This window comes from Podarcis bocagei, assembly GCF_964188305.1.
Source record: "Podarcis bocagei genome assembly, chromosome: 4".
Taxonomy (NCBI): domain Eukaryota; kingdom Metazoa; phylum Chordata; class Lepidosauria; order Squamata; family Lacertidae; genus Podarcis; species Podarcis bocagei.
The window spans coordinates 57,400,926-57,473,014 of NC_138128.1; the positions used below are offsets into that span (position 1 = coordinate 57,400,926).

The window sequence follows — 72,089 nt, forward strand, 5'->3', positions numbered from 1 at the left end:
TCTAACATGCCATGTCTTGAGGAATTGCTAGTTGCGAAGAATAAAAATAGAGTTTTTATATGGCTCCATTAATATGAATAATAAATAATAACTTCTAAATTTGCATCTACAGTTTGAACTGCCGCACAGACTATATTGACGTCTATGATGGTGGCCTGGGCTCATCAAGACAACTTGGAAGAATTTGCTTGGCTACCCGTCATGCATTTATATCCACTTCAAACACAATGACTGTTGTGTTGTACAGAAATTCCTTTAACGCAGGACCATCATTTACTGCTTATTACTATATTACTCCACAAGGTAAAATGTGATTTTTAGAGTCACCTATTAATCAACAAATATATTCAATCTGCTGCTTTCATGAATGGATCCTTATGCTTCCTTAAAAATTGCATAAGAATATATAAAAAGAGTCCTGCCTAATACGACTGAATATCCTCGTAGCCCATCATTTTGGGAAGTCCAGAAACAGGACTTCAGACCTGTTGCATTTACTGGGTCTGTTCACACAACGGTTTATTGTGGACCTGTGCTCACGCATGCATGTTTTGCACAGCATCTACATGGCACAGTCCTCGTCAAAATGCAGTCCCATATTATTTTCCTAATTAATCCAGATTGGGTGGGTGTGGAACTGGTAAATGTGATAACGCTAAATGTGTACTAAATGGTAAAAAAATATGAAATGGCATGTTGATAAGGACATCAGCACTGGTTTGGGAGGTGACTGGGATGGCACTGGATTCTTATGCTTGGGAAGGAGCTGAATTTTCCCTAGTGTGGGTAAATGTTGCTTGAGTAAAGAAGCTTCTGCACCCTGGTCTGCCACTTTTTCAGCCCTTTTGATTTCATTTGGGCAAGTACTGGGGACACTTCTGTGGCAGTGAAGTAGAGGGATTCATCACCTGATCTCTCTCCCCAACCCCTCTTTCCACCCTTGGAGAGGGAAATCCAATGCCATTATTATTATTATTATTATTATTATTATTATTATTATTATTATTATTATTATTATTATTTATTATATTGCTTTATTATCATTTATACCTCGCCCATCTGGCTGGGTTTCCCCAGCCACTCTGGGCAGTTTCCAAAAAAAGATTAAAAATACATTAAACTTCCCTAAACAGGGCTGCCTCCAGATGTCTTCTAAACATCAGATAGTTGTTTATTTCCTTGACATCTGATGGGAGGGCGTTCCACAGGGTGGGCGCCACAACCAAGAAGACTCTCTGCCTGGTTCCCTGTAACTTGGCTTCTCACAGTGAGGGAACCGCCAGAAGGCCCTCGGTGCTGGTCCTCAGTGTCCGGGTAGAACGATGGGGGTGGAGACGCTCCTTCAAATATACTGGACCGAGGCCATTTAGGGCTTTAAAGGTCAGCACCAACACTTTGAATTGTGCTCGGAAATGTACTGAGAGCCAATGTAGGTCTTTAAAGACCGGTGTTATGTGGTCTTGGCGGCCGCTCCCAGTCACCAGTCTTGCCTTACTCCCTTACTACCAGAGGGCCTTACTGCCCCAGGGGACTATAGGCTTGAAGGACAAGAGTACATATTGAATTTCTATTCCTTTCTTTTATTTGTCTTCTCATTCCCCAACAATTCACCTTTCATTCATTCATAAGTAAATACTATATGTTAGATCATCTAATGGTCAAACAAAATTCACTGCCACAAAAATGGGGTTTCAATGTAATATAGTTCTTAATAATTTTTATTCCTTTCTTTTGCAAGAAACAACTACAGAACACATTTTGCAAGAAACAACCACAGAACACATTGATCCTAGTAAGAAGAATCTGCTAGCTATTTAAAAGCATTAGTACAATATACAGTTTTGATTTCATTTTACTGCACCATTTTTCTCTTACTCTGTTACTTTGTTTCTCTTCATGAACTAGCTTCTGTCACCCCGGAAGCAACTACAGAAGCAACTACTGCTGCTGGTAAGAGTCCTCTGACTCCCATACTAAAATACTAAATCCTAATCCTGAGTATGTACACACAAATATCATAGAACAGGTTTCTCATGCAGAGCATCTGCTAACGAGAAACCTGAAAATTAGGTGGTGTGTATATTTTAAAGAGCCTGATCTGTTGATGGCAATCACAGACTGTCTGGAGAAGCAAGCACAAATCTCTTCCAGAGATTTCCTTGACTTCTATTTCATTTGTATCCCATTGTCTATGACTCTGTTCCTCAAGTCTGGTCTTGAAACAAGCATGGTCACATCCACCTTGCTGAAACATCCTCCTTGAATATTTGCTGAAATATTCTCCTTGAATATGGGGCTAAGGTGTCATGCGAATAATTTATGTTAATGTGGTAGATGTTGGAGTCGCCTCTGCAGAGGTTATTCAGTTCCTCTTAGTACCCGACTTCTAATCATTAGATTGTGGTGACTATTGTTGCTATGACATACTCAAAGCTTAGGAACTGAAGTCTCTGCATAAGACTCAGCTGGCATGTAAGTGTAATTAGTGGAGCAACTTTTCCAACCAGAAACCACAGAACCTCTGCCAATGACAAGACTGAATATTTCTCTCAATAGGCGGGAAGTATGAAAGATACCTAGTTGAAATTCCATTCAGAATTGGGGGAAAGAGCTCTTAGGTGTGGTTGCTAGTACATATTTGACAGTCTGAAAGTATTAGTGATACACGTTCCAAAGGTAACTGAGTCAATATTTCAAAACAAGGAAGAATCTGAACCAACTTTTGAAAAAGAGTTTGGAAAATTGAATGGAAATTGTGTTTTTGTGTGTGTGTGTGTGTGTGTGTGTGTGTGTGTGTAACTGGAAGCAAATACTGAGCTGTATGTCCAGTGCAAGTAGATAAATAGGTACCACTCCGGCAGGAAGGTAAACGGCGTTTCCGAGCGCTGCTCTGGTTCACCAGAAGCTGCTTAATCACGCTGGCCACACGACCCGGAAGCTGTCTGCAGACAAACACCAGCTCCCGTAGCCTACAGAGTGAGATGAGCGCGCAAACCAGGAGTCGTCCACGACTGGGACTAATGGTCAGGGGTACCTTTGCCTTTTACTGAGCTGTATTAGGCATGGCAAAGAAACCTGGATTTGGGTTACAGCTTTATTCCCCATTTCCTTTCTTCGAGGGACAAACTATCACCAGCTTTTTATAAATCTTCCATTTCTAGCCTGATGCAGTAGTGCTGAAGTTAGATGCTTCTTGGCTTTGGTGGTCCACTGAAAAATATCCAGTGTTAGTTACACTGAGTAGTAAACCGTCAGGCCCTTACTACAAGGATTGCCTCTTGTGCCACAGATCCTTTCCCCAAAGATTCTTGGAAATTTTAGCTTGTTTAGGGTGGTGAGAACTGTTAGGAGGCCCCCATTCCCCTCTCAGAGCTACAGTTGTCAGAGTTCCATGGAGAGAAGGTTTGGTTGTTCAATGTTTGGCTTAATATTAACACATTCTACCACAATCTGATTGATTCTGTTCTTTCTTACTAGTTCTATCCACAACTGGAGAACCGACCACTATAGTCACACAGTGTAAGTCTGCATGTAGAAACTTCTTTTGTGACCACACAGGGAAATAAGACACACAGATTGGGTGAACTGGGCCAAATTTAATTTAACACTGCAAATCTGCAGAAGGGAACCAGGTCAACCTCTGACATCTCCCTCTGCTCTCACGAAGGGAGATCTGATTATTTCTGTGGCCCACAAGGAAGTTCCCTCAAGGGGCACAGGGTTGCTGGGTTCACTGGGTAAAAATACTGATGAATATTAACAGATAATAGTGGCATGCCTATTATTTACCAATGCATATCAATGTTTCTCTTTCTTTGTGAACAGCTTCTTCTACTCCTCCTGGTGAGTCCTACTTTTTTTATTCCAAGTCTGAATCTTTCTTAATAGGCATGAAGTATGAAACATACATAGTGGGAAATCGATTAAGAATTGGGGGGGGGGGGAGCTCTTAGTTGTAGTTGCTAGTACATATTTGAAAGTCTGAAAGTATTAGTGATATATGTTCCAAAGGTAACTGAGTCATTATTTCAAAACAAGGAAGATATTGAACCGACTTTTGAAAAAGAGTTTGGAAAATTGAATGGAAATTGTCTGTCTGTGTGTGTGTGTGTGTAAGAAACTGGAAGCAATAGGTATCTTGTAACGCGGGTGGCGCTGTGGGTAAAACCTCAGCGCCTAGGCCTTGCCGATCGCATGGTCGGCGGTTTGAATCTCCGCGACGGGGTGAGCTCCCATCGTTCGGTCCCAGTTCCTGCCCACCTAGCAGTTCGAAAGCACCCCTAAGTGCAAGTAGATAAATAGGTACGGCTTTCTAGCGGGAAGGTAAACGGCGTTTCCATGTGCTGCGCTGTTGCCGGCTCGCCAGAGCAGCTTCGTCACACTGGCCACATGACCCGGAAGTGTCTCCGGACAGCGCTGGCCCCCGGCCTCTTAAGCGAGATGGGCCTGCAACCACAGAGTCGGACACGACTGGCCCGCACGGGCAGGGGTACCTTTACCTTTACCTTTACCTTTACTGATCTGTATTAGGCATGGCATTGCAACCTGGCTTTTGGTTACAAATTTGTTCCCCATTTCTTTGAAAGTTTGAAAGCATTTGTGATACATGTTCCAAAGGTAACTGAGTCATTATTTCAAAACAATAAGAAATCGAACAGACTTTTGAATAAAGATTGTGGAAAATTGAATGGAATGTAAGTCGAATGTAAGCATAAGTCTGCATGCTTGAAACATCTTATGTAACCACAAAGGGAAATAAGATAGACTGGGCGGAATGAGCCACATTTAATTTAACACAACAGATCTGCCGAAGGGAACCAAAGTGCACAATACCATCTTCAAATAGCAAACAGGGTGAACCGACTCTGACCAGAATAAGAAGCATCATTTCACCTTAAGCCCCATAACTTAGATGGGGTTTTACAGGTTGGCCTCAAAGGTACTTCTTATTCTGTCAGTGGGTCTCACAACTCAGAAGGCAAGGTTCAGAAAAGTACCTAAGGGTGCTCACCAAACCCTAACTACCTGATAGCTAATTAATTAACCTATTTAACAACAAAGTGATTTAAAACCAACCAAACAGACAAGCAACAACTCTTCCGCCAGAAACCACTAGTGAGTACCTACCTTTTTGCATGTACCGGTAATTTTGCCACAGTGAACAGCCAAGGGAATAATGTAGTTTTGGGCAGAAAATACAGCATGGAATTAAAATGCAGTAACTTCTTACATCCCTTATAATAATGGGATCTCAGGACCATCTGAGTACAATGGTGGTTGATGCTCTTTGGCGCTGGAAGAATGGAGCCAGAGCACAGTCATCTGCGCAGCTTCCTAGTTGTCCCCATTCTCCTCCTTGCTCAGCTATACAAAGCTAACACTGAGACTAAGAAGGAGGAAACTGACCAGCAGTACCACCTCCTGGACTTGCACATAGGATGCTGGGCAGGCAGGCAGAGGGTGCGGCTGACAGCAGAATGAGGTTGGTGGGGCAGTGCCCCATTTGCTTTCACAAATCAGCCTGACACAAAAGTAGATGCATATTTGTTTTGACACAGAGTAGAAACAGAATAGGCCTTTGAAAAAGTGCATATGCAAACACACACACAACTGAAAGCATGGCCATCTTGCCCTGGGATGTAAAGTTAACATTTTTGTTCCTTGCTTTCTGATCATCGCCTTCTGAGAAATCCTATATTTCCAGCCCCCTGAATTGGGTGTTCCCAATGTGCCTAGGTGAAATTTTAGTCCTAGATGCCCGGGGTCTGAGGGAAGATCTAAAATGCAGTGCTAATGTTGCTGTAGAGGAGATTATCTCTACAATACCTTGCGCATAATGACAACTGAGCCTGGCTCTACAAAATGTTCTGTCTGTGTTCTTCAGTGCCCTTTCAGTGTAGTGGCATCCTCTTGGAACCATTTGTATATATCCATGGCCCTTTTTTAAAAATGAACATAGTACAATGTATCATTTTTTAATTTGCTGACCAATGTTCATCTTTCTTTAGCAACAACTCTTCCTCCAGAAACCACTAGTGAGTACCTACCTTTTTGCATGTACCGGTAATTTTGCCACAGTGAACAGCAAAAGGAATAATGTAGTTTCGGGCAGAAGATACAGCATGGAATTAAAACGCAGTGCCTTCTTACATCCTTTATAATAATGGCATCTCAGGACCATCTGAGCCAGTGTGGTGTAGTGGTTAAGAGCAGTGGACTTGTAATCTGGTGAACCGGGTTCGCGTCCCCACTCCTCCACATGCAGCTGCTGGGTGACCTTGGGCCAGTCACACTTCTTTGAAGTCTCTCAGCCCCACTCACCTCACAGAGTGTTTGTTGTGGGGGAGGAAGGGAAAGGAGAACAATTGTGGTTGATGCTCTTTGGTGCTGAAAGAATGCAAAGCAGGAAGACCAACAGCATATGGAGCCAGAGCAGGCAGTGTGTACCACCTCCTGGACTTGCACATAGGATGCTGGGCAGGCAGGCAGGGGGTGCGGCTGACAGCAGAATGAGGTTGGTGGGGCACTGCCCCATTTGCTTTCACAAATCAGCCTCCACCGCAGGACCGGTGTTATGTGGTCTCAGCGGCCGCTCCCAGTCACCAGTCTAGCCTTACTCCCTTACTACCAGAGGGCCTTACTGCCCCAGGGGACTATAGGCTTGAAGGACAAGAGTACATATTGGATTTCTATTCCCTTCTTTTATTTGTCTTCTCATTCCCCAACAATTCACCTTTCATTCATTCATAAGTAAATACTATATGTTAGATCATCTAATGGTCAAACAAAATTCACTGCCACAAAAATGGGGTTTCAATGTAATATAGTTCTTAATAATTTTTATTCCTTTCTTTTGCAAGAAACAACCACAGAACACATCTTGCAAGAAACAACTACAGAACACATTTTGCAAGAAACAACCACAGAACACATTGATCCTAGTAAGAAGAATCTGCTAGCTATTTAAAAGCATTAGTACAATACAGTGGTGCCTCGCAAGACAAAAAGAATCCGTTCTGTGATTCTCTTCGTCTAGCGGTTTTTTCGTCTTGCGAAGCAAGCCCATTGACGGATTGGTGGATTAGCGCTATTAGCGCTATTAGCGGCTTTTAGTGGCTTTTAGTGGCTTATCGGCTTAACGGATCAGCTGATAAGCGGCTTAGCGGCTTAGAAAAAGGGGGGGAAGGGGGAAAAACCCGCAGGAACTCGCAAGACATTTTCGTCTTGCGAAGCAAGCCCATAGGAGATTCGTTTTGCGAAGCACCTCCAAAACGGAAAACTCTTTCGTCTAGCGAGTTTTCCGTCTTGCGAGGCATTCATCTTGCGGGGCACCACTGTATACAGTTTTGATTTCATTTTACTGCACCATTATTCTCTTACTCTGTTACTTTGTTTCTCTTCACGAACTAGCTTCTGTCACCCCGGAAGCAACTACAGAAGCAACTACTGCTGCTGGTAAGAGTCCTCTGACTCCCATACTAAAGTACTAAATCCTAATCCTGAGTATATACACACAAATATCATAGAACAGGTTTCTCATGCAGAGCATCTGCTAACGAGAAACCTGAAAATTAGGTGGTGTGTATATTTTAAAGAGCCTGATCTGTTGATGGCAATCACAGACTGTCTGGAGAAGCAAGCACAAATCTCTTCCAGAGATTTCCTTGACTTCTATTTCATTTGTATCCCATTGTCTATGACTCTGTTCCTCAAGTCTGGTCTTGAAACAAGCATAGTCACATCCACCTTGCTGAAACATCCTCATCGAATATTTGCTGAAATATTCCCCTTGAATATGGCGCTAAGGTGAATTCTAATCATTAGATTGTGGTGACTATTGTTGCTATGACACACTCAAAGCTTAGGAACTGAAGTATCTGCATAAGACTCAGCTGGCATGTAAGTGTAATTAGTGGAGCAACTTTTCCAACCAGAGACCACAGAACCTCTGCCAATGACAAGACTGAATCTTTCTCTCAATAGGCAGGAAGTATGAAAGATACCTAGTAGAAATTCCATTCAGAATTGGGGGAAAGAGCTCTTAGGTGTGGTTGCTAGTACATATTTGAAAGTCTGAAAGTATTAGTGATACATCTTCCAAAGGTAACTGAGTCAATATTTCAAAACAAGGAAGAATCTGAACCAACTTTTGAAAAAGAGTTTGGAAAATTGAATGGAAATTGTGTCTGTGTGTGTGTGTGTGTGTGTGTGTGTGTAACTGGAAGCAATAGGTATCTTGTACTGAGCTATATTTGAAAGCATGTCCAGTTCAAGTAGATAAATAGGTGCCACTCCGACGGGAAGGTAAACGGCGTTTCCGAGCGCTGCTCTGGTTCACCAGAAGCGGCATAATCACGCTGGCCACACGACCCGGAAGCTGTCTGCAGACAAACACCAACTCCCGTAGCCTACAGAGTGAGATGAGCGCGCAAACCAGAGTCATAGAATCATAGAATCATAGAGTTGGAAGAGACCACAAGGGCCATCGAGTCCAACCCCCTGCCAAGCAGGAAACACCATCAGAGCACTCCTGACATCTGCTTAAAGACCTCCAAAGAAGGAGACTCCACCACACTCCTTGGCAGCAAATTCCACTGTCGAACAGCTCTTACTGTCAGGAAGTTCTTCCTAATGTTTAGGTGGAATCTTCTTTCTTGTAGTTTGGCTCCATTGCTCCGTGTCCGCTTCTCTGGAGCAGCAGAAAACAACCTTCCTCCCTCCTCTATGTGACATCCTTTTATATATTTGAACATGGCTATCATATCACCCCTTAACCTCCTCTTCTCCAGGCTAAACATGCCCAGCTCCCTTAGCTTTTCCTCATAAGGCATCGTTTCTAGGCCTTTGACCATTTTGGTTGCCCTCCTCTGGACACGTTCCAGTTTGTCAGTGTCCTTCTTGAATTGTGGTGCCCAGAACTGGACACAGTACTCCAGGTGAGGTCTGACCAGAGCAGAATACAGTGGCACTATTACTTCCCTTGATCTAGATGCTATACTCCTATTGATGAGGCCCAGAATTGCATTGGAGTCGTCCACAACTGGTCCTAATGGTCAGGGGTACCTTTGCCTTTTACTGAGCTGTATTAGGCATGGCATAGCAACCTGGATTTGGGTTACAGCTTTATTCCCCATTTCCTTTCTTCGAGGGACAAATTATTACCAGCTTTTTATAAATCTTCCATTTCTAGCCTGATGCAGTAGTGCTGAGGCTAGATGCTTCTTGGGTTTGGTGGTCCACTGAAAAATATCCAGTGTTAGTTACACTGAGTAGTAAACCTTCAGGCCCTTACTACAAGGATTGCCTCTTGTGCCACAGATCCTTTCCCCAAAGATTCTTGGAAATTTTAGCTTGTTTAGGGTGCTGAGAACTGTTAGGAGGCCCCCATTCCCCTCTCAGAGCTACAGTTGTCAGAGTTCCATGGAGAGAAGGTTTGGTTGTTCCATGTTTGGCTTAATATTAACACATTCTACCACAATCTGATTCTGTTCTTTCTTACTAGTTCTATCCACAACTGGAGAACCGACCACTATAGTCACACAGTGTAAGTCTGCATGTAGAAACTTCTTTTGTGACCACACAGGGAAATTAGACACACACATTGAGTGAACTGAGCCACATTTAATTTAACACTACAAATCTACAGAAGGGAACCAGGTCAACCTCAGACATCTCCCTCTGCTCTGACAGAGGGAGATCTGATTATTTCTGTGGCCCACAAGGAAGTTCCCTCTAGGGGCACAGGGTTGCTGGCTTCACTGGGTAAAAATACTGATGAATATTAACAGATAATAGTGTCTTGCCTATTTCTTACCAATGCTTATCAATCTTTCTATTTCTTTGTGAACAGCTTCTTCTACTCCTCCTGGTGAGTCCTACTTTTTTTATTCCAAGTCTGAATCTTTCTCAATAGGCATGAAGTATGAAACATACATAGTGGGAAATCAATTAAGAATGGGGGGGGGGAGCTCTTAGGTGTAGTTGCTAGTACATATTTGAAAGTCTGAAAGTATTAGTGATATATGTTTCAAAGGTAATTTGGACATTATTTCAAAACAATGAAGAAATTGAACAGACTTTTGAGTAAAGATTTTGGAAAACTGAACGGATTGTAAGTAGAATGTAAGCATAAGTCTGCATGCTTGAAACATCTTTTGTAACCACAAAGGGAAATAAGATACACAGACTGGGTGGAATGAGCCACATTTAATTTAACACAACAGATCTGCCGAAGGGAACCAAAGTGCACAATACTATCTTCAAATAGCAAACAGGGTGAACCGACTCTGACCAGAATAAGAGGCATCATTTCACCTTAAGCCCCATAACTTAGATGGGGTTTTACAGGTTGGCCTCAAAGGTACTTCTTATTCTGTCAGTGGGTCTCACAACTCAGAAGGCAAGGCTAGGAAAAATACCTAAGGGTGCTCACCAAACCTTAACTACCTGATAACTAATTAATTAACCTATTTAACAACAAAGTGATTTACAACCAACCAAACAGACAAGCAACTCTCACTCATGAGATGAAGTAAAACCAAGAGGAAAGAGAAATGCATTAAAAACATCCTGCCCACAAATATATTAGTAATTTAATAGGGGCAAGGATATTGGAGGCCTCCAGCTTCAACCTAAAAGCTCTCACTTCCATACATCACTACTGGGAAAACCATAGCTTTAACTATACGGACCTTTGTTGGCAAGGTGAAGTCTCTGCTTTTTAAGATCCTGTCTAGGTTTGCCATTGCTTTTATCCCAAGAAGCAGGCGTCTTTTAATTTTGTGACTGCTCTCACCATCTGCAGTGATCATGGAGCCCAAGAAAGTAAAATCTCTCACTGTCTCCATTTCTTCCCCTTCTATTTGCCAGGAGGTGATGGGACCAGTGGCCATGATCTTCGTTTTTTTTTTTTTTGATGTTGAGCTTCAGACCATATTTTGCACTTTCCTCTTTTACCCTCATTAAAAGGTTCTTTAATTCTTCCTCACTTTCTGCCATCAAGGTTGTGTCATCTTCATATCTGAGGTTGTTGATATTTCTTCGGGCAATCTTAATTCCGGCTAGGGATTAATCCAGCCCAGCCTTTCTCATGATGAATTCTGCATATAAGTTAAATAAGCAGGGAGACAATATACAGACTTGCCGTACTCCTTTCCCAATTTTGAACCAATCAGTTGTTCCATATCCAGTTCTAACTGTAGCTTCTTGTCCTACATAGAGATTTCTCAGGAGACAGATGAGGTGATCAGGCACTCCCATTTCTTTAAGAACTTGCCATAGTTTGCTGTGGTCAACACAGTCAAAGGCTTTTGCATAGTCAATGAAGCAGAAGTAGATGTCTTTCTGGAACTCTCTAGCTTTCTCCATAATCCAGTGCATGTTTGCAATTTGGTCTCTGGTTCCTCTGCCTCTTCTAAATCCAGCTTGCTCTTCTGGGAGTTCTCGGTCCACATACTGCTTGAGCCTGCCTTGTAGAATTTTAAGCATAACCTTGCTAGCGTGTGAAATGAGTGCAATTGTGCGGTAGTTGGAGCATTCTTTGGCACTGCCCTTCTTTGGGATTGGGATGTAGACTGATCTTCTCCAATCCTCTGGCCACTGCTGAGTTTTCCAAACTTGCTGGCATACTGAGTTTAACAGCATCATCTTTTAAAATTTTAAATAGTTCAGCTGGAATACCATCACTTCCACTGGTCTTGTTACTAGCAGTGCTTTCTAAGGCGCTTTTGACTTCACTCTCCAGGATGTCTGGCTCAAGTTCAGCAACCACACTAACAGGGGTGTATGAGCCATTCATATCTTTCTAGTATAATTCCTCTGTGTATTCTTGCCACCTCTTCTTGCTGTCTTCTGCTTCTGTTAGGTCCTTACCACTTTTGTCCTTTATTATGGTAATCTTTATATGAAATGTTCCTTTCATATCTCCAATTTTCTTGAACAGATCTCTGGTTCTTCCCATTCTGTTGTTTTCCTCTATTTCTCTGCATTGGTCATTTAAGAAGGCCTTCTTGTCTCTCCTTGCTATTTTTTGGAAATCTGCATTCAAGTTTCCGTATCTTTCACTATCTCCCTCACATTTTGCTTGCCTTCTCTCCCCCGCTATTTGTAAGGTATCGTTGGACAGCCACTTTGCTTTCTTGCATTTCCTTTTCATTGGGGTGGTTTTTGTTGCTGCCTCCTGTATAATGTTGCGAGCCTCCATCCGTAGTTCTTTAGTCACTCTGTCCACCAAATCTATTTCAGTGGACCTACTCTGAATATGACTAATGTTGGATATCACCTTCTGATGAAAAGATGAGAGTAAACAGGAACAAAATTAGGACAAAACTTGAAAAATTGTGATATCCTGGTTTATTTTAGTATGTGTAGAGCCAAAACACTGGATCCCAAGGGCTACACATCCTCTGTTTCATATAAGGATATTTACAATTTTCTTCGGAACAGCAGCTAACCTTGGTCAAGAGTCTTCCTATGTTTCTCTTCAGTGTTCTAAGGTTGTTAAAGTCTAAACACACTTAAGTCTCTGTTGCATGTCCATTTATGAAAACATGCTGGGGGTAGAATGCTTGTTAATCAACTGAACTTTACTCCACAAATATTGATCAAGGTTGCTTTTCTTATCAAATTCTTCCCTCACAGCTCCAGAGTTGACAACCAAACCCGTGTATAGTAAGTTTCCAATCTAAATCTTTATTGTTATACTTTGTCCAAAAAGGGTATGAATTAGAGAGAAGCAAGTCTTCTCCTGAATAATCAGACATTCAGTTGCAAATCAGTTGCCTTCTCTCTGTGTTTATACAGTTAAGAATAATGAATACCCAGTGAAGGAGGGCCCTCTTGAAATAGAAAACATCTCTGATCACAACTTGTTATGGTGTAAAAACACTGCAATCTCTGTTAACTGAAGGGCTTTACAGGCATTTGGACTTATGTCCACCGCCTTTCTCTTCTTCAAGGGAAGACAGAGGCAGCAGGGGTGATTTGAGAATAGCCCTCCCCTCAGGCTGTAGCAGGAGCAATGAAAAACAGGGCACCTCAGTCCCAATCTCTCTAGGCCAGCGATGGGATGCCTTTGGTTCTTCACTTAAAAGTCCTTGACTTATAAATAAATAAATTACTTTTCTGTTCTTCTGTATCTCTTCACTACATTTGCATGCAGAATTCAAGTATAAGATATAATTTTAACTCTTTTGTGTAACAACTAGTTCATTTTTTAAAATGAATATAGTAGAATGTGGATATTTCAATTTGCTGACCAATGTTTATCTTTCTTTAGCAACAACTCTTCCTCCAGAAACCACCAGTGAGTACCTACCTTTTTGCATGTATTTTTGCCACAGTGAATAGCCAAGGGAATAATGTAGTTTCGGGCAGAAAATACAGCATGGAATTAAAATGCAGTACCTTCTTACATCCCTTATAATAATGGGATCTCAGGCCCATCTGAGTACAATAGTGGTTGATGCTCTTTGGGGCTGAAAGAACGGAGCCAGAGCACAGTCATCTGCGCAGCTTCCTAGTTGTCCCCATTCTCCTCCTTGCTCAGCTGTACAAAGCTAACACTGAGACTAAGAAGGGGGAAACTGACCAGCAGTACCACCTCCTGGACTTGCACATAGGATGCTGGGCAGGCAGGGGGTGCGGCTGACAGCAGAATGAGGTTGGTGGGGCAGTGCCCCATTTGCTTTCACAAATCAGCCTGACCCAAAGGTAGATTAATATTTGTTTTGACACAAAGTAGAAACAGAATAGGCTTTAGGCCTTTGAAAAAGTGCATATGCAAACACACACACAAGTGAAAGTATGGTCATCTTGCACTGGGATGTAAAGTTAACATTTTTGTTCCTTGCTTTCTGATCATCGCCTTCTGAGAAATCCTATATTTCCAGCCCCCTGAATTGGGTGTTCCCAATGTGCCTAGGTGAAATTTTAGTCCTAGATGCCCAGGGTCTGAGGAAAGATCTAAAATGCAGTGCTAATGTTGCTGTAGAGGAGATTATCTCTACAATACCTTGCGCATAATGACAACTGAGCCTGGCTCTACAAAATGTTCTGTCTGTGTTCTTCAGTGCCCTTTCAGTGTGGTGGCATCCTCTTGGAGCCATTTGGATATATCCATAGCCCTTTTTTTTTCAAAATGAACATAGTAGAATGTGGATATTTAAATTTGCTGACCAATGTTCATCTTTCTTTAGCAACAACTCTTCCTCCAGAAACCACTAGTGAGTACCTACCTTTTTGCATGTACCAGTAATTTTGCCACAGTGAACAGCAAAAGGAATAATGTAGTTTTGGGCAGAAGATACAGAATGGAATTAAAACGCAGTGCCTTCTTACATCCTTTATAATAATGGCATCTCAGGACCATCTGAGCCAGTGTGGTGTAGTGGTTAAGAGCGGTGGACTCGTAATCTGGTGAACCGGGTTCTCGTCCCCGCTCCTCCACATGCAGCTGCTGGGTGACCTTGGGCCAGTCACACTTCCTTGAAGTCTCTCAGCCCCACTCACCTCACAGAGTGTTTGTTGTGGGGGAGGAAGGGAAAGGAGAATGTTAGCTGCTTCGAGACTCCTTCGGGTAGTGATAAAGCGGGATATCAAATCCAAATCCATCCGAGTGGTTGATGCTCTTTGGTGCTGAAAGAATGCAAAGCAGGAAGACCAACAGCATATGGAGCCAGAGCACAATCAAGTAGGCAGCTTCCTAGTTGTCCCCATTCTCCTCCTTGCTCAGCTGTACAAAGCTAACACTGAGACTAAGAAGGAGGAATCTGACCAGCAGTACCACCTCCTGGACTTGCACATAGGATGCTGGGCAGGCAGGCAGGGGGTGTGGCTGACAGCAGAATGAGGTTGGTGGGGCAGTGCCCCATATGCTTTCACAAATCAGCCTCCACCGCAGGAGCCTGTATGAGTGTTAGTGAGAAATGACCCAAAGGTAGATTAATATTTGTTTTGACACAAAGTAGAAACAGAATAGGCTTTAAGCCTTTCAAAAATTGCATATGCAAACACACACACAACTGAAAGCATGGCCATCTTGCCCTGGGATGTAAAGTTAACATTTTTGTTCCTTGCTTTCTGATCATCGCCTTCTGAGAAATCCTATATTTCCAGCCCCCTGAATTGGGTGTTCCCAATGTGCCTAGGTGAAATTTTAGTCCTAGATGCCCGGGGTTTGAGGGAATATCTAAAATGCAGTGCTAATGTTGCTGTAGAGGAGATTATCTCTACAATACCTTGCGCATAATGACAACTGAGCCTGGCTCTACAAAATGTTCCGTCTGTGTTCTTCAGCGCTCTTTCAGTGTGGTGGCATCCTGTCGGAACCATATGGATATATCTATGGCCCTGATTATCCTGGAAATGGCAAGCTGGTGCAGTGTGCCTGGGAAATTAAAGCTCCAATGTTGTACAGTAGAGTTGTTTTACAGTTTAAAACAGTTGGTTGGAAGTAAGTATTTGCATTATTGTAGTCCTTTCTGTACATTTGACTGATTAATTTCTAAATCTGTTTTTGCAACCAGTAAAATGCATCTAAACAACATGGAGTTTTGTGCCATCTTAAAGACTGACGCATTTAAAGACAAACAGCATTTAATATTCTTTAGTCTTTAACGGCCTTTGGGCAAGACCTTTTACACAGAACCTTCATTGTTTTTGCTGCAACAGCCTTACATGGCTTCCCCTGTGGATATGGTCAAAAATGTTTGAGTCCAAGATAATTTTTGATGTCTACAACAATCACTGAGGTAGCCAGAATCACCCAGGACCAAATATGGTCGTACCTTGGAAGTCGAACGGAATCCATTCCAGAAGTCCGTTTGACTTCCAAAACATTCGAAAACCAAAGCGTGGCTTCTGATTGGAATTCATGGAAGCCCCATCAGACATTTGGCTTCCAAAAATAGTTCACAAACTGGAATAGTCACTTCTGGGTTTGAGACTACCAGGAGACAAAACATTCGGGGACTAAGCTGTTCCACTTCTAAGGTATGATTGTACATAAGAAGGCAATGGGCAAGATACAATTCAGAGTTTTTCAATCCAGTCCCATATACGTATATACGTGATATAGTTCACAAAATGCCTAAAATGAGCCCCAATGAATACGGGAATATTGAATGGAGAATAGAGGGGGAGAATGGAATGCCTCTCTCACACACATCCAGGGCTTTGAATTACTGTGAAGAATATGTATTACTTAGTATTTTTGTTTTTATAATACTTATTCTGTGACATATAATATACATTGCATTACATGTACTCAACAACTTGAATCTAATTAGATAGTATTCATCACAGCTTGGTAACTTAAAGCTTTCTCCCAATGCCTGTCTACATCCATATAACTTAGAAAACATTGCTAAAATCTGACTGTAAATGTGAGGCTGACCCCATATTTTTTTCAAATACTCAGATTTATGGAGGATGATTGAGTGTATTTCCAATATTTGGTAATCAATTTTTTGCCAGTCTCTCAGCATAATCTAACATGCCATGTCTTGAGGAATTGCTAGTTGCGAAGAATAAAAATAGAGTATTTATATGGCTCCATTAATATGAATAATAAATAATAACTTCTAAATTTGCATCTACAGTTTGAACTGCCGCACAGACTATATTGACGTCTATGATGGTGGCCTGGGCTCATCAAGACAACTTGGAAGAATTTGCTTGGCTACCCGTCATGCATTTATATCCACTTCAAACACAATGACTGTTGTGTTGTACAGAAATTCCTTTAACGCAGGACCATCATTTACTGCTTATTACTATATTACTCCACAAGGTAAAATGTGATTTTTAGAGTCACCTATTAATCAACAAATATATTCAATCTGCTGCTTTCATGAATGGATCCTTATGCTTCCTTAAAAATTGCATAAGAATATATAAAAAGAGTCCTGCCTAATACGACTGAATATCCTCATAGCCCATCATTTTGGGAAGTCCAGAAACAGGACTTCAGACCTGTTGCATTTACTGGGTCTGTTCACACGACGGTTTATTGTGGACCTGTGCTCACGCATGCATGTTTTGCACAGCATCTACATGGCACAGTCCTCGTCAAAATGCAGTCCCATATTATTTTCCTAATTAATCCAGATTGGGTGGGTGTGGAACTGGTAAATGGTAAATGTGATAACGCTAAATGTGTACTAAATGGTAAAAAAATATGAAATGGCATGTTGATAAGGACATCAGGGCTGGTTTGGGAGGTGACTGGGATGGCACTGGATTCTTATGGTTGGGAAGGAGCTGAATTTTCCCTAGTGTGGGTAAATGTTGCTTGAGTAAAGAAGCTTCTGCACCCTGGTCTGCCACTTTTTCGGCCCTTTTGATTTCATTTGGGCAAGTACTGGGGACACTTCTGTGGCAGTGAAGTAGAGGGATTCATCACCTGATCTCTCTCTCCAACCCCTCTTTCCACCCTTGGAGAGGGAGATCCAATGACATTATTATTGTTATTATTATTATTTATTATATTTCTTTATTATTATTTATACCTCGCCCATCTGGCTGGGTTTCCCCAGCCACTCTGGGCAGTTTCCAAAAAAAGATTAAAAATACATTAAACTTCCCTAAACAGTGCTGCCTCCAGATGTCTTCTAAACATCAGATAGTTGTGATTTCCTTGACATTTGATGGGAGGGCGTTCCACAGGGTGGGCGCCACTACCAAGAAGACTCTCTGCCTGGTTCCTTGTAACTTGGCTTCTCACAGTGAGGGAACCGCCAGAAGGCCCTCGGTGCTGGACCTCAGTGTCTGGGTAGAACGATGGGGGTGGAGACGCTCCTTCAAATATACTGGACCGAGGCCATTTAGGGCTTTAAAGGTCAGCACCAACACTTTGAATTGTGCTCGGAAATGTACTGAGAGCCAATGTAGGTCTTTAAAGACCGGTGTTATGTGGTCTTGGCGGCCGCTCCCAGTCACCAGTCTTGCCTTACTCCCTTACTACCAGAGGGCCTTACTGGCCCAGGGGACTATAGGCTTGAAGGACAAGAGTACATATTGGATTTCTATTCCCTTCTTTTATTTGTCTTCTCATTCCCCAACAATTCACCTTTCATTCATTCATAAGTAAATACTATATGTTAAATCATCTAATGGTCAAACAAAATTCACTGCCACAAAAATGGGGTTTCAATGTAATATAGTTCTTAATAATTTTTATTCCTTTCTTTTGCAAGAAACAACTACAGAACACATTTTGCAAGAAACAACCACAGAACACATTGATCCTAGTAAGAAGAATCTGCTAGCTATTTAAAAGCATTAGTACAATATACAGTTTTGATTTCATTTTACTGCACCATTTTTCTCTTACTCTGTTACTTTGTTTCTCTTCATGAACTAGCTTCTGTCACCCCGGAAGCAACTACAGAAGCAACTACTGCTGCTGGTAAGAGTCCTCTGACTCCCATACTAAAGTACTAAATCCTAATCCTGAGTATGTACACACAAATATCATAGAACAGGTTTCTCATGCAGAGCATCTGCTAACGAGAAAACTGAAAATTAGGTGGTGTGTATATTTTAAAGAGCCTGATCTGTTGATGGCAATCACAGACTGTCTGGAGAAGCAAGCACAAATCTCTTCCAGAGATTTCCTTGACTTCTATTTCATTTGTATCCCATTGTCTATGACTCTGTTCCTCAAGTCTGGTCTTGAAACAAGCTTGGTCACATCCACCTTGCTGAAACATCCTCCTTGAATATTTGCTGAAATATTCTCCTTGAATATGGGGCTAAGGTGTCATGCGAATAATTTATGTTAATGTGGTAGATGTTGGAGTCGCCTCTGCAGAGGTTATTCAGTTCCTCTTAGTTCCCGACTTCTAATCATTAGATTGTGGTGACTGTTGTTGCTATGACACACTCAAAGCTTAGGAACTGAAGTCTCTGCATAAGACTCAGCTGGCATGTAAGTGTAATTAGTGGAGCAACTTTTCCAACCAGAGACCACAGAACCTCTGCCAATGACAAGACTGAATCTTTCTCTCAATAGGCGGGAAGTATGAAAGATACCTAGTAGAAATTCCATTCAGAATTGGGGGAAAGAGCTCTTAGGTGTGGTTGCTAGTACCTATTTGACAGTCTGAGAGTATTAGTGATACATCTTCCAAAGGTAACTGAGTCAATATTTCAAAACAAGGAAGAATCTGAACCAACTTTTGAAAAAGAGTTTGGAAAATTGAATGGAAATTGTGTGTGTGTGTGTGTGTGTGTGTGTGTGTGTGTGTGTAACTGGAAGCAAATACTGAGCTGTATGTCCAGTGCAAGTAGATAAATAGGTACCACTCCGGCGGGAAGGTAAACGGCGTTTCGGAGCACTGCTCTGGTTCACCAGAAGCGGCTTAATCACGCTGGCCACACGACCCGGAAGCTGTCTGCAGACAAACACCAGCTCCCGTAGCCTACAGAGTGAGATGAGTGCGCAAACCAGGAGTCGTCCACAACTGGTCCTAATGGTCAGGGGTACCTTTGCCTTTTACTGAGCTGTATTAGGCATGGCATAGCAACCTGGATTTGGGTTACAGCTTTATTCCCCATTTCCTTTCTTCGAGGGACAAATTATTACCAGCTTTTTATAAATCTTCCATTTCTAGCCTGATGCAGTAGTGCTGAGGCTAGATGCTTCTTGGGTTTGGTGGTCCACTGAAAAATATCCAGTGTTAGTTACACTGAGTAGTAAACCTTCAGGCCCTTACTACAAGGATTGCCTCTTGTGCCACAGATCCTTTCCCCCAAGATTCTTGGAAATTTTAGCTTGTTTAGGGTGCTGAGAACTGTTAGGAGGCCCCCATTCCCCTCTCAGAGCTACAGTTGTCAGAGTTCCATGGAGAGAAGGTCTGGTTGTTCCATGTTTGGCTTAATATTAACACATTCTACCACAATCTGATTGATTCTGTTCTTTCTTACTAGTTCTATCCACAACTGGAGAACCGACCACTATAGTCACACAGTGTAAGTCTGCATGTAGAAACTTCTTTTGTGACCACACAGGGAAATAAGACACACAGATTGGGTGAACTGGGCCACATTTAATTTAACACTGCAAATCTGCAGAAGGGAACCAGGTCAACCTCTGACATCTCCCTCTGCTCTCACGAAGGGAGATCTGATTATTTGTGTGGCCCACAGGGCAGTTCCCTCAAGGGGCACAGGGTTGCTGGCTTCACTGGGTAAAAATACTGATGAATATTAATAAATAATAGTGGCATGCCTATTTCTTACCAATGCATATCAATGTTTCTCTTTCTTTGTGAACAGCTTCTTCTACTCCTCCTGGTGAGTCCTACTTTTTTTATTCCAAGTCTGAATCTTTCTTAATAGGCATGAAGTATGAAACATACATAGTGGGAAATCGATTAAGAATTGGGGGGGGGAGCTCTTAGGTGTAGTTGCTAGTACATATTTGAAAGTCTGAAAGTATTAGTGATATATGTTCCAAAGGTAACTGAGTCATTATTTCAAAACAAGGAAGAAATTGAACCGACTTTTGAAAAAGAGTTTGGAAAATTGAATGGAAATTGTCTGTCTGTGTGTGTGTGTAAGAAACTGGAAGCAATAGGTATCTTGTAACGCGGGTGGCGCTGTGGGTAAAACCTCAGCGCCTAGGCCTTGCCGATCGCATGGTCGGCGGTTTGAATCTCCGCGACGGGGTGAGCTCCCATCGTTCGGTCCCAGTTCCTGCCCACCTAGCAGTTCGAAAGCACCCCTAAGTGCAAGTAGATAAATAGGTACGGCTTTCTAGCGGGAAGGTAAACGGCGTTTCCATGTGCTGCGCTGTTGCCGGCTCGCCAGAGCAGCTTCGTCACACTGGCCACGTGACCCGGACGTGTCTCCGGACAGCGCTGGCCCCCGGCCTCTTAAGCGAGATGGGCCTGCAACCACAGAGTCGGACACGACTGGCCCGCACGGGCAGGGGTACCTTTACCTTTACCTTTACCTTTACTGATCTGTATTAGGCATGGCATTGCAACCTGGCTTTTGGTTACAACTTTATTCCCCATTTCTTTGAAAGTTTGAAAGCATTTGTGATATATGTTCCAAAGGTAACTGAGTCATTATTTCAAAACAAAGAAGAAATTGAACAGACTTTTGAATAAAGATTGTGGAAAATTGAATGGAATGTAAGTCGAATGTAAGCATAAGTCTGCATGCTTGAAACATCTTTTGTAACCACAAAGGGAAATAAGATACACAGACTAGGCGGAATGAGCCACATTTAATTTAACACAACAGATCTGCCGAAGGGAACCAAAGTGCACAATACCATCTTCAAATAGCAAACAGGGTGAACCGACTCTGACCAGAATAAGAGGCATCATTTCACCTTAAGCCCCATAACTTAGATGGGGTTTTACAGGTTGGCCTCAAAGGTACTTCTTATTCTGTCAGTGGGTCTCACAACTCAGAAGGCAAGGCTCAGAAAAGTACCTAAGGGTGCTCACCAAACCCTAACTACCTGATAGCTAATTAATTAACCTATTTAACAACAAAGTGATTTAAAACCAACCAAACAGACAAGCAACAACTCTTCCGCCAGAAACCACTAGTGAGTACCTACCTTTTTGCATGTACCGGTAATTTTGCCACAGTGAACAGCCAAGGGAATAATGTAGTTTTGGGCAGAAAATACAGCATGGAATTAAAATGCAGTAACTTCTTGCTTCCCTTATAATAATGGGATCTCAGGACCATCTGAGTACAATGGTGGTTGATGCTCTTTGGCGCTGGAATAATGGAGCCGGAGCACAGTCATCTGCGCAGCTTCCTAGTTGTCCCCATTCTCCTCCTTGCTCAGCTATACAAAGCTAACACTGAGACTAATAAGGAGGAAACTGACCAGCAGTACCACCTCCTGGACTTGCAGATAGGATGCTGGGCAGGCAGGCAGGGGTGCGGCTGACAGCAGAATGAGGTTGGTGGGGCAGTGCCCCATTTGCTTTCACAAATCAGCCTGACTCAAAAGTAGATGCATATTTGTTTTGACACAGAGTAGAAACAGAATAGGCCTTTGAAAAAGTGCATATGCAAACACACACACAACTGAAAGTATGGTCATCTTGCACTGGGATGTAAAGTTAACATTTTTGTTCCTTGCTTTCTGATCATCGCCTTCTGAGAAATCCTATATTTCCAGCCCCCTGAATTGGGTGTTCCCAATGTGCCTAGGTGAAATTTTAGTCCTAGATGCCCGGGGTCTGAGGGAAGATCTAAAATGCAGTGCTAATGTTGCTGTAGAGGAGATTATCTCTACAATACCTTGCGCATAATGACAACTGAGCCTGGCTCTACAAAATGTTCTGTCTGTGTTCTTCAGTGCCCTTTCAGTGTGGTGGCATCCTCTTGGAACCATTTGGATATATCCATGGCCCTTTTTTTAAAATGAACATAGTACAATGTATCATTTTTTAAAAATGAACATAGTACAATGTGGATATTTCAATTTGCTGACCAATGTTCATCTTTCTTTAGCAACAACTCTTCCTCCAGAAACTACTAGTGAGTACCTACCTTTTTGCATGTACCCGTAATTTTGCCACAGTGAACAGCAAAAGGAATAATGTAGTTTTGGGCAGAAGATACAGCATGGAATTAAAACGCAGTTCCTTCTTACATCCTTTATAATAATGGCATCTCAGGACCATCTGAGCCAGTGTGGTGTAGTGGTTAAGAGCAGTGGACTTGTAATCTGGTGAACCGGGTTCGCGTCCCCACTCCTCCACATGCAGCTGCTGGGTGACCTTGGGCCAGTCACACTTCTTTGAAGTCTCTCAGCCCCACTCACCTCACAGAGTGTTTGTTGTGGGGGAGGAAGGGAAAGGAGAATGTTAGCTGCTTCGAGACTCCTCTGGGTAGTGATAAAGCGGGATATCAAATCCAAATCCATCCGAGTACAATTGTGGTTGATGCTCTTTGGTGCTGAAAGAATGCAAAGCAGGAAGACCAACAGCATATGGAGCCAGAGCACAGTCATCTGCGCAGCTTCCTAGTTGTCCCCATTCTCCTCCTTGCTCAGCTGTACAAAGCTAACACTGAGACTAAGAAGGAGGAATCTGACCAGCAGTACCACCTCCTGGACTTGCACATAGGATGCTGGGCAGGCAGGCAGGGGGTGCGGCTGACAGCAGAATGAGGTTGGTGGGGCACTGCCCCATTTGCTTTCACAAATCAGCCTCCACCGCAGGACCGGTGTTATGTGGTCTCAGCGGCCGCTCCCAGTCACCAGTCTAGCCTTACTCCCTTACTACCAGAGGGCCTTACTGCCCCAGGGGACTATAGGCTTGAAGGACAAGAGTACATATTGGATTTCTATTCCCTTCTTTTATTTGTCTTCTCATTCCCCAACAATTCACCTTTCATTCATTCATAAGTAAATACTATATGTTAGATCATCTAATGGTCAAACAAAATTCACTGCCACAAAAATGGGGTTTCAATGTAATATAGTTCTTAATAATTTTTATTCCTTTCTTTTGCAAGAAACAACCACAGAACACATCTTGCAAGAAACAACGACAGAACACATTTTGCAAGAAACAACCACAGAACACATTGATCCTAGTAAGAAGAATCTGCTAGCTATTTAAAAGCATTAGTACAATACAGTGGTGCCTCGCAAGACAAAAAGAATCCGTTCTGTGATTCTCTTCGTCTAGCGGTTTTTTCATCTTGCGAAGCAAGCCCATTGACGGATTAGCGGATTAGCGCTATTAGCGCTATTAGCGGCTTTTAGTGGCTTTTAGCGGCTTATCGGCTTATCGGCTTATTGGATCAGCTGATAAGCGGCTTAGCGGCTTAGAAAAAGGGGGGGGAGGAAAAAACACCGCAGGAACTCGCAAGACATTTTTGTCTTGCGAAGCAAGCCCATAGGAGAATCGTTTTGCGAAGCACCTCCAAAACGGAAAACTCTTTCGTCTAGCGAGTTTTCCGTCTTGCGAGGCATTCATCTTGCGGGGCACCACTGTATACAGTTTTGATTTCATTTTACTGCACCATTTTCCTCTTACTCTGTTACTTTTTTTCTCTTCACGAACTAGCTTCTGTCACCCCGGAAGCAACTACAGAAGCAACTACTGCTGCTGGTAAGAGTCCTCTGACTCCCATACTAAAGTACTAAATCCTAATCCTGAGTATGTACACACAAATATCATAGAACAGGTTTCTCATGCAGAGCATCTGCTAACGAGAAACCTGAAAATTAGGTGGTGTGTATATTTTAAAGAGCCTGATCTGTTGATGGCAATCACAGACTGTCTGGAGAAGCAAGCACAAATCTCTTCCAGAGATTTCCTTGACTTCTATTTCATTTGTATCCCATTGTCTATGACTCTGTTCCTCAAGTCTGGCCTTGAAACAAGCATAGTCACATCCACCTTGCTGAAACATCCTCATTGAATATTTGCTGAAATATTCCCCTTGAATATGGCGCTAAGGTGAATTCTAATCATTAGATTGTGGTGACTATTGTTGCTATGACACACTCAAAGCTTAGGAACTGAAGTATCTGCATAAGACTCAGCTGGCATGTAAGTGTAATTAGTGGAGCAACTTTTCCAACCAGAGACCACAGAACCTCTGCCAATGACAAGACTGAATCTTTCTCTCAATAGGCAGGAAGTATGAAAGATACCTAGTAGAAATTCCATTCAGAATTGGGGGAAAGAGCTCTTAGGTGTGGTTGCTAGTACATATTTGAAAGTCTGAAAGTATTAGTGATACATCTTCCAAAGGTAACTGAGTCAATATTTCAAAACAAGGAAGAAATTGAACCAACTTTTGAAAAAGAGTTTGGAAAATTGAATGGAAATTGTGTGTGTGTGTGTGTAACTGGAAGCAATAGGTAATTCGTACTGAGCTGTATTTGAAAGCATGTCCAGTTCAAGTAGATAAATAGGTACCACTCCGGCGGGAAGGTAAACGGCGTTTCCGAGCGCTGCTCTGGTTCACCAGAAGTGGCTTAATCATGCTGGCCACATGATCCGGAAGCTGTCTGCAGACAAACACCAACTCCCGTAGCCTACAGAGTGAGATGAGCGCGCAAACCAGGAGTCGTCCACAACTGGACCTAATGGTCAGGGGTACCTTTGCCTTTTACTGAGCTGTATTAGGCATGGCATAGCAACCTGGATTTGGGTTACAGCTTTATTCCCCATTTCCTTTCTTCGAGGGACAAATTATTACCAGCTTTTTATAAATCTTCCATTTCTAGCCTGATGCAGTAGTGCTGAGGCTAGATGCTTCTTCGGTTTGGTGGTCCACTGAAAAATATCCAGTGTTAGTTACACTGAGTAGTATACCTTCAGGCCCTTACTACAAGGATTGCCTCTTGTGCCACAGATCCTTTCCCCAAAGATTCTTGGAAATTTTAGCTTGTTTAGGGTGGTGAGAACTGTTAGGAGGCCCCCATTCCCCTCTCAGAGCTACAGTTGTCAGAGTTCCATGGAGAGAAGGTCTGGTTGTTCCATGTTTGGCTTAATATTAACACATTCTACTACAATCTGATTGATTCTGTTCTTTCTTACTAGTTCAATCCACAAAAGGAGAACTATAGTCACAGAGTGTAAGCCTGCATGTAGAAACTATAGTCACAGAGTGTAAGTCTGCATGTAGAAACATCTTTTGTGACCACACAGGGAAATAAGAAACACACATTGAGTGAACTGAGCCACATTTAATTTAACACTGCAAATCTGCAGAAGGGAACCAGGTCAACCTCTGACATCTCCCTCTGCTCTCACGAAGGGAGATCTGATTATTTCTGTGGCCCACAAGGAATTTCCCTCAAGGGGCACAGGGTTGCTGGGTTCACTGGGTAAAAATACTGATGAAAATTAACAGATAATAGTGGCATGCCTATTTCTTACCAATGCTTATCAATCTTTCTATTTCTTTGTGAACAGCTTCTTCTACTCCTCCTGGTGAGTCCTACTTTTTTTATTCCAAGTCTGAATCTTTCGCAATAGGCATAAAGTATGAAACATACATAGTGGGAAATCGATTAAGAATGGGGGGGGGGGGAGCTCTTAGGTGTAGTTGCTAGTACATATTTGAAAGTCTGAAAGTAGTAGTGATATATGTTCCAAAGGTAATTTGGACATTATTTCAAAACAATGAAGAAATTGAACAGACTTTTGAGTAAAGATTTTGGAAAACTGAATGGATTGTAAGTAGAATGTAAGCATAAGTCTGCATGCTTGAAACATCTTTTGTAACCACAAAGGGAAATAAGATACACAGACTGGGCGGAATGAGCCAGGTTTAATTTAACACAACAGATCTGCCGAAGGGAACCAAAGTGCACAATACTATCTTCAAATAGCAAACAGGGTGAACCGACTCTGACCAGAGTAAGAGGCATCATTTCACCTTAAGCCCCATAACTTAGATGGGGTTTTACAGGTTGGCCTCAAAGGTACTTCTTATTCTGTCAGTGGGTCTCACAACTCAGAAGGCAAGGTTCAGAAAAATACCTAAGGGTGCTCACCAAACCTTAACTACCTGATAACTAATTAATTAACCTATTTAACAACAAAGTGATTTACAACCAACCAAACAGACAAGCAACTCTCACTCATGAGATGAAGTAAAACCAAGAGGAAAGAGAAATGCATTAAAAACATCCTGCCCACAAATATATTAGTAATTTAATAGGGGCAAGGATATTGGAGGCCTCCAGCTTCAACCTAAAAGCTCTCACTTCCATACATCACTACTGGGAAAACCATAGCTTTAACTATACGGACCTTTGTTGGCAAGGTGAAATCTCTGCTTTTTAAGATCCTGTCTAGGTTTGCCATTGCTTTTCTCCCAAGAAGCAGGCGTCTTTTAATTTCGTGACTGCTCTCACCATCTGCAGTGATCATGGAGCCCAAGAAAGTAAAATCTCTCACTGTCTCCATTTCTTCCCCTTCTATTTGCCAGGAGGTGATGGGACCAGTGGCCATGATCTTCGTTTTTTTTTTTGATGTTGAGCTTCAGACCATATTTTGCACTTTCCTCTTTTACCCTCATTAAAAGGTTCTTTAATCCTTCCTCACTTTCTGCCATCAAGGTTGTGTCATCTGCATATCTGAGGTTGTTGATATTTCTTCGAGCAATCTTAATTCTGGCTAGGGATTAATCCAGCCCAGCCTTTCTCATGATGAATTCTGCATATAATTTAAATAAGCAGGGAGATAATATACAGACTTGCCGTACTCCTTTCCCAATTTTGAACCAATCAGTTGTTCCATATCCAGTTCTAACTGTAGCTTCTTGTCCTACATAGAGATTTCTCAGGAGACAGATGAGGTGATCAGGCACTCCCATTTCTTTAAGAACTTGCCATAGTTTGCTGTGGTCGACACAGTCAAAGGCTTTTGCATAGTCAATGAAGCAGAAGTAGATGTCTTTCTGGAACTCTCTAGCTTTCTCCATAATCCAGTGCATGTTTGCAATTTGGTCTCTGGTTCCTCTGCCTCTTCTAAATCCAGCTTGCTCTTCTGGGAGTTCTCGGTCCACATACTGCTTGAGCCTGCCTTGTAGAATTTTAAGCATAACCTTGCTAGCGTGTGAAATGAGTGCAATTGTGTGGTAGTTGGAGCATTCTTTGGCACTGCCCTTCTTTGGGATTGGGATGTAGACTGATCTTCTCCAATCCTCTGGCCACTGCTGAGTTTTCCAAACTTGCTGGCATACTGAGTTTAACAGCATCATCTTTTAAAATTTTAAATAGTTCAGCTGGAATACCATCACTTCCACTGGTCTTGTTACTAGCAGTGCTTTCTAAGGCGCTTTTGACTTCACTCTCCAGGATGTCTGGCTCAAGTTCAGCAACCACACTAACAGGGGTGTATGAGCCATTCATATCTTTCTAGTATAATTCCTCTGTGTATTCTTGCCACCTCTTCTTGATGTCTTCTGCTTCTGTTAGGTCCTTACCACTTTTGTCCTTTATTATGGTAATCTTTATATGAAATGTTCCTTTCATATCTCCAATTTTCTTGAACAGATCTCTGGTTCTTCCCATTCTGTTGTTTTCCTCTATTTCTCTGCATTGGTCATTTAAGAAGGCCTTCTTGTCTCTCCTTGCTATTTTTTGGATATCTGCATTCAATTTTCCGTATCTTTCACTATCTCCCTCACATTTTGCTTGCCTTCTCTCCCCCGCTATTTGTAAGGCATCCTTGGACAGCCACTTTGCTTTCTTGCATTTCCTTTTCATTGGGGTGGTTTTTGTTGCTCCCTCCTGTATAATGTTGCGAGCCTCCATCCGTAGTTCTTTAGTCACTCTGTCCACCAAATCTATTTCAGTGGACCTACTCTGAATATGACTAATGTTGGATATCACCTTCTGATGAAAAGATGAGAGTAAACAGGAACAAAATTAGGACAAAACTTGAAAAATTGTGATAGCCTTGTTTATTTTAGTATGTGTAGAGCCAAAACACTGGATCCCAAGGGCTACACATCCTCTGTTTCATATAAGGATATTTACAATTTTCTTCGGAACAGCAGCTAACCTTGGTCAAGAGTCTTCGTATGTTTCTCTTCAGTGTTCTAAGGTTGTTAAAGTCTAAACACACTTAAGTCTCTGTTGCCTGTCCATTTATGAAAACATGCTGGGGGGTAGAATGCTTGTTAATCAACTGAACTTTACTCCACAAATATTGATCAAGGTTGCTTTTCTTATCAAATTCTTCCCTCACAGCTCCAGAGTTGACAACCAAACCCGTGTATAGTAAGTTTCCAATCTAAATCTTTATTGTTATACTTTGTCCAAAAAGGGTATGAATTAGAGAGAAGCAAGTCTTCACCTGAATAATCAGACATTCAGTTGCAAATCAGTTGCCTTCTCTCTGTGTTCATACAGTTAAGAATAATGAATACCCAGTGAAGGAGGGCCCTCTTGAAATAGAAAACATCTCTGATCACAACTTGTTATGGTGTAAAAACACTGCAATCTCTGTTAACTGAAGGGCTTTACAGGCATTTGGACTTATGTCCACCGCCTTTCTCTTCTTCAAGGGAAGACAGAGGCAGCAGGGGTGATTTGAAAATAGCCCTCCCCTCAGGCTGTAGCAGGAGCTATGCAAAACAGGGCACCTCAGTCCCAATCTCTCTAGGCCAGCGATGGGATGCCTTTGGTTCTTCACTTAAAAGTCCTTGACTTATAAATAAATAAATTACTTTTCTGTTCTTCTGTATCTCTTCTCTACATTTGCATGCAGAATTCAAGTATAAGATATAATTTTAACTCTTTTGTGTAACAAGTAGTTCATTTTTTAAAATGAATATAGTAGAATGTGGATATTTCAATTTGCTGACCAATGTTTATCTTTCTTTAGCAACAACTCTTCCTCCAGAAACCACCAGTGAGTACCTACCTTTTTGCATGTATTTTTGCCACAGTGAACAGCCAAGGGAATAATGTAGTTTTGGGCAGAAAATACAGCATGGAATTAAAATGCAGTACCTTCTTACATCCCTTATAATAATGGGATCTCAGGCCCATCTGAGTACAATAGTGGTTGATGCTCTTTGGGGCTGAAAGAATGGAGCCAGAGCACAGTCATCTGCGCAGCTTCCTAGTTGTCCCCATTCTCCTCCTTGCTCAGCTATACAAAGCTAACACTGAGACTAAGAAGGAGGAAACTGACCAGCAGTACCACCTCCTGGACTTGCACATAGGATGCTGGGCAGGCAGGCAGGGGGTGCGGCTGACAGCAGAATGAGGTTGGTGGGGCAGTGCCCCATTTGCTTTCACAAATCAGCCTGACCCAAAGGTAGATTAATATTTGTTTTGACACAAAGTAGAAACAGAATAGGCTTTAAGCCTTTCAAAAATGGCATATGCAAACACACACACAACTGAAAGTATGGTCATCTTGCACTGGGATGTAAAGTTAACATTTTTGTTCCTTGCTTTCTGATCATCGCCTTCTGAGAAATCCTATATTTCCAGCCCCCTGAATTGGGTGTTCCCAATGTGCCTAGGTGAAATTGTAGTCCTAGATGCCCAGGGTCTGAGGAAAGATCTAAAATGCAGTGCTAATGTTGCTGTAGAGGAGATTATCTCTACAATACCTTGCGCATAATGACAACTGAGCCTGGCTCTACAAAATGTTCTGTCTGTGTTCTTCAGTGCCCTTTCAGTGTGGTGGCATCCTCTTGGAACCATTTGGATATATCCATAGCCCTTTTTTTCAAAATGAACATAGTAGAATGTGGATATTTCAATTTGCTGACCAATGTTCATCTTTCTTTAGCAACAACTCTTCCTCCAGAAACCACTAGTGAGTACCTACCTTTTTGCATGTACCGGTAATTTTGCCACAGTGAACAGCAAAAGGAATAATGTAGTTTTGGGCAGAAGATACAGAATGGAATTAAAACGCAGTGCCTTCTTACATCCTTTATAATAATGGCATCTCAGGACCATCTGAGCCAGTGTGGTGTAGTGGTTAAGAGTGGTGGACTCGTAATCTGGTGAACCGGGTTCGCGTCCCCGCTCCTCCACATGCAGCTGCTGGGTGACCTTGGGCCAGTCACACTTCCTTGAAGTCTCTCAGCCCCACTCACCTCACAGAGTGTTTGTTGTGGGGGAGGAAGGGAAAGGAGAATGTTAGCTGCTTCGAGACTCCTTCGGGTAGTGATAAAGTGGGATATCAAATCCAAATCCATCCGAGTGGTTGATGCTCTTTGGTGCTGAAAGAATGCAAAGCAGGAAGACCAACAGCATATGGAGCCAGAGCACAATCAAGTAGGCAGCTTCCTAGTTGTCCCCATTCTCCTCCTTGCTCAGCTGTACAAAGCTAACACTGAGACTAAGAAGGAGGGATCTGACCAGCAGTACCACCTCCTGGACTTGCACATAGGATGCTGGGCAGGCAGGCAGGGGGTGTGGCTGACAGCAGAATGAGGTTGGTGGGGCAGTGCCCCATTTGCTTTCACAAATCAGCCTTCACCGCAGGAGCCTGTATGAGTGTTAGTGAGAAATGACCCAAAGGTAGATTAATATTTGTTTTGACACAAAGTAGAAACAGAATAGGCTTTAAGCCTTTCAAAAATTGCATATGCAAACACACACACAACTGAAAGCATGGCCATCTTGCCCTGGGATGTAAAGTTAACATTTTTGTTCCTTGCTTTCTGATCATCGCCTTCTGAGAAATCCTATATTTCCAGCCCCCTGAATTGGGTGTTCCCAATGTGCCTAGGTGAAATTTTAGTCCTAGATGCCCGGGGTTTGAGGGAATATCTAAAATGCAGTGCTAATGTTGCTGTAGAGGAGATTATCTCTACAATACCTTGCGCATAATGACAACTGAGCCTGGCTCTACAAAATGTTCTGTCTGTGTTCTTCAGTGCCCTTTCAGTGTGGTGGCATCCTCTTGGAACCATTTGGATATATCCATAGCCCTTTTTTTCAAAATGAACATAGTAGAATGTGGATATTTCAATTTGCTGACCAATGTTCATCTTTCTTTAGCAACAACTCTTCCTCCAGAAACCACTAGTGAGTACCTACCTTTTTGCATGTACCGGTAATTTTGCCACAGTGAACAGCAAAAGGAATAATGTAGTTTTGGGCAGAAGATACAGAATGGAATTAAAACACAGTGCCTTCTTACATCCTTTATAATAATGGCATCTCAGGACCATCTGAGCCAGTGTGGTGTAGTGGTTAAGAGCGGTGGACTTGTAATCTGGTGAACCGGGTTCGCGTCCCCGCTCCTCCACATGCAGCTGCTGGGTGACCTTGGGCCAGTCACACTTCCTTGAAGTCTCTCAGCCCCACTCACCTCACAGAGTGTTTGTTGTGGGGGAGGAAGGGAAAGGAGAATGTTAGCTGCTTCGAGACTCCTTCGGGTAGTGATAAAGCGGGATATCAAATCCAAATCCATCCGAGTGGTTGATGCTCTTTGGTGCTGAAAGAATGCAAAGCAGGAAGACCAACAGCATATGGAGCCAGAGCACAATCAAGTAGGCAGCTTCCTAGTTGTCCCCATTCTCCTCCTTGCTCAGCTGTACAAAGCTAACACTGAGACTAAGAAGGAGGAATCTGACCAGCAGTACCACCTCCTGGACTTGCACATAGGATGCTGGGCAGGGAGCCAGGGGGTGTGGCTGACAGCAGAATGAGGTTGGTGGGGCAGTGCCCCATTTGCTTTCACAAATCAGCCTTCACCGCAGGAGCCTGTATGAGTGTTAGTGAGAAATGACCCAAAGGTAGATTAATATTTGTTTTGACACAAAGTAGAAACAGAATAGGCTTTAAGCCTTTCAAAAATTGCATATGCAAACACACACACAACTGAAAGCATGGCCATCTTGCCCTGGGATGTAAAGTTAACATTTTTGTTCCTTGCTTTCTGATCATCGCCTTCTGAGAAATCCTATATTTCCAGCCCCCTGAATTGGGTGTTCCCAATGTGCCTAGGTGAAATTTTAGTCCTAGATGCCCGGGGTCTGAGGGAAGATCTAAAATGCAGTGCTAATGTTGCTGTAGAGGAGATTATCTCTACAATACCTTGCGCATAATGACAACTGAGCCTGGCTCTACAAAATGTTCTGTCTGTGTTCTTCAGTGCCCTTTCAGTGTGGTGGCATCCTCTTGGAACCATTTGGATATATCCATAGCCCTTTTTTTTCAAAATGAACATAGTAGAATGTGGATATTTCAATTTGCTGACCAATGTTCATCTTTCTTTAGCAACAACTCTTCCTCCAGAAACCACTAGTGAGTACCTACCTTTTTGCATGTACCGGTAATTTTGCCACAGTGAACAGCAAAAGGAATAATGTAGTTTTGGGCAGAAGATACAGAATGGAATTAAAACGCAGTGCCTTCTTACATCCTTTATAATAATGGCATCTCAGGACCATCTGAGCCAGTGAATTGGGTGTTCCCAATGTGCCTAGGTGAAATTTTAGTCCTAGATGCCCGGGGTTTGAGGGAATATCTAAAATGCAGTGCTAATGTTGCTGTAGAGGAGATTATCTCTACAATACCTTGCGCATAATGACAACTGAGCCTGGCTCTACAAAATGTTCTGTCTGTGTTCTTCAGCGCTCTTTCAGTGTGGTGGCATCCTCTCGGAACCATATGGATATATCTATGGCCCTGATTATCCTGGAAATGGCAAGCTGGTGCAGTGTGCCTGGGAAATTAAAGCTCCAATGTTGTACAGTAGAGTTGTTTTACAGTTTAAAACATTTGGTTGGAAGTAAGTATTTGCATTATTGTAGTCCTTTCTGTACATTTGACTGATTAATTTCTAAATCTGTTTTTGCAACCAGTAAAATGCATCTAAACAACATGGAGTTTTGTGCCATCTTAAAGACTGACGCATTTAAAGACAAACAGCATTTAATATTCTTTAGTCTTTAACGGCCTTTGGGCAAGACCTTTTACACAGAACCTTCATTGTTTTTGCTGCAACAGCCTTACATGGCTTCCCCTGTGGATATGGTCAAAAATGTTTGAGTCCAAGATAATTTTTGATGTCTACAACAATCACTGAGGTAGCCAGAATCACCCAGGACCAAATATGGTCGTACCTTGGAAGTCGAACGGAATCCATTCCAGAAGTCCGTTTGACTTCCAAAACGTTCGAAAACCAAAGCGTGGCTTCTGATTGGAATTCATGGAAGCCCCATCAGACATTTGGCTTCCAAAAATAGTTCACAAACTGGAATAGTCACTTCTGGGTTTGAGACTACCAGGAGACAAAACATTCGGGGACTAAGCTGTTCCACTTCTAAGGTATGATTGTACATAAGAAGGCAATGGGCAAGATACAATTCAGAGTTTTTCAATCCAGTCCCATATACGTATATACGTGATATAGTTCACAAAATGCCTACAATGAGCCCCAATGAATACGGGAATATTGAATGGAGAATAGAGGGGGAGAATGGAATGCCTCTCTCACACACATCCAGGGCTTTGAATTACTGTGAAGAATATGTATTACTTAGTATTTTTGTTTTTATAATACTTATTCTGTGACATATAATATACATTGCATTACATGTACTCAACAACTTGAATCTAATTAGATAGTATTCATCACAGCTTGGTAACTTAAAGCTTTCTCCCAATGCCTGTCTACATCCATATAACTTAGAAAACATTGCTAAAATCTGACTGTAAATGTGAGGCTGACCCCATATTTTTTCAAATACTCAGATTTATGGAGGATGATTGAGTGTATTTCCAATATTTGGTAATCAATTTTTTGCCAGTCTCTCAGCATAATCTAACATGCCATGTCTTGAGGAATTGCTAGTTGCGAAGAATAAAAATAGAGTTTTTATATGGCTCCATTAATATGAATAATAAATAATAACTTCTAAATTTGCATCTACAGTTTGAACTGCCGCACAGACTATATTGACGTCTATGATGGTGGCCTGGGCTCATCAAGACAACTTGGAAGAATTTGCTTGGCTACCCGTCATGCATTTATATCCACTTCAAACACAATGACTGTTGTGTTGTACAGAAATTCCTTTAACGCAGGACCATCATTTACTGCTTATTACTATATTACTCCACAAGGTAAAATGTGATTTTTAGAGTCACCTATTAATCAACAAATATATTCAATCTGCTGCTTTCATGAATGGATCCTTATGCTTCCTTAAAAATTGCATAAGAATATATAAAAAGAGTCCTGCCTAATACGACTGAATATCCTCGTAGCCCATCATTTTGGGAAGTCCAGAAACAGGACTTCAGACCTGTTGCATTTACTGGGTCTGTTCACACGACGGTTTATTGTGGACCTGTGCTCACGCATGCATGTTTTGCACAGCATCTACATGGCACAGTCCTCGTCAAAATGCAGTCCCATATTATTTTCCTAATTAATCCAGATTGGGTGGGTGTGGAACTGGTAAATGTGATAACGCTAAATGTGTACTAAATGGTAAAAAAATATGAAATGGCATGTTGATAAGGACATCAGCACTGGTTTGGGAGGTGACTGGGATGGCACTGGATTCTTATGCTTGGGAAGGAGCTGAATTTTCCCTAGTGTGGGTAAATGTTGCTTGAGTAAAGAAGCTTCTGCACCCTGGTCTGCCACTTTTTCAGCCCTTTTGATTTCATTTGGGCAAGTACTGGGGACACTTCTGTGGCAGTGAAGTAGAGGGATTCATCACCTGATCTCTCTCCCCAACCCCTCTTTCCACCCTTGGAGAGGGAAATCCAATGCCATTATTATTATTATTATTATTATTATTATTATTATTATTATTATTATTATTTATTATATTGCTTTATTATCATTTATACCTCGCCCATCTGGCTGGGTTTCCCCAGCCACTCTGGGCAGTTTCCAAAAAAAGATTAAAAATACATTAAACTTCCCTAAACAGGGCTGCCTCCAGATGTCTTCTAAACATCAGATAGTTGTTTATTTCCTTGACATCTGATGGGAGGGCGTTCCACAGGGTGGGCGCCACAACCAAGAAGACTCTCTGCCTGGTTCCCTGTAACTTGGCTTCTCACAGTGAGGGAACCGCCAGAAGGCCCTCGGTGCTGGTCCTCAGTGTCCGGGTAGAACGATGGGGGTGGAGACGCTCCTTCAAATATACTGGACCGAGGCCATTTAGGGCTTTAAAGGTCAGCACCAACACTTTGAATTGTGCTCGGAAATGTACTGAGAGCCAATGTAGGTCTTTAAAGACCGGTGTTATGTGGTCTTGGCGGCCGCTCCCAGTCACCAGTCTTGCCTTACTCCCTTACTACCAGAGGGCCTTACTGCCCCAGGGGACTATAGGCTTGAAGGACAAGAGTACATATTGAATTTCTATTCCTTTCTTTTATTTGTCTTCTCATTCCCCAACAATTCACCTTTCATTCATTCATAAGTAAATACTATATGTTAGATCATCTAATGGTCAAACAAAATTCACTGCCACAAAAATGGGGTTTCAATGTAATATAGTTCTTAATAATTTTTATTCCTTTCTTTTGCAAGAAACAACTACAGAACACATTTTGCAAGAAACAACCACAGAACACATTGATCCTAGTAAGAAGAATCTGCTAGCTATTTAAAAGCATTAGTACAATATACAGTTTTGATTTCATTTTACTGCACCATTTTTCTCTTACTCTGTTACTTTGTTTCTCTTCATGAACTAGCTTCTGTCACCCCGGAAGCAACTACAGAAGCAACTACTGCTGCTGGTAAGAGTCCTCTGACTCCCATACTAAAATACTAAATCCTAATCCTGAGTATGTACACACAAATATCATAGAACAGGTTTCTCATGCAGAGCATCTGCTAACGAGAAACCTGAAAATTAGGTGGTGTGTATATTTTAAAGAGCCTGATCTGTTGATGGCAATCACAGACTGTCTGGAGAAGCAAGCACAAATCTCTTCCAGAGATTTCCTTGACTTCTATTTCATTTGTATCCCATTGTCTATGACTCTGTTCCTCAAGTCTGGTCTTGAAACAAGCATGGTCACATCCACCTTGCTGAAACATCCTCCTTGAATATTTGCTGAAATATTCTCCTTGAATATGGGGCTAAGGTGTCATGCGAATAATTTATGTTAATGTGGTAGATGTTGGAGTCGCCTCTGCAGAGGTTATTCAGTTCCTCTTAGTACCCGACTTCTAATCATTAGATTGTGGTGACTATTGTTGCTATGACATACTCAAAGCTTAGGAACTGAAGTCTCTGCATAAGACTCAGCTGGCATGTAAGTGTAATTAGTGGAGCAACTTTTCCAACCAGAAACCACAGAACCTCTGCCAATGACAAGACTGAATATTTCTCTCAATAGGCGGGAAGTATGAAAGATACCTAGTTGAAATTCCATTCAGAATTGGGGGAAAGAGCTCTTAGGTGTGGTTGCTAGTACATATTTGACAGTCTGAAAGTATTAGTGATACACGTTCCAAAGGTAACTGAGTCAATATTTCAAAACAAGGAAGAATCTGAACCAACTTTTGAAAAAGAGTTTGGAAAATTGAATGGAAATTGTGTTTTTGTGTGTGTGTGTGTGTGTGTGTGTGTGTGTGTGTGTGTAACTGGAAGCAAATACTGAGCTGTATGTCCAGTGCAAGTAGATAAATAGGTACCACTCCGGCAGGAAGGTAAACGGCGTTTCCGAGCGCTGCTCTGGTTCACCAGAAGCTGCTTAATCACGCTGGCCACACGACCCGGAAGCTGTCTGCAGACAAACACCAGCTCCCGTAGCCTACAGAGTGAGATGAGCGCGCAAACCAGGAGTCGTCCACGACTGGGACTAATGGTCAGGGGTACCTTTGCCTTTTACTGAGCTGTATTAGGCATGGCATAGAAACCTGGATTTGGGTTACAGCTTTATTCCCCATTTCCTTTCTTCGAGGGACAAACTATCACCAGCTTTTTATAAATCTTCCATTTCTAGCCTGATGCAGTAGTGCTGAAGTTAGATGCTTCTTGGCTTTGGTGGTCCACTGAAAAATATCCAGTGTTAGTTACACTGAGTAGTAAACCGTCAGGCCCTTACTACAAGGATTGCCTCTTGTGCCACAGATCCTTTCCCCAAAGATTCTTGGAAATTTTAGCTTGTTTAGGGTGGTGAGAACTGTTAGGAGGCCCCCATTCCCCTCTCAGAGCTACAGTTGTCAGAGTTCCATGGAGAGAAGGTTTGGTTGTTCAATGTTTGGCTTAATATTAACACATTCTACCACAATCTGATTGATTCTGTTCTTTCTTACTAGTTCTATCCACAACTGGAGAACCGACCACTATAGTCACACAGTGTAAGTCTGCATGTAGAAACTTCTTTTGTGACCACACAGGGAAATAAGACACACAGATTGGGTGAACTGGGCCAAATTTAATTTAACACTGCAAATCTGCAGAAGGGAACCAGGTCAACCTCTGACATCTCCCTCTGCTCTCACGAAGGGAGATCTGATTATTTCTGTGGCCCACAAGGAAGTTCCCTCAAGGGGCACAGGGTTGCTGGGTTCACTGGGTAAAAATACTGATGAATATTAACAGATAATAGTGGCATGCCTATTATTTACCAATGCATATCAATGTTTCTCTTTCTTTGTGAACAGCTTCTTCTACTCCTCCTGGTGAGTCCTACTTTTTTTATTCCAAGTCTGAATCTTTCTTAATAGGCATGAAGTATGAAACATACATAGTGGGAAATCGATTAAGAATTGGGGGGGGGGGAGCTCTTAGTTGTAGTTGCTAGTACATATTTGAAAGTCTGAAAGTATTAGTGATATATGTTCCAAAGGTAACTGAGTCATTATTTCAAAACAAGGAAGATATTGAACCGACTTTTGAAAAAGAGTTTGGAAAATTGAATGGAAATTGTCTGTCTGTGTGTGTGTGTGTGTAAGAAACTGGAAGCAATAGGTATCTTGTAACGCGGGTGGCGCTGTGGGTAAAACCTCAGCGCCTAGGCCTTGCCGATCGCATGGTCGGCGGTTTGAATCTCCGCGACGGGGTGAGCTCCCATCGTTCGGTCCCAGTTCCTGCCCACCTAGCAGTTCGAAAGCACCCCTAAGTGCAAGTAGATAAATAGGTACGGCTTTCTAGCGGGAAGGTAAACGGCGTTTCCATGTGCTGCGCTGTTGCCGGCTCGCCAGAGCAGCTTCGTCACACTGGCCACATGACCCGGAAGTGTCTCCGGACAGCGCTGGCCCCCGGCCTCTTAAGCGAGATGGGCCTGCAACCACAGAGTCGGACACGACTGGCCCGCACGGGCAGGGGTACCTTTACCTTTACCTTTACCTTTACTGATCTGTATTAGGCATGGCATTGCAACCTGGCTTTTGGTTACAAATTTGTTCCCCATTTCTTTGAAAGTTTGAAAGCATTTGTGATACATGTTCCAAAGGTAACTGAGTCATTATTTCAAAACAATAAGAAATCGAACAGACTTTTGAATAAAGATTGTGGAAAATTGAATGGAATGTAAGTCGAATGTAAGCATAAGTCTGCATGCTTGAAACATCTTATGTAACCACAAAGGGAAATAAGATAGACTGGGCGGAATGAGCCACATTTAATTTAACACAACAGATCTGCCGAAGGGAACCAAAGTGCACAATACCATCTTCAAATAGCAAACAGGGTGAACCGACTCTGACCAGAATAAGAAGCATCATTTCACCTTAAGCCCCATAACTTAGATGGGGTTTTACAGGTTGGCCTCAAAGGTACTTCTTATTCTGTCAGTGGGTCTCACAACTCAGAAGGCAAGGTTCAGAAAAGTACCTAAGGGTGCTCACCAAACCCTAACTACCTGATAGCTAATTAATTAACCTATTTAACAACAAAGTGATTTAAAACCAACCAAACAGACAAGCAACAACTCTTCCGCCAGAAACCACTAGTGAGTACCTACCTTTTTGCATGTACCGGTAATTTTGCCACAGTGAACAGCCAAGGGAATAATGTAGTTTTGGGCAGAAAATACAGCATGGAATTAAAATGCAGTAACTTCTTACATCCCTTATAATAATGGGATCTCAGGACCATCTGAGTACAATGGTGGTTGATGCTCTTTGGCGCTGGAAGAATGGAGCCAGAGCACAGTCATCTGCGCAGCTTCCTAGTTGTCCCCATTCTCCTCCTTGCTCAGCTATACAAAGCTAACACTGAGACTAAGAAGGAGGAAACTGACCAGCAGTACCACCTCCTGGACTTGCACATAGGATGCTGGGCAGGCAGGCAGAGGGTGCGGCTGACAGCAGAATGAGGTTGGTGGGGCAGTGCCCCATTTGCTTTCACAAATCAGCCTGACACAAAAGTAGATGCATATTTGTTTTGACACAGAGTAGAAACAGAATAGGCCTTTGAAAAAGTGCATATGCAAACACACACACAACTGAAAGCATGGCCATCTTGCCCTGGGATGTAAAGTTAACATTTTTGTTCCTTGCTTTCTGATCATCGCCTTCTGAGAAATCCTATATTTCCAGCCCCCTGAATTGGGTGTTCCCAATGTGCCTAGGTGAAATTTTAGTCCTAGATGCCCGGGGTCTGAGGGAAGATCTAAAATGCAGTGCTAATGTTGCTGTAGAGGAGATTATCTCTACAATACCTTGCGCATAATGACAACTGAGCCTGGCTCTACAAAATGTTCTGTCTGTGTTCTTCAGTGCCCTTTCAGTGTAGTGGCATCCTCTTGGAACCATTTGTATATATCCATGGCCCTTTTTTAAAAATGAACATAGTACAATGTATCATTTTTTAATTTGCTGACCAATGTTCATCTTTCTTTAGCAACAACTCTTCCTCCAGAAACCACTAGTGAGTACCTACCTTTTTGCATGTACCGGTAATTTTGCCACAGTGAACAGCAAAAGGAATAATGTAGTTTCGGGCAGAAGATACAGCATGGAATTAAAACGCAGTGCCTTCTTACATCCTTTATAATAATGGCATCTCAGGACCATCTGAGCCAGTGTGGTGTAGTGGTTAAGAGCAGTGGACTTGTAATCTGGTGAACCGGGTTCGCGTCCCCACTCCTCCACATGCAGCTGCTGGGTGACCTTGGGCCAGTCACACTTCTTTGAAGTCTCTCAGCCCCACTCACCTCACAGAGTGTTTGTTGTGGGGGAGGAAGGGAAAGGAGAACAATTGTGGTTGATGCTCTTTGGTGCTGAAAGAATGCAAAGCAGGAAGACCAACAGCATATGGAGCCAGAGCAGGCAGTGTGTACCACCTCCTGGACTTGCACATAGGATGCTGGGCAGGCAGGCAGGGGGTGCGGCTGACAGCAGAATGAGGTTGGTGGGGCACTGCCCCATTTGCTTTCACAAATCAGCCTCCACCGCAGGACCGGTGTTATGTGGTCTCAGCGGCCGCTCCCAGTCACCAGTCTAGCCTTACTCCCTTACTACCAGAGGGCCTTACTGCCCCAGGGGACTATAGGCTTGAAGGACAAGAGTACATATTGGATTTCTATTCCCTTCTTTTATTTGTCTTCTCATTCCCCAACAATTCACCTTTCATTCATTCATAAGTAAATACTATATGTTAGATCATCTAATGGTCAAACAAAATTCACTGCCACAAAAATGGGGTTTCAATGTAATATAGTTCTTAATAATTTTTATTCCTTTCTTTTGCAAGAAACAACCACAGAACACATCTTGCAAGAAACAACTACAGAACACATTTTGCAAGAAACAACCACAGAACACATTGATCCTAGTAAGAAGAATCTGCTAGCTATTTAAAAGCATTAGTACAATACAGTGGTGCCTCGCAAGACAAAAAGAATCCGTTCTGTGATTCTCTTCGTCTAGCGGTTTTTTCGTCTTGCGAAGCAAGCCCATTGACGGATTGGTGGATTAGCGCTATTAGCGCTATTAGCGGCTTTTAGTGGCTTTTAGTGGCTTATCGGCTTAACGGATCAGCTGATAAGCGGCTTAGCGGCTTAGAAAAAGGGGGGGAAGGGGGAAAAACCCGCAGGAACTCGCAAGACATTTTCGTCTTGCGAAGCAAGCCCATAGGAGATTCGTTTTGCGAAGCACCTCCAAAACGGAAAACTCTTTCGTCTAGCGAGTTTTCCGTCTTGCGAGGCATTCATCTTGCGGGGCACCACTGTATACAGTTTTGATTTCATTTTACTGCACCATTATTCTCTTACTCTGTTACTTTGTTTCTCTTCACGAACTAGCTTCTGTCACCCCGGAAGCAACTACAGAAGCAACTACTGCTGCTGGTAAGAGTCCTCTGACTCCCATACTAAAGTACTAAATCCTAATCCTGAGTATATACACACAAATATCATAGAACAGGTTTCTCATGCAGAGCATCTGCTAACGAGAAACCTGAAAATTAGGTGGTGTGTATATTTTAAAGAGCCTGATCTGTTGATGGCAATCACAGACTGTCTGGAGAAGCAAGCACAAATCTCTTCCAGAGATTTCCTTGACTTCTATTTCATTTGTATCCCATTGTCTATGACTCTGTTCCTCAAGTCTGGTCTTGAAACAAGCATAGTCACATCCACCTTGCTGAAACATCCTCATCGAATATTTGCTGAAATATTCCCCTTGAATATGGCGCTAAGGTGAATTCTAATCATTAGATTGTGGTGACTATTGTTGCTATGACACACTCAAAGCTTAGGAACTGAAGTATCTGCATAAGACTCAGCTGGCATGTAAGTGTAATTAGTGGAGCAACTTTTCCAACCAGAGACCACAGAACCTCTGCCAATGACAAGACTGAATCTTTCTCTCAATAGGCAGGAAGTATGAAAGATACCTAGTAGAAATTCCATTCAGAATTGGGGGAAAGAGCTCTTAGGTGTGGTTGCTAGTACATATTTGAAAGTCTGAAAGTATTAGTGATACATCTTCCAAAGGTAACTGAGTCAATATTTCAAAACAAGGAAGAATCTGAACCAACTTTTGAAAAAGAGTTTGGAAAATTGAATGGAAATTGTGTCTGTGTGTGTGTGTGTGTGTGTGTGTGTGTAACTGGAAGCAATAGGTATCTTGTACTGAGCTATATTTGAAAGCATGTCCAGTTCAAGTAGATAAATAGGTGCCACTCCGACGGGAAGGTAAACGGCGTTTCCGAGCGCTGCTCTGGTTCACCAGAAGCGGCATAATCACGCTGGCCACACGACCCGGAAGCTGTCTGCAGACAAACACCAACTCCCGTAGCCTACAGAGTGAGATGAGCGCGCAAACCAGAGTCATAGAATCATAGAATCATAGAGTTGGAAGAGACCACAAGGGCCATCGAGTCCAACCCCCTGCCAAGCAGGAAACACCATCAGAGCACTCCTGACATCTGCTTAAAGACCTCCAAAGAAGGAGACTCCACCACACTCCTTGGCAGCAAATTCCACTGTCGAACAGCTCTTACTGTCAGGAAGTTCTTCCTAATGTTTAGGTGGAATCTTCTTTCTTGTAGTTTGGCTCCATTGCTCCGTGTCCGCTTCTCTGGAGCAGCAGAAAACAACCTTCCTCCCTCCTCTATGTGACATCCTTTTATATATTTGAACATGGCTATCATATCACCCCTTAACCTCCTCTTCTCCAGGCTAAACATGCCCAGCTCCCTTAGCTTTTCCTCATAAGGCATCGTTTCTAGGCCTTTGACCATTTTGGTTGCCCTCCTCTGGACACGTTCCAGTTTGTCAGTGTCCTTCTTGAATTGTGGTGCCCAGAACTGGACACAGTACTCCAGGTGAGGTCTGACCAGAGCAGAATACAGTGGCACTATTACTTCCCTTGATCTAGATGCTATACTCCTATTGATGAGGCCCAGAATTGCATTGGAGTCGTCCACAACTGGTCCTAATGGTCAGGGGTACCTTTGCCTTTTACTGAGCTGTATTAGGCATGGCATAGCAACCTGGATTTGGGTTACAGCTTTATTCCCCATTTCCTTTCTTCGAGGGACAAATTATTACCAGCTTTTTATAAATCTTCCATTTCTAGCCTGATGCAGTAGTGCTGAGGCTAGATGCTTCTTGGGTTTGGTGGTCCACTGAAAAATATCCAGTGTTAGTTACACTGAGTAGTAAACCTTCAGGCCCTTACTACAAGGATTGCCTCTTGTGCCACAGATCCTTTCCCCAAAGATTCTTGGAAATTTTAGCTTGTTTAGGGTGCTGAGAACTGTTAGGAGGCCCCCATTCCCCTCTCAGAGCTACAGTTGTCAGAGTTCCATGGAGAGAAGGTTTGGTTGTTCCATGTTTGGCTTAATATTAACACATTCTACCACAATCTGATTCTGTTCTTTCTTACTAGTTCTATCCACAACTGGAGAACCGACCACTATAGTCACACAGTGTAAGTCTGCATGTAGAAACTTCTTTTGTGACCACACAGGGAAATTAGACACACACATTGAGTGAACTGAGCCACATTTAATTTAACACTACAAATCTACAGAAGGGAACCAGGTCAACCTCAGACATCTCCCTCTGCTCTGACAGAGGGAGATCTGATTATTTCTGTGGCCCACAAGGAAGTTCCCTCTAGGGGCACAGGGTTGCTGGCTTCACTGGGTAAAAATACTGATGAATATTAACAGATAATAGTGTCTTGCCTATTTCTTACCAATGCTTATCAATCTTTCTATTTCTTTGTGAACAGCTTCTTCTACTCCTCCTGGTGAGTCCTACTTTTTTTATTCCAAGTCTGAATCTTTCTCAATAGGCATGAAGTATGAAACATACATAGTGGGAAATCAATTAAGAATGGGGGGGGGGGAGCTCTTAGGTGTAGTTGCTAGTACATATTTGAAAGTCTGAAAGTATTAGTGATATATGTTTCAAAGGTAATTTGGACATTATTTCAAAACAATGAAGAAATTGAACAGACTTTTGAGTAAAGATTTTGGAAAACTGAACGGATTGTAAGTAGAATGTAAGCATAAGTCTGCATGCTTGAAACATCTTTTGTAACCACAAAGGGAAATAAGATACACAGACTGGGTGGAATGAGCCACATTTAATTTAACACAACAGATCTGCCGAAGGGAACCAAAGTGCACAATACTATCTTCAAATAGCAAACAGGGTGAACCGACTCTGACCAGAATAAGAGGCATCATTTCACCTTAAGCCCCATAACTTAGATGGGGTTTTACAGGTTGGCCTCAAAGGTACTTCTTATTCTGTCAGTGGGTCTCACAACTCAGAAGGCAAGGCTAGGAAAAATACCTAAGGGTGCTCACCAAACCTTAACTACCTGATAACTAATTAATTAACCTATTTAACAACAAAGTGATTTACAACCAACCAAACAGACAAGCAACTCTCACTCATGAGATGAAGTAAAACCAAGAGGAAAGAGAAATGCATTAAAAACATCCTGCCCACAAATATATTAGTAATTTAATAGGGGCAAGGATATTGGAGGCCTCCAGCTTCAACCTAAAAGCTCTCACTTCCATACATCACTACTGGGAAAACCATAGCTTTAACTATACGGACCTTTGTTGGCAAGGTGAAGTCTCTGCTTTTTAAGATCCTGTCTAGGTTTGCCATTGCTTTTCTCCCAAGAAGCAGGCGTCTTTTAATTTCGTGACTGCTCTCACCATCTGCAGTGATCATGGAGCCCAAGAAAGTAAAATCTCTCACTGTCTCCATTTATTCCCCTTCTATTTGCCAGGAGGTGATGGGACCAGTGGCCATGATCTTCGTTTTTTTTGATGTTGAGCTTCAGACCATATTTTGCACTTTCCTCTTTTACCCTCATTAAAAGGTTCTTTAATTCTTCCTCAGTTTCTGCCATCAAGGTTGTGTCATCTGCATATCTGAGGTTGTTGATATTTCTTCGGGCAATCTTAATTCCGGCTAGGGATTAATCCAGCCCAGCCTTTCTCATGATGAATTCTGCATATAAGTTAAATAAGCAGGGAGACAATATACAGACTTGCCGTACTCCTTTCCCAATTTTGAACCAATCAGTTGTTCCATATCCAGTTCTAACTGTAGCTTCTTGTCCTACATAGAGATTTCTCAGGAGACAGATGAGGTGATCAGGCACTCCCATTTCTTTAAGAACTTGCCATAGTTTGCTGTGGTCGACACAGTCAAAGGCTTTTGCATTGTCAATGAAGCAGATGTCTTTCTGGAACTCTCTAGCTTTCTCCATAATCCAGTGCATGTTTGCAATTTGGTCTCTGGTTCCTCTGCCTCTTCTAAATCCAGCTTGCTCTTCTGGGAGTTCTCGGTCCACATACTGCTTGAGCCTGCCTTGTAGAATCTTAAGCATAACCTTGCTAGCGTGTGAAATGAGTGCAATTGTGCGGTAGTTGGAGCATTCTTTGGCACTGCCCTTCTTTGGGATTGGGATGTAGACTGATCTTCTCCAATCCTCTGGCCACTGCTGAGTTTTCCAAACTTGCTGGCATACTGAGTTTAACAGCATCATCTTTTAAAATTTTAAATAGTTCAGCTGGAATACCATCACTTCCACTGGTCTTGTTACTAGCAGTGCTTTCTAAGGCGCTTTTGACTTCACTCTCCAGGATGTCTGGCTCAAGTTCAGCAACCACACTAACAGGGGTGTATGAGCCATTCATATCTTTCTAGTATAATTCCTCTGTGTATTCTTGCCACCTCTTCTTGATGTCTTCTGCTTCTGTTAGGTCCTTACCACTTTTGTCCTTTATTATGGTAATCTTTATATGAAATGTTCCTTTCATATCTCCAATTTTCTTGAACAGATCTCTGGTTCTTCCCATTCTGTTGTTTTCCTCTATTTCTCTGCATTGGTCATTTAAGAAGGCCTTCTTGTCTCTCCTTGCTATTTTTTGGAAATCTGCATTCAATTTTCCGTATCTTTCACTATCTCCCTCACATTTTGCTTGCCTTCTCTCCCCCGCTATTTGTAAGGCATCCTTGGACAGCCACTTTGCTTTCTTGCATTTCCTTTTCATTGGGGTGGTTTTTGTTGCTGCCTCCTGTATAATGTTGCGAGCCTCCATCCGTAGTTCTTTAGTCACTCTGTCCACCAAATCTATTTCAGTGGACCTACTCTGAATATGACTAATGTTGGATATCACCTTCTGATGAAAAGATGAGAGTAAACAGGAACAAAATTAGGGCAAAACTTGAAAAATTGTGATATCCTGGTTTATTTTAGTATGTGTAGAGCCAAAACACTGGATCCCAAGGGCTACACATCCTCTGTTTCATGTAAGGATATTTACAATTTTCTTCGGAACAGCAGCTAACCTTGGTCAAGAGTCTTCGTATGTTTCTCTTCAGTGTTCTAAGGTTGTTAAAGTCTAAACACACTTAAGTCTCTGTTGCTTGTCCATTTATGAAAACATGCTGGGGGGTAGAATGCTTGTTAATCAACTGAACTTTACTCCACAAATATTGATCAAGGTTGCTTTTCTTATCAAATTCTTCCCTCACAGCTCCAGAGTTGACAACCAAACCCGTGTATAGTAAGTTTCCAATCTAAATCTTTATTCAAAATAAAAAAATTCCTTCCAGTAGCACCTTAAAGACCAACTAAGTTAGTTCTTGGTATGAGCTTTCGTGTGCATGCACACTTCTTCAGATAATCTGGTATCTGAAGAAGTGTGCATGCACACGAAAGCTCATACCAAGAACTAACTTAGTTGGTCTTTAAGGTGCTACTGGAAGGAATTTTTTTATTTTGACTATGGCAGACCAACACGGCTACCTATCTAAATCTTTATTGTTATACTTTGTCCAAAAAGGGTATGAATTAGAGAGAAGCAAGTCTTCACCTGAATAATCAGACATTCAGTTGCAAATCAGTTGCCTTCTCTCTGTGTTCATACAGTTAAGAATAATGAATACCCAGTGAAGGAGGGCCCTCTTGAAATAGAAAACATCTCTGATCACAACTTGTTATGGTGTAAAAACACTGCAATCTCTGTTAACTGAAGGGCTTTACAGGCATTTGGACTTATGTCCACCGCCTTTCTCTTCTTCAAGGGAAGACAGAGGCAGCAGGGGTGATTTGAGAATAGCCCTCCCCTCAGGCTGTAGCAGGAGCAATACAAAACAGGGCACCTCAGTCCTAATCTCTCTAGGCCAGCGATGGGATGCCTTTGGTTCTTCACTTAAAAGTCCTTGACTTATAAATAAATAAATTACTTTTCTGTTCTTCTGTATCTCTTCACTACATTTGCATGCAGAATTCAAGTATAAGATATAATTTTAACTCTTTTGTGTAACAAGTAGTTCATTTTTTAAAATGAATATAGTAGAATGTGGATATTTCAATTTGCTGACCAATGTTTATCTTTCTTTAGCAACAACTCTTCCTCCAGAAACCACCAGTGAGTACCTACCTTTTTGCATGTATTTTTGCCACAGTGAATAGCCAAGGGAATAATGTAGTTTCGGGCAGAAAATACAGCATGGAATTAAAATGCAGTACCTTCTTACATCCCTTATAATAATGGGATCTCAGGCCCATCTGAGTACAATAGTGGTTGATGCTCTTTGGGGCTGAAAGAATGGAGCCAGAGCACAGTCATCTGCACAGCTTCCTAGTTGTCCCCATTCTCCTCCTTGCTCAGCTGTACAAAGCTAACACTGAGACTAAGAAGGAGGAAACTGACCAGCAGTACCACCTCCTGGACTTGCACATAGGATGCTGGGCAGGCAGGCAGGGGGTGCGGCTGACAGCAGAATGAGGTTGGTGGGGCAGTGCCCCATTTGCTTTCACAAATCAGCCTGACCCAAAGGTAGATTAATATTTGTTTTGACACAAAGTAGAAACAGAATAGGCTTTAGGCCTTTGAAAAAGTGCATATGCAAACACACACACAAGTGAAAGTATGGTCATCTTGCACTGGGATGTAAAGTTAACATTTTTGTTCCTTGCTTTCTGATCATCGCCTTCTGCGAAATCCTATATTTCCAGCCCCCTGAATTGGGTGTTCCCAATGTGCCTAGGTGAAATTTTAGTCCTAGATACCCAGGGTCTGAGGAAAGATCTAAAATGCAGTGCTAATGTTGCTGTAGAGGAGATTATCTCTACAATACCTTGCGCATAATGACAACTGAGCCTGGCTCTACAAAATGTTCTGTCTGTGTTCTTCAGTGCCCTTTCAGTGTGGTGGCATCCTCTTGGAGCCATTTGGATATATCCATAGCCCTTTTTTTTCAAAATGAACATAGTGGAATGTGGATATTTAAATTTGCTGACCAATGTTCATCTTTCTTTAGCAACAACTCTTCCTCCAGAAACCACTAGTGAGTACCTACCTTTTTGCATGTACCAGTAATTTTGCCACAGTGAACAGCAAAAGGAATAATGTAGTTTTGGGCAGAAGATACAGAATGGAATTAAAACGCAGTGCCTTCTTACATCCTTTATAATAATGGCATCTCAGCACCATCTGAGCCAGTGTGGTGTAGTGGTTAAGAGCGGTGGACTCGTAATCTGGTGAACCGGGTTCGCGTCCCCGCTCCTCCACATGCAGCTGCTGGGTGACCTTGGGCCAGTCACACTTCTTTGAAGTCTCTCAGCCCCACTCACCTCACAGAGTGTTTGTTGTGGGGGAGGAAGGGAAAGGAGAATGTTAGCTGCTTCGAGACTCCTTCGGGTAGTGATAAAGCGGGATATCAAATCCAAATCCATCCGAGTGGTTGATGCTCTTTGGTGCTGAAAGAATGCAAAGCAGGAAGACCAACAGCATATGGAGCCAGAGCACAATCAAGTAGGCAGCTTCCTAGTTGTCCCCATTCTCCTCCTTGCTCAGCTGTACAAAGCTAACACTGAGACTAAGAAGGAGGAATCTGACCAGCAGTACCACCTCCTGGACTTGCACATAGGATGCTGGGCAGGCAGGCAGGGGGTGTGGCTGACAGCAGAATGAGGTTGGTGGGGCAGTGCCCCATTTGCTTTCACAAATCAGCCTCCACCGCAGGATCCTGTATGAGTGTTAGTGAGAAATGACCCAAAGGTAGATTAATATTTGTTTTGACACAAAGTAGAAACAGAATAGGCTTTAAGCCTTTCAAAAATTGCATATGCAAACACACACACAACTGAAAGCATGGCCATCTTGCCCTGGGATGTAAAGTTAACATTTTTGTTCCTTGCTTTCTGATCATCGCCTTCTGAGAAATCCTATATTTCCAGCCCCCTGAATTGGGTGTTCCCAATGTGCCTAGGTGAAATTTTAGTCCTAGATGCCCGGGGTTTGAGGGAATATCTAAAATGCAGTGCTAATGTTGCTGTAGAGGAGATTATCTCTACAATACCTTGCGCATAATGACAACTGAGCCTGGCTCTACAAAATGTTCCGTCTGTGTTCTTCAGTGCCCTTTCAGTGTGGTGGCATCCTCTCAGAACCATATGGATATATCTATGGCCCTGATTATCCTGGAAATGGCAAGCTGGTGCAGTGTGCCTGGGAAATTAAAGCTCCAATGTTGTACAGTAGAGTTGTTTTACAGTTTAAAACAGTTGGTTGGAAGTAAGTATTTGCATTATTGTAGTCCTTTCTGTACATTTGACTGATTAATTTCTATATCTGTTTTTGCAACCAGTAAAATGCATCTAAACAACATGGAGTTTTGTGCCATCTTAAAGACTGACACATTTAAAGACAAACAGCATTTAATATTCTTTAGTCTTTAACGGACTTTGGGCAAGACCTTTTACACAGAACCTTCATTGTTTTTGCTGCAACAGCCTTACATGGCTTCCCCTGTGGATATGGTCAAAAATGTTTGAGTCCAAGATAATTTTTGATGTCTACAACAATCACTGAGGTAGCCAGAATCACCCAGGACCAGATACGGTCGTACCTTGGAAGTCGAACGGAATCCATTCCAGAAGTCCGTTTGACTTCCAAAACATTCAAAAACCAAAGCGTGGCTTCTAATTGGAATTCATGGAAGCCCCATCAGACATTTGGCTTCCAAAAATAGTTCACAAACTGGAATAGTCACTTCTGGGTTTGAGACTACCAGGAGACAAAACATTCGGGGACTAAGCTGTTCCACTTCTAAGGTATGATTGTACATAAGAAGGCAATGGGCAAGATACAATTCAGAGTTTTTCAATCCAGTCCCATATACGTATATACGTGATATAGTTCACAAAAATGCCTACAATGAGCCCCAATGAATATGGGAATATTGAAAGGAGAATAGAGGGGGAGAATGGAATGCCTCTCTCACACACATCCAGGGCTTTTAATTACTGTGAAGAATATGTATTACTTAGTATTTTTGTTTTTATAATACTTATTCTGTGACATATAATATACATTGCATTACATGTACTCAACAACTTGAATCTAATTAGATAGTATTCATCACAGCTTGGTAACTTAAAGCTTTCTCCCAATGCCTGTCTACATCCATATAACTTAGAAAACATTGCTAAAATCTGACTGTAAATGTGAGGCTGACCCCATATTTTTTCAAATACTCAGATTTATGGAGGATGATTGAGTGTATTTCCAATATTTGGTAATCAATTTTTTGCCAGTCTCTCAGCATAATCTAACATGCCATGTCTTGAGGAATTGCTAGTTGCGAAGAATAAAAATAGAGTTTTTATATGGCTCCATTAATATGAATAATAAATAATAACTTCTAAATTTGCATCTACAGTTTGAACTGCCGCACAGACTATATTGACGTCTATGATGGTGGCCTGGGCTCATCAAGACAACTTGGAAGAATTTGCTTGGCTACCCGTCATGCATTTATATCCACTTCAAACACAATGACTGTTGTGTTGTACAGAAATTCCTTTAACGCAGGACCATCATTTACTGCTTATTACTATATTACGCCACAAGGTAAAATGTGATTTTTAGAGTCACCTATTAATCAACAAATATATTCAATCTGCTGCTTTCATGAATGGATCCTTATGCTTCCTTAAAAGTTGCATAAGAATTTATAAAAAGAGTCCTGCCTAATACGACTGAATATCCTCATAGCCCATCATTTTGGGAAGTCCAGAAACAGGACTTCAGACCTGTTGCATTTACTGGGTCTGTTCACACGACGGTTTATTGTGGACCTGTGCTCACGCATGCATGTTTTGCACAGCATCTACATGGCACAGTCCTCGTCAAAATGCAGTCCCATATTATTTTCCTAATTAATCCAGATTGGGTGGGTGTGGAACTGGTAAATGGTAAATGTGATAACGCTAAATGTGTACTAAATGGTAAAAAAATATGAAATGGCATGTTGATAAGGACATCAGGGCTGGTTTGGGAGGTGACTGGGATGGCACTGGATTCTTATGGTTGGGAAGGAGCTGAATTTTCCCTAGTGTGGGTAAATGTTGCTTGAGTAAAGAAGCTTCTGCACCCTGGTCTGCCACTTTTTCGGCCCTTTTGATTTCATTTGGGCAAGTACTGGGGACACTTCTGTGGCAGTGAAGTAGAGGGATTCATCACCTGATCTCTCTCTCCAACCCCTCTTTCCACCCTTGGAGAGGGAGATCCAATGACATTATTATTGTTATTATTATTATTTATTATATTTCTTTATTATTATTTATACCTCGCCCATCTGGCTGGGTTTCCCCAGCCACTCTGGGCAGTTTCCAAAAAAAGATTAAAAATACATTAAACTTCCCTAAACAGGGCTGCCTCCAGATGTCTTCTAAACATCAGATAGTTGTTTATTTCCTTGACATCTGATGGGAGGGCGTTCCACAGGGTGGGCGCCACTACCAAGAAGACTCTCTGCCTGGTTCCCTGTAACTTGGCTTCTCACAGTGAGGGAACCGCCAGAAGGCCCTCGGTGCTGGTCCTCAGTGTCCGGGTAGAACGATGGGGGTGGAGACGCTCCTTCAAATATACTGGACCGAGGCCATTTAGGGCTTTAAAGGTCAGCACCAACACTTTGAATTGTGCTCGGAAATGTACTGAGAGCCAATGTAGGTCTTTAAAGACCGGTGTTATGTGGTCTTGGCGGCCGCTCCCAGTCACCAGTCTTGCCTTACTCCCTTACTACCAGAGGGCCTTACTGGCCCAGGGGACTATAGGCTTGAAGGACAAGAGTACATATTGGATTTCTATTCCCTTCTTTTATTTGTCTTCTCATTCCCCAACAATTCACCTTTCATTCATTCATAAGTAAATACTATATGTTAGATCATCTAATGGTCAAACAAAATTCACTGCCACAAAAATGGGGTTTCAATGTAATATAGTTCTTAATAATTTTTATTCCTTTCTTTTGCAAGAAACAACTACAGAACACATTTTGCAAGAAACAACCACAGAACACATTGATCCTAGTAAGAAGAATCTGCTAGCTATTTAAAAGCATTAGTACAATATACAGTTTTGATTTCATTTTACTGCACCATTTTTCTCTTACTCTGTTACTTTGTTTCTCTTCATGAACTAGCTTCTGTCACCCCGGAAGCAACTACAGAAGCAACTACTGCTGCTGGTAAGAGTCCTCTGACTCCCATACTAAAATACTAAATCCTAATCCTGAGTATGTACACACAAATATCATAGAACAGGTTTCTCATGCAGAGCATCTGCTAACGAGAAACCTGAAAATTAGGTGGTGTGTATATTTTAAAGAGCCTGATCTGTTGATGGCAATCACAGACTGTCTGGAGAAGCAAGCACAAATCTCTTCCAGAGATTTCCTTGACTTCTATTTCATTTGTATCCCATTGTCTATGACTCTGTTCCTCAAGTCTGGCCTTGAAACAAGCATAGTCACATCCACCTTGCTGAAACATCCTCATTGAATATTTGCTGAAATATTCTCCTTGAATATGGGGCTAAGGTGTCATGCGAATAATTTATGTTAATGTGGTAGATGTTGGAGTCGCCTCTGCAGAGGTTATTCAGTTTCTCTTAGTACCCGACTTCTAATCATTAGATTGTGGTGACTGTTGTTGCTATGACATACTCAAAGCTTAGGAACTGAAGTCTCTGCATAAGACCCAGCTGGCATGTAAGTGTAATTAGTGGAGCAACTTTTCCAACCAGAAACCACAGAACCTCTGCCAATGACAAGACTGAATCTTTCTCTCAATAGGCGGGAAGTATGAAAGATACCTAGTTGAAATTCCATTCAGAATTGGGGGAAAGAGCTCTTAGGTGTGGTTGCTAGTACATATTTGACAGTCTGAAAGTATTAGTGATACACGTTCCAAAGGTAACTGAGTCAATATTTCAAAACAAGGAAGAATCTGAACCAACTTTTGAAAAAGAGTTTGGAAAATTGAATGGAAATTGTGTGTGTGTGTGTGTGTGTGTGTGTGTGTGTGTGTGTGTGTGTAACTGGAAGCAAATACTGAGCTGTATGTCCAGTGCAAGTAGATAAATAGGTACCACTCCGGCAGGAAGGTAAACGGCGTTTCCGAGCGCTGCTCTGGTTCACCAGAAGCTGCTTAATCACACTGGCCACACGACCCGGAAGCTGTCTGCAGACAAACACCAGCTCCCGTAGCCTACAGAGTGAGATGAGTGCGCAAACCAGGAGTCGTCCACGACTGGGACTAATGGTCAGGGGTACCTTTGCCTTTTACTGAGCTGTATTAGGCATGGCATAGAAACCTGGATTTGGGTTACAGCTTTATTCCCCATTTCCTTTCTTCGAGGGACAAACTATCACCAGCTTTTTATAAATCTTCCATTTCTAGCCTGATGCAGTAGTGCTGAGGCTAGATGCTTCTTGGCTTTGGTGGTCCACAGAAAAATATCCAGTGTTAGTTACACTGAGTAGTAAACCGTCAGGCCCTTACTACAAGGATTGCCTCTTGTGCCACAGATCCATTCCCTCAAGATTCTTGGAAATTTTAGCTTGTTTAGGGTGGTGAGAACTGTTAGGAGGCCCCCATTCCCCTCTCAGAGCTACAGTTGTCAGAGTTCCATGGAGAGAAGGTTTGGTTGTTCAATGTTTGGCTTAATATTAACACATTCTACCACAATCTGATTGATTCTGTTCTTTCTTACTAGTTCAATCCACAACTGGAGAGCCGACCGCTATAGTCACACAGTGTAAGTCTGCATGTAGAAACTTCTTTTGTGACCACACAGGGAAATAAGACACACAGATTGGGTGAACTGGGCCAAATTTAATTTAACACTGCAAATCTGCAGAAGGGAACCAGGTCAACCTCTGACATCTCCCTCTGCTCTCACGAAGGGAGATCTGATTATTTCTGTGGCCCACAAGGAAGTTCCCTCAAGGGGCACAGGGTTGCTGGGTTCACTGGGTAAAAATACTGATGAATATTAACAGATAATAGTGGCATGCCTATTATTTACCAATGCATATCAATGTTTCTCTTTCTTTGTGAACAGCTTCTTCTACTCCTCCTGGTGAGTCCTACTTTTTTTATTCCAAGTCTGAATCTTTCTTAATAGGCATGAAGTATGAAACATACATAGTGGGAAATCGATTAAGAATGGGGGGGGGGGAGAGCTCTTAGTTGTAGTTGCTAGTACATATTTGAAAGTCTGAAAGTATTAGTGATATATGTTCCAAAGGTAACTGAGTCATTATTTCAAAACAAGGAAGATATTGAACCGACTTTTGAAAAAGAGTTTGGAAAATTGAATGGAAATTGTCTGTCTGTCTGTGTGTGTGTGTAAGAAACTGGAAGCAATAGGTATCTTGTAACGTGGGTGGCGCTGTGGGTAAAACCTCAGCGCCTAGGCCTTGCCGATCGCATGGTCGGCGGTTTGAATCTCCGCGACGGGGTGAGCTCCCATCGTTCGGTCCCAGTTCCTGCCCACCTAGCAGTTCGAAAGCACCCCTAAGTGCAAGTAGATAAATAGGTACGGCTTTCTAGCGGGAAGGTAAACGGCGTTTCCATGTGCTGCGCTGTTGCCGGCTCGCCAGAGCAGCTTCGTCACACTGGCCACGTGACCCGGATGTGTCTCCGGACAGCGCTGGCCCCCGGCCTCTTAAGCGAGATGGGCCTGCAACCACAGAGTCGGACACGACTGGCCCGCACGGGCAGGGGTACCTTTACCTTTACCTTTACCTTTACTGATCTGTATTAGGCATGGCATTGCAACCTGGCTTTTGGTTACAACTTTGTTCCCCATTTCTTTGAAAGTTTGAAAGCATTTGTGATACATGTTCCAAAGGTAACTGAGTCATTATTTCAAAACAAAGAAGAAATTGAACAGACTTTTGAATAAAGATTGTGGAAAATTGAATGGAATGTAAGTCGAATGTAAGCATAAGTCTGCATGCTTGAAACATCTTATGTAACCACAAAAGGAAATAAGATAGACTGGGCGGAATGAGCCACATTTAATTTAACACAACAGATCTGCCGAAGGGAACCAAAGTGCACAATACCATCTTCAAATAGCAAACAGGGTGAACCGACTCTGACCAGAATAAGAGGCATCATTTCACCTTAAGTCCCATAACTTAGATGGGGTTTTACAGGTTGGCCTCAAAGGTACTTCTTATTCTGTCAGTGGGTCTCACAACTCAGAAGGCAAGGTTCAGAAAAGTACCTAAGGGTGCTCACCAAACCCTAACTACCTGATAACTAATTAATTAACCTATTTAACAACAAAGTGATTTAAAACCAACCAAACAGACAAGCAACAACTCTTCCGCCAGAAACCACTAGTGAGTACCTACCTTTTTGCATGTACCGGTAATTTTGCCACAGTGAACAGCCAAGGGAATAATGTAGTTTTGGGCAGAAAATACAGCATGGAATTAAAATGCAGTAACTTCTTACTTCCCTTATAATAATGGGATCTCAGGACCATCTGAGTACAATGGTGGTTGATGCTCTTTGGCGCTGGAAGAATGGAGCCAGAGCACAGTCATCTGCGCAGCTTCCTAGTTGTCCCCATTCTCCTCCTTGCTCAGCTATACAAAGCTAACACTGAGACTAAGAAGGAGGAAACTGACCAGCAGTACCACCTCCTGGACTTGCACATAGGATGCTGGGCAGGCAGGCAGAGGGTGCGGCTGACAGCAGAATGAGGTTGGTGGGGCAGTGCCCCATTTGCTTTCACAAATCAGCCTGACACAAAAGTAGATGCATATTTGTTTTGACACAGAGTAGAAACAGAATAGGCCTTTGAAAAAGTGCATATGCAAACACACACACAACTGAAAGTATGGTCATCTTGAACTGGGATGTAAAGTTAACATTTTTGTTCCTTGCTTTCTGATCATCGCCTTCTGAGAAATCCTATATTTCCAGCCCCCTGAATTGGGTGTTCCCAATGTGCCTAGGTGAAATTTTAGTCCTAGATGCCCGGGGTCTGAGGGAAGATCTAAAATGCAGTGCTAATGTTGCTGTAGAGGAGATTATCTCTACAATACCTTGCGCATAATGACAACTGAGCCTGGCTCTACAAAATGTTCTGTCTGTGTTCTTCAGTGCCCTTTCAGTGTAGTGGCATCCTCTTGGAACCATTTGGATATATCCATGGCCTTTTTTTAAAAATGAACATAGTACAATGTATCATTTTTTAATTTGCTGACCAATGTTCATCTTTCTTTAGCAACAACTCTTCCTCCAGAAACCACTAGTGAGTACCTACCTTTTTGCATGTACCGGTAATTTTGCCACAGTGAACAGCAAAAGGAATAATGTAGTTTCGGGCAGAAGATACAGCATGGAATTAAAACGCAGTGCCTTCTTACATCCTTTATAATAATGGCATCTCAGGACCATCTGAGCCAGTGTGGTGTAGTGGTTAAGAGCAGTGGACTTGTAATCTGGTGAACCGGGTTCGCGTCCCCACTCCTCCACATGCAGCTGCTGGGTGACCTTGGGCCAGTCACACTTCTTTGAAGTCTCTCAGCCCCACTCACCTCACAGAGTGTTTGTTGTGGGGGAGGAAGGGAAAGGAGAACAATTGTGGTTGATGCTCTTTGGTGCTGAAAGAATGCAAAGCAGGAAGACCAACAGCATATGGAGCCAGAGCAGGCAGTGTGTACCACCTCCTGGACTTGCACATAGGATGCTGGGCAGGCAGGCAGGGGGTGCGGCTGACAGCAGAATGAGGTTGGTGGGGCACTGCCCCATTTGCTTTCACAAATCAGCCTCCACCGCAGGACCGGTGTTATGTGGTCTCAGCGGCCGCTCCCAGTCACCAGTCTAGCCTTACTCCCTTACTACCAGAGGGCCTTACTGCCCCAGGGGACTATAGGCTTGAAGGACAAGAGTACATATTGGATTTCTATTCCCTTCTTTTATTTGTTTTCTCATTCCCCAACAATTCACCTTTCATTCATTCATAAGTAAATACTATATGTTAGATCATCTAATGGTCAAACAAAATTCACTGCCACAAAAATGGGGTTTCAATGTAATATAGTTCTTAATAATTTTTATTCCTTTCTTTTGCAAGAAACAACCACAGAACACATCTTGCAAGAAACAACTACAGAACACATTTTGCAAGAAACAACCACAGAACACATTGATCCTAGTAAGAAGAATCTGCTAGCTATTTAAAAGCATTAGTACAATACAGTGGTGCCTCGCAAGACAAAAAGAATCCGTTCTGTGATTCTCTTCGTCTAGCGGTTTTTTCGTCTTGCGAAGCAAGCCCATTGACGGATTGGTGGATTAGCGCTATTAGCGCTATTAGCGACTTTTAGTGGCTTTTAGTGGCTTATCGGCTTAACGGATCAGCTGATAAGCGGCTTAGCGGCTTAGAAAAAGGGGGGAAAGGGGGAAAAACCCGCAGGAACTCGCAAGACATTTTCGTCTTGCGAAGCAAGCCCATAGGAGATTCGTTTTGCGAAGCACCTCCAAAACGGAAACTCTTTCGTCTAGCGAGTTTTCCGTCTTGCGAGGCATTCATCTTGCGGGGCACCACTGTATACAGTTTTGATTTCATTTTACTGCACCATTTTTCTCTTACTCTGTTACTTTGTTTCTCTTCACGAACTAGCTTCTGTCACCCCGGAAGCAACTACAGAAGCAACTACTGCTGCTGGTAAGAGTCCTCTGACTCCCATACTAAAGTACTAAATCCTAATCCTGAGTATATACACACAAATATCACAGAACAGGTTTCTCATGCAGAGCATCTGCTAACGAGAAACCTGAAAATTAGGTGGTGTGTATATTTTAAAGAGCCTGATCTGTTGATGGCAATCACAGACTGTCTGGAGAAGCAAGCACAAATCTCTTCCAGAGATTTCCTTGACTTCTATTTCATTTGTATCCCATTGTCTATGACTCTGTTCCTCAAGTCTGGTCTTGAAACAAGCATAGTCACATCCACCTTGCTGAAACATCCTCATCGAATATTTGCTGAAATATTCCCCTTGAATATGGCGCTAAGGTGAATTCTAATCATTAGATTGTGGTGACTATTGTTGCTATGACACACTCAAAGCTTAGGAACTGAAGTATCTGCATAAGACTCAGCTGGCATGTAAGTGTAATTAGTGGAGCAACTTTTCCAACCAGAGACCACAGAACCTCTGCCAATGACAAGACTGAATCTTTCTCTCAATAGGCAGGAAGTATGAAAGATACCTAGTAGAAATTCCATTCAGAATTGGGGGAAAGAGCTCTTAGGTGTGGTTGCTAGTACATATTTGAAAGTCTGAAAGTATTAGTGATACATCTTCCAAAGGTAACTGAGTCAATATTTCAAAACAAGGAAGAATCTGAACCAACTTTTGAAAAAGAGTTTGGAAAATTGAATGGAAATTGTGTCTGTGTGTGTGTGTGTGTGTGTGTAACTGGAAGCAATAGGTATCTTGTACTGAGCTATATTTGAAAGCATGTCCAGTTCAAGTAGATAAATAGGTGCCACTCCGACGGGAAGGTAAACGGCGTTTCCGAGCGCTGCTCTGGTTCACCAGAAGCGGCATAATCACGCTGGCCACACGACCCGGAAGCTGTCTGCAGACAAACACCAACTCCCGTAGCCTACAGAGTGAGATGAGCGCGCAAACCAGAGTCATAGAATCATAGAATCATAGAATCATAGAATCATAGAGTTGGAAGAGACCACAAGGGCCATCGAGTCCAACCCCCTGCCAAGCAGGAAACACCATCAGAGCACTCCTGACATCTGCTTAAAGACCTCCAAAGAAGGAGACTCCACCACACTCCTTGGCAGCAAATTCCACTGTCGAACAGCTCTTACTGTCAGGAAGTTCTTCCTAATGTTTAGGTGGAATCTTCTTTCTTGTAGTTTGGCTCCATTGCTCCGTGTCCGCTTCTCTGGAGCAGCAGAAAACAACCTTCCTCCCTCCTCTATGTGACATCCTTTTATATATTTGAACATGGCTATCATATCACCCCTTAACCTCCTCTTCTCCAGGCTAAACATGCCCAGCTCCCTTAGCTTTTCCTCATAAGGCATCGTTTCTAGGCCTTTGACCATTTTGGTTGCCCTCCTCTGGACACGTTCCAGTTTGTCAGTGTCCTTCTTGAATTGTGGTGCCCAGAACTGGACACAGTACTCCAGGTGAGGTCTGACCAGAGCAGAATACAGTGGCACTATTACTTCCCTTGATCTAGATGCTATACTCCTATTGATGAGGCCCAGAATTGCATTGGAGTCGTCCACAACTGGTCCTAATGGTCAGGGGTACCTTTGCCTTTTACTGAGCTGTATTAGGCATGGCATAGCAACCTGGATTTGGGTTACAGCTTTATTCCCCATTTCCTTTCTTCGAGGGACAAATTATTACCAGCTTTTTATAAATCTTCCATTTCTAGCCTGATGCAGTAGTGCTGAGGCTAGATGCTTCTTGGGTTTGGTGGTCCACAGAAAAATATCCAGTGTTAGTTACACTGAGTAGTATACCTTCAGGCCCTTACTACAAGGATTGCCTCTTGTGCCACAGATCCTTTCCCCAAAGATTCTTGGAAATTTTAGCTTGTTTAGGGTGCTGAGAACTGTTAGGAGGCCCCCATTCCCCTCTCAGAGCTACAGTTGTCAGAGTTCCATGGAGAGAAGGTTTGGTTGTTCCATGTTTGGCTTAATATTAACACATTCTACCACAATCTGATTCTGTTCTTTCTTACTAGTTCTATCCACAACTGGAGAACCGACCACTATAGTCACACAGTGTAAGTCTGCATGTAGAAACTTCTTTTGTGACCACACAGGGAAATTAGACACACACATTGAGTGAACTGAGCCACATTTAATTTAACACTACAAATCTACAGAAGGGAACCAGGTCAACCTCAGACATCTCCCTCTGCTCTGACAGAGGGAGATCTGATTATTTCTGTGGCCCACAAGGAAGTTCCCTCTAGGGGCACAGGGTTGCTGGCTTCACTGGGTAAAAATACTGATGAATATTAACAGATAATAGTGTCTTGCCTATTTCTTACCAATGCTTATCAATCTTTCTATTTCTTTGTGAACAGCTTCTTCTACTCCTCCTGGTGAGTCCTACTTTTTTTATTCCAAGTCTGAATCTTTCTCAATAGGCATGAAGTATGAAACATACATAGTGGGAAATCAATTAAGAATGGGGGGGGGGGAGCTCTTAGGTGTAGTTGCTAGTACATATTTGAAAGTCTGAAAGTATTAGTGATATATGTTTCAAAGGTAATTTGGACATTATTTCAAAACAATGAAGAAATTGAACAGACTTTTGAGTAAAGATTTTGGAAAACTGAACGGATTGTAAGTAGAATGTAAGCATAAGTCTGCATGCTTGAAACATCTTTTGTAACCACAAAGGGAAATAAGATACACAGACTGGGTGGAATGAGCCACATTTAATTTAACACAACAGATCTGCCGAAGGGAACCAAAGTGCACAATACTATCTTCAAATAGCAAACAGGGTGAACCGACTCTGACCAGAATAAGAGGCATCATTTCACCTTAAGCCCCATAACTTAGATGGGGTTTTACAGGTTGGCCTCAAAGGTACTTCTTATTCTGTCAGTGGGTCTCACAACTCAGAAGGCAAGGCTAGGAAAAATACCTAAGGGTGCTCACCAAACCTTAACTACCTGATAACTAATTAATTAACCTATTTAACAACAAAGTGATTTACAACCAACCAAACAGACAAGCAACTCTCACTCATGAGATGAAGTAAAACCAAGAGGAAATAGAAATGCATTAAAAACATCCTGCCCACAAATATATTAGTAATTTAATAGGGGTAAGGATATTGGAGGCCTCCAGCTTCAACCTAAAAGCTCTCACTTCCATACATCACTACTGGGAAAACCATAGCTTTAACTATACGGACCTTTGTTGGCAAGGTGAAGTCTCTGCTTTTTAAGATCCTGTCTAGGTTTGCCATTGCTTTTCTCCCAAGAAGCAGGCGTCTTTTAATTTCGTGACTGCTCTCACCATCTGCAGTGATCATGGAGCCCAAGAAAGTAAAATCTCTCACTGTCTCCATTCTATTTGCCAGGAGGTGATGGGACCAGTGGCCATGATCTTCGTTTTTTTTGATGTTGAGCTTCAGACCATATTTTGCACTCTCCTCTTTCACCCTCATTAAAAGGTTCTTTAATTCTTCCTCAGTTTCTGCCATCAAGGTTGTGTCATCTGCATATCTGAGGTTGTTGATATTTCTTCGGGCAATCTTAATTCTGGCTAGGGATTAATCCAGCCCAGCCTTTCTCATGATGAATTCTGCATATAATTTAAATAAGCAGGGAGACAATATACAGACTTGCCGTACTCCTTTCCCAATTTTGAACCAATCAGTTGTTCCATATCCAGTTCTAACTGTAGCTTCTTGTCCTACATAGAGATTTCTCAGGAGACAGATGAGGTGATCAGGCACTCCCATTTCTTTAAGAACTTGCCATAGTTTGCTGTGGTCGACACAGTCAAAGGCTTTTGCATAGTCAATGAAGCAGAAGTAGATGTCTTTCTGGAACTCTCTAGCTTTCTCCATAATCCAGCGCATGTTTGCAATTTGGTCTCTGGTTCCTCTGCCTCTTCTAAATCCAGCTTGCTCTTCTGGGAGTTCTCGGTCCACATACTGCTTGAGCCTGCCTTGTAGAATTTTAAGCATAACCTTGCTAGCGTTGGAAATGAGTGCAATTGTGCGGTAGTTGGAGCATTCTTTGGCACTGCCCTTCTTTGGGATTGGGATGTAGACTGATCTTCTCCAATCCTCTGGCCACTGCTGAGTTTTCCAAACTTGCTGGCATACTGAGTTTAACAGCATCATCTTTTAAAATTTTAAATAGTTCAGCTGGAATACCATCACTTCCACTCGTCTTGTTACTAGCAGTGCTTTCTAAGGCGCTTTTGACTTCACTCTCCAGGATGTCTGGCTCAAGTTCAGCAACCACACTAACAGGGGTGTATGAGCCATTCATAGCTTTCTAGTATAATTCCTCTGTGTATTCTTGCCACCTCTTCTTGATGTCTTCTGCTTCTGTTAGGTCCTTACCACTTTTGTCCTTTATTATGGTAATCTTTATATGAAATGTTCCTTTCATATCTCCAATTTTCTTGAACAGATCTCTGGTTCTTCCCATTCTGTTGTTTTCCTCTATTTCTCTGCATTGGTCATTTAAGAAGGCCTTCTTGTCTCTCCTTGCTATTTTTTGGAAATCTGCATTCAATTTTCCGTATCTTTCACTATCTCCCTCACATTTTGCTTGCCTTCTCTCCCCCGCTATTTGTAAGGCATCCTTGGACAGCCACTTTGCTTTCTTGCATTTCCTTTTCATTGGGGTGGTTTTTGTTGCTGCCTCCTGTATAATGTTGCGAGCCTCCATCCGTAGTTCTTTAGTCACTCTGTCCACCAAATCTATTTCAGTGGACCTACTCTGAATATGACTAATGTTGGATATCACCTTCTGATGAAAAGATGAGAGTAAACAGGAACAAAATTAGGGCAAAACTTGAAAAATTGTGATATCCTGGTTTATTTTAGTATGTGTAGAGCCAAAACACTGGATCCCAAGGGCTACACATCCTCTGTTTCATGTAAGGATATTTACAATTTTCTTCGGAACAGCAGCTAACCTTGGTCAAGAGTCTTCGTATGTTTCTCTTCAGTGTTCTAAGGTTGTTAAAGTCTAAACACACTTAAGTCTCTGTTGCTTGTCCATTTATGAAAACATGCTGGGGGGTAGAATGCTTGTTAATCAACTGAACTTTACTCCACAAATATTGATCAAGGTTGCTTTTCTTATCAAATTCTTCCCTCACAGCTCCAGAGTTGACAACCAAACCCGTGTATAGTAAGTTTCCAATCTAAATCTTTATTCAAAATAAAAAAATTCCTTCCAGTAGCACCTTAAAGACCAACTAAGTTAGTTCTTGGTATGAGCTTTCGTGTGCATGCACACTTCTTCAGATAATCTGGTATCTGAAGAAGTGTGCATGCACACGAAAGCTCATACCAAGAACTAACTTAGTTGGTCTTTAAGGTGCTACTGGAAGGAATTTTTTTATTTTGACTATGGCAGACCAACACGGCTACCTATCTAAATCTTTATTGTTATACTTTGTCCAAAAAGGGTATGAATTAGAGAGAAGCAAGTCTTCACCTGAATAATCAGACATTCAGTTGCAAATCAGTTGCCTTCTCTCTGTGTTCATACAGTTAAGAATAATGAATACCCAGTGAAGGAGGGCCCTCTTGAAATAGAAAACATCTCTGATCACAACTTGTTATGGTGTAAAAACACTGCAATCTCTGTTAACTGAAGGGCTTTACAGGCATTTGGACTTATGTCCACCGCCTTTCTCTTCTTCAAGGGAAGACAGAGGCAGCAGGGGTGATTTGAGAATAGCCCTCCCCTCAGGCTGTAGCAGGAGCAATGCAAAACAGGGCACCTCAGTCCTAATCTCTCTAGGCCAGCGATGGGATGCCTTTGGTTCTTCACTTAAAAGTCCTTGACTTATAAATAAATAAATTACTTTTCTGTTCTTCTGTATCTCTTCACTACATTTGCATGCAGAATTCAAGTATAAGATATAATTTTAACTCTTTTGTGTAACAAGTAGTTCATTTTTTAAAATGAATATAGTAGAATGTGGATATTTCAATTTGCTGACCAATGTTTATCTTTCTTTAGCAACAACTCTTCCTCCAGAAACCACCAGTGAGTACCTACCTTTTTGCATGTATTTTTGCCACAGTGAATAGCCAAGGGAATAATGTAGTTTCGGGCAGAAAATACAGCATGGAATTAAAATGCAGTACCTTCTTACATCCCTTATAATAATGGGATCTCAGGCCCATCTGAGTACAATAGTGGTTGATGCTCTTTGGGGCTGAAAGAATGGAGCCAGAGCACAGTCATCTGCACAGCTTCCTAGTTGTCCCCATTCTCCTCCTTGCTCAGCTGTACAAAGCTAACACTGAGACTAAGAAGGAGGAAACTGACCAGCAGTACCACCTCCTGGACTTGCACATAGGATGCTGGGCAGGCAGGCAGGGGGTGCGGCTGACAGCAGAATGAGGTTGGTGGGGCAGTGCCCCATTTGCTTTCACAAATCAGCCTGACCCAAAGGTAGATTAATATTTGTTTTGACACAAAGTAGAAACAGAATAGGCTTTAGGCCTTTGAAAAAGTGCATATGCAAACACACACACAAGTGAAAGTATGGTCATCTTGCACTGGGATGTAAAGTTAACATTTTTGTTCCTTGCTTTCTGATCATCGCCTTCTGCGAAATCCTATATTTCCAGCCCCCTGAATTGGGTGTTCCCAATGTGCCTAGGTGAAATTTTAGTCCTAGATACCCAGGGTCTGAGGAAAGATCTAAAATGCAGTGCTGATGTTGCTGTAGAGGAGATTATCTCTACAATACCTTGCGCATAATGACAACTGAGCCTGGCTCTACAAAATGTTCTGTCTGTGTTCTTCAGTGCCCTTTCAGTGTGGTGGCATCCTCTTGGAGCCATTTGGATATATCCATAGCCCTTTTTTTTCAAAATGAACATAGTAGAATGTGGATATTTAAATTTGCTGACCAATGTTCATCTTTCTTTAGCAACAACTCTTCCTCCAGAAACCACTAGTGAGTACCTACCTTTTTGCATGTACCAGTAATTTTGCCACAGTGAACAGCAAAAGGAATAATGTAGTTTTGGGCAGAAGATACAGAATGGAATTAAAACGCAGTGCCTTCTTACATCCTTTATAATAATGGCATCTCAGCACCATCTGAGCCAGTGTGGTGTAGTGGTTAAGAGCGGTGGACTCGTAATCTGGTGAACCGGGTTCGCGTCCCCGCTCCTCCACATGCAGCTGCTGGGTGACCTTGGGCCAGTCACACTTCTTTGAAGTCTCTCAGCCCCACTCACCTCACAGAGTGTTTGTTGTGGGGGAGGAAGGGAAAGGAGAATGTTAGCTGCTTCGAGACTCCTTCGGGTAGTGATAAAGCGGGATATCAAATCCAAATCCATCCGAGTGGTTGATGCTCTTTGGTGCTGAAAGAATGCAAAGCAGGAAGACCAACAGCATATGGAGCCAGAGCACAATCAAGTAGGCAGCTTCCTAGTTGTCCCCATTCTCCTCCTTGCTCAGCTGTACAAAGCTAACACTGAGACTAAGAAGGAGGAATCTGACCAGCAGTACCACCTCCTGGACTTGCACATAGGATGCTGGGCAGGCAGGCAGGGGGTGTGGCTGACAGCAGAATGAGGTTGGTGGGGCAGTGCCCCATTTGCTTTCACAAATCAGCCTCCACCGCAGGATCCTGTATGAGTGTTAGTGAGAAATGACCCAAAGGTAGATTAATATTTGTTTTGACACAAAGTAGAAACAGAATAGGCTTTAAGCCTTTCAAAAATTGCATATGCAAACACACACACAACTGAAAGCATGGCCATCTTGCCCTGGGATGTAAAGTTAACATTTTTGTTCCTTGCTTTCTGATCATCGCCTTCTGAGAAATCCTATATTTCCAGCCCCCTGAATTGGGTGTTCCCAATGTGCCTAGGTGAAATTGTAGTCCTAGATGCCCAGGGTCTGAGGAAAGATCTAAAATGCAGTGCTAATGTTGCTGTAGAGGAGATTATCTCTACAATACCTTGCGCATAATGACAACTGAGCCTGGCTCTACAAAATGTTCTGTCTGTGTTCTTCAGTGCCCTTTCGGTGGACTTCCGGTCGGTGCCAGCGCTTAATGGCGGTCCTAGCTCCGAGCTCCGGAGAAGGACTGCTTCGCAAGTTCGGGTCTTACCCGCTACGGCAAGCGGGGGACCCCTAAAATCCCAGGCGCAGAAGCCTGAGAACAAGGAGACTCGGTGGGCACCTTTGCGCCCCCCGGTACCGTGAAAGAGCCTTTTTAAAGGCTACGGATCGACATCGGGAGTGAGCGCGGTGCTGAGGGTCGCTACCCAGCCTGCGAAGTGAAGCCGCGTCGCCATGAGCGGAGAGCGCCGATTCCTTCCTGAAAAGAAATTCGGACTGATTCCCCGTGAGTAAGAACTGAAAAATAACTGGGACTCTTTTATTTTTAAAAATTGGGCTAAAAACGGGGGAGATTTAAACAAAGGAAGTCTGCCTCCCCCCGACTGCATGAAAGCGAAAGCAACGGAACTTTAACCTGCATCCGTTTAAATCTGTCCTTTGATCAGCTAAACCGGACATTTAAACCTTTGATCTCCCCTCTAGCAAGCAGGGCAGAGGGGAGGCGAATCTGACCATTAACTGCATGACTTATTTGGAGGAAAAAAAACATCTGCTGTCTCATCTGTTTGATTTTACGAAACGGTCTGCCTTCTTAGTACACTGAACTGACTTTTCCCTGTGAAGTGATACTTTGATACAAAGTTTTTACACTGCCTGACTATTGTATATCACAAGAAGAAACAGTATAAATTGGGCAACTGTGGCAATTTGATTTAGTAACATTGGCTTGGACTGTGTTAATTTTCCCCTTTTTCTCACTTTTTGGACTGTCTCCTTTGTTTTGGTACTTGGAAATTTTGTTCTATGGCCATTTTGATTTGCTCCCTCTAGAGGATAAAGTAAAGTTCGGCACGGCTTAAGACAGTGGAATTTTCCAAGGGAGAACAAATCCCGTGGGAATTGACCTTGACATGAGTGGCCCACAAGAAGAGATAGTGACAAGAGCCAAGATCAAGCAACAACAGCAACAACAACAGCTGCAGCTGCAACAAGCAAAGAAAAGAGGTTCAATTTCAGGCGCAACAGCCGGATCAGCAGGAACAACAGGTCAAGACAAAGGAGCAGCCGTCTCTATGGAAGCTGTGACAGAGGCCTTGCTTAAAATAAACCAAACCCTGGAGTCTTTGACAAAACAGACTTCAGAGAACACACAAAAATTAACAGAAATATCAGCAAGATTGAATCAGAATACAGAATCTATAAATAGATTGGTACAGGAGAACGCCACCACGCGCCAAATTGCCGAGGAGGCCAAAGCCACTGCCGGAGAGACACAGGAGAAGCTAGAACCCCTTGCCAAGAAGGTCTATGAGCATGATGCAACATTGGCCTTGTGGGACTTACAGAGGAAAGAGAGAAATTTAAAATTAAGACTGATTCCGGAGAACGAAAGAGACAGCCTTGTGGAATACTTGACACGGGAGTTTGTGAATTGTTGGGACCTTGAGGAAGACGAATTTAAAATTACGACTGCCTTCAGATTGGGTAAAAAGCAAGATAGAAAGACACCGAGAGACTGTTTGATTACACTCAGATCCAAGGAGGAAAGAGACAAAATATTAGGATTACACTTCGAAAAGGCCCTGCAAATTGGAAACTCAGCTGTACAGATCTTTAAAGACATCCCAAAATACATTCTGGACTTAAGAAACTTTTACAAGGACCTGGTTCTCTTGCTAAAGAAGAACTCTATTCGTTTTAGGTGGGAGTTCCCACAAGGACTGTCATTTGACTACAAGGCAAAGAAGGTGAAAATAAAGACAATTCAAGACAAAGACAAATTTTTGGCAAGATACCAGGAGGATTTACAGAAGGGGACTGTGGACGTACTTGCAGAACAGAGGAGAGCATTGGACATCTTGAATCTTTTGCCTGGACAAAAATCATTACCATCAGAAGAAGAGCAACAACTTGGAGCTGTTGGAGGAGTCTTAAGAAAATAACAAGATGGCTCTGCAATTCCTTAGTTGGAATTGTAATGGGCTCAATGGGCCTTTGAAGAGAAGACAAGTATTTCATATATTGAATAAAGAACAATTGGACTTGATATGCTTACAAGAAACTCACATAACCAGAGCCCATAGGAGATTACTTTCAAATAAAAGGCTAGGACAAGAATTTATCTCATCAGATAAAGTTAAGAAGAGAGGAGTTGTAATATATGTGAAGGAGAAATGGGCTCCAAAAATGATATTTAAAGATGAACAAGGGAGATATCTGGCTGTGGAGATACAAGTACATGGAGAAAAATTCTTAGTTGTTGGAATTTATGCACCAAATGAAGGCAAATCTGACTTCTTTAAGAGACTTCATGAAACCTTGACGGACTATTTGGATTACAATATGATAATCATGGGAGACATGAATGGCGTGGTCTCCACTAATATGGACAAGGCACAAAGATTAACAGTCACTAAAGAAGGGAGACTCCCTAAGACTTTTTTCGAAATGACAGAAAATATGGACTTGATAGACATTTGGAGAACAAGGAACCCTCTGGAGAGAGAGGGAACCTTTTTCTCCCAAGCAATGATGACCTGGACCAGAATTGATCAAATTTGGGTTACTAGTGGACTGGCTCCAAAGATTAAGAAAGTGGAAATCTGCCCAAAAACTTGCTCCGACCATAACGCCGTGAAGATGGAGATGAAACCCACAATAACTGGTCAATTTAGATGGAGAATGAATGACACCCTCTTTCGAGATAAGGAGATTCTCACGAAGGCCCAAAAGACCCTAAAAGACTATTTTGAAATAAACTTGAGGACCGACGTCGAGAAAAGAGTGATCTGGGATGCAAGTAAAGCGGTTATGAGAGGACTTTTGATTCAACAAAACTCAATAAAGAGGAAAAAACAAAATGAGAAAAAAGAGAAGATCTTGGAAATGATAAAAGAAGGAGAGAGGAAATTAAGAATAAAACCAAAGTCTCAGGACATTTTAAGAGAGATCAAGTTATATCAAACCCAATATATGGAATTGATGAACCAAGAGATTGAATGGAAGATAAAGCAAATGAAGCAAAAAACTTTTGAATCAGCAAATAAATGTGGTAAACTTTTGGCTTGGCAATTGAAGAAAAGGCAGAAACTAAATACAGTTACAAGCCTAGAGGTGGATGGAAAGAACATATCTAAACCCAATGAAATTAGAAATTGCTTTTTAAGTTATTTCAAAAAACTCTATACTCAAGGCCCGCAAAATGAAGAAGATATAGACAAATTCCTTGGAAGATATGGATTACAAAACATCTCTCAGCAAAGTAAGATGGACTTGAACCAGAGAATCTCAGAACAAGAGATAGAGGCTGCCATTCAGAATATGCAACTGGGCAAATCTCCGGGACCAGATGGATTGACTTCTAGATACTACAAATCGCTGAAGGAATGGTTGATTCAACCATTAAGAGAAGTTTGCAATGAGATCCTTGAGGGAAAAAGGGCACCTGAATCGTGGAAAGAGGCTTACATTTCACTCATACCAAAGTCAGAGACTGAAAAGACCCAACTCAAGAACTACCGCCCAATATCATTGCTCAATGTGGATTACAAAATTTTTTGCAGACATTTTGGCAAAAAGACTTAAAAGAGTTTTGATGGAGATGATCCATAAGGACCAAGCAGGCTTTCTCCCTAAAAGACACCTGGCGGACAATGTAAGGAATGTTATAGACATTCTGGAAAAGCTAGAGGTGAATATAAACACTAAAGCAGTATTGATATTTGTAGACGCGGAGAAAGCCTTTGACAATATTTCTTGGAGTTTTATGAAGAAGAATCTGCATAGGATGGGGGTAGGTTCGGGTTTTGAGAATGGTATGGCTGCAATATACTCTGAACAAAAGGCCAAACTGATTGTAAATAATGTGGTGACTGAGGAGCTTAAGATAGAAAAAGGAACACGACAGGGGTGCCCGATCTCCCCATTACTCTTTATTACAGTTCTGGAGGTCTTGCTGAATATGATAAGAAATGACCAGCAGGTTAAAGGTGTGCAGGTCGGAGCTAAACATTACAAATTAAGAGCGTTCGCGGATGACTTAGTATTGACTTTGCAAGAGCCAAACACTAGTACGAAAAAGGTATTAGAAATAATACAACAGTTTGGCCAGGTAGCTGGATTTAAGTTGAACAAGCTAAAAACCAAAGTTTTAGGGAAAAACCTAACAGATATGGAAAAGGAGAAATTTCAAGAGGAAACAGGTTTGACTGTGGTCAAAAAGGTCAAATATCTAGGGGTTTATCTAACATCCAAGAATCAGAATTTGTATAAGGATAACTATGAGAAATGTTGGTCAGAAATCAAAAAAAACTTAGAAATATGGTCAAATTTGAAACTGTCAATGTTAGGCCGAATTGCAGTAATTAAAATGAATGTATTGCCTAGAATGCTATTTTTGTTTCAGACCTTGCAGATTATTGACAAGATGGAATGTTTTAAGAGGTGGCATAAAGATATTTCGAAATTTGTCTGGCAGGGCAAAAAGCCCCGAATTAAATTTAAAATACTGACAGATGCTAAAGAAAGAGGGGGTTTTGCCCTGCCGGACCTAAAATTGTACTATGAGGCAGCAGCTTTTTGCTGGCTCAAAGAATGGATGCTCCTCGAGAATACAGACATTTTGGATCTGGAAGGTTTCAACAATGCTTTTGGTTGGCATGCATATCTTTGGTATGATAAAGTTAACAGTGTCTTCAAAAATCACATTGTTAGAAAAGCATTGTTTAATGTTTGGATAAGATATAAAGATCTATTGGAAAATAAAACCCCTAGATGGGTGTCACCAGTGGAGGCTAATGCTGTGAAAAAACTCAATATGGAGGTCGGATGGCCGAAGTATTGGGAAATCTTAGAACAGGATGGAGATAAGTTTAAATTACAAAGCCAGGAAAAATTGAAACATAAAGTGGAAAACTGGTTTCAATACCGTCAAATAATGGAATTTTTTAAACAGGACAGGAAAGTCGGCTTCCAGGTGGAAAAATCAAAATTAGAAACTGAATTGCTAGAACCTACCACTAAGAATTTATCTAGAATGTATAACTTGTTGCTGAAGTGGAATACAGAGGAGGAAACAGTCAAATCAGCCATGATTAAGTGGGCACAGGATGTTGGTCATAACATTATGTCAGACGACTGGGAATGGTTATGGAACACCGGTATCAAATTTACGGCATGTAATGCCTTAAAGGAAAACATTATGAAAATGGTATACAGGTGGTACATGACCCCAGTCAAGCTGGCAAAAATTTATCATTTGCCCGATAACAAATGTTGGAAATGCAAAGAGACTGAAGGTACCTTCTACCACCTTTGGTGGACATGCCCGAAGATTAAGGCTTTCTGGGAAATGATTTATAATGAAATGAAAAAGGTACTTAAATGTACTTTTCCTAAAAAACCAGAGGCCTTTCTCTTGGGCATTGTCGGCCAATTGGTGTCAAAGAAGGACAGGGCTTTTTTCATGTACGCTACAACAGCAGCAAGAATACTCATCGCAAAGTATTGGAAGACACAAGATTTACCCACTCTGGAAGAATGGCAGATGAAAGTGATGGACTATATGACATTGGCAGAGAT

General features: G+C 42.2%; 1 protein-coding gene and 2 long non-coding RNA genes across 3 annotated transcripts; all 3 read left to right on the forward strand.

Moving 5' to 3' along the window:
* The first annotated feature begins 1,737 nt into the window (after window positions 1–1,737).
* LOC308585475 lies at window positions 1,738–3,580 on the forward strand. Its single transcript, XR_014007420.1, has 3 exons — window positions 1,738–1,792; window positions 1,906–1,950; window positions 3,478–3,580. It is a non-coding gene; the product is annotated as an uncharacterized lncRNA (long non-coding RNA).
* Window positions 3,581–6,784: 3,204 nt separating this feature from the next.
* On the forward strand, window positions 6,785–22,286 carry LOC308586146 (uncharacterized protein; the record flags this gene model as incomplete). The annotated part of the gene is made up of 7 exons (XM_081192423.1): window positions 6,785–6,941; window positions 7,411–7,455; window positions 9,503–9,544; window positions 9,851–9,868; window positions 19,930–19,971; window positions 20,278–20,295; window positions 22,186–22,286. Exons 1-7 carry the CDS (start codon window positions 6,806–6,808, stop codon window positions 22,284–22,286), a joined length of 402 nt encoding a protein of 133 aa, XP_081048549.1. The 5' UTR covers window positions 6,785–6,805.
* A 13,700-nt stretch (window positions 22,287–35,986) lies between these two features.
* LOC308585483 lies at window positions 35,987–37,833 on the forward strand. The gene is made up of 3 exons (XR_014007426.1): window positions 35,987–36,041; window positions 36,155–36,199; window positions 37,731–37,833. It is a non-coding gene; the product is annotated as an uncharacterized lncRNA (long non-coding RNA).
* Window positions 37,834–72,089: the final 34,256 nt, after the last annotated feature.